Here is a 71,895-nt window from a genome sequence, read left to right as displayed (position 1 = left end):
TGGATCTGCAGTGTTTCGAGAAGCGGCCTGGCGCCGCAGTGGAAGGGTGGTGTGGCTGCTCGCTCGGGTCGACCAGCATCTCCCCGCGCCCATCCATATGTAGGACTTGGGAGCGGATAGAGAGGATTTTCTACGCCGGAACGCTGTTGGCTCGGCAGCCAGGCTCTTGGGTCACCATTTGGGGCGTTAGTTTTCTTTCCACGATAACCCCGTTCCAGGCTGCGGTGTCTGGCCAGCCCGCGTGAGTCCTGCTCGGAGAGCGCGTTGGCGGGCGCGCCGGGGCCCCGTCTCCGGGCCTGAACGCGTCCTGCTCTCGCTTGACTTGAACGGGCAGGCTTGCGTGGCGAGGCCGGGCCGTGTCTCTAGGAGCTGGAGAGCGGTCGGGACGTTTCTCTGGTCCCGTGTACCGCCTGGGCTATAGCTGGCGGCTGAGACTGACCGTGCCCCGCGGGATGTCCTGGGCCACATTGTTCGGTTTTCCCGTTTTGGTTGCGAGTTGACGTGTCTCCGGCAGCTACCGCGCTGGGTTCCCCGGCCGTCTCTGGATCCCCTCCGCCTCCCCGGGAGTGAGGACGGGACGAACGCACGCAACAAGACGGCTTTCGCCGCCTGGGGCTCAGATCCGCAGCAGAGTCGGGAGGCGGGGAAGCTGCTCCTTGACGCCCACTGTCGTTTCTCCAGGCTCTGCGATCGTCCGAGGCCGGGCTGCGTCTTCACGGGGACCGTCTGTGGTTCCTTCTGTTCCCTTTGCGGCCTTGGATCGCACACTCATGGCTTCCCTCACCGCGGGTGATAATAGGGAGCGTGGCCCAATGCCCGGCTCCAGTCCTGCCTGGGCCTTGCGGTCAGAAGCGCCAAACAGATGTGACACAGAAAGCGTCCAGGGCCGTGCGTTGGAGGATGCTGGGGGCGCGGTCTTTAATTAGAAGAGCCTCTGAACACGGGAGGATGGGGGAGAGAGAAATGCAACCTCCGGCGGACTCAGAGAGAACGGGTACGGAGTGGTCATGCTGTGCCTTCCCCTGCGATTCGGGTTTGTCCTGGTGGCGTTTATGCTGTTAAGTTGCAGCTGGGTCATCGCCGTCGACCAGATGGCCAGACAACTTTGGTGCTTTAAAGTTAGCCACAATGCAGGTTTTGGTACTGAGGAGGCAATGGTAACCCACTCCAATATTCTTGCCTGGAAATTCCCAGGGGCGGAGGAGCCTAGTAGGCTGCAGTACACGGGGTCGGACAGGAGTGACTTCACTTTCACTTTTCACTTTCATGCATTGAAGAAAATGGCAACCCATCCCACTGTTCTTGCCGGGAGAATCCCAGGGAGGGGGGCGCCTGGTGGGCTGCCATCTATTGGGTCGCACAGAGTCGGACACGACTGAAGCGACGTAGGAGCAGCAGCAGGTTTTAGTAGCTGACAGTGAAATCTATAATGAAAATTGCTATTGTTACTCGACGTTACTGTAATTATTACTGTTGTCTGTAATTATGAGGTTTATCTGCAGAACAGCTGCTCAGTTGAAGATGACCCAAAAGGAGTTTCAGTATGTCTAAGTATATAAAAGCAGAGAAAACTACAACCCACAAGGCCTTGTCCCCTGCCCCATAGCAACCATTCTGGAAATCCACATCCCCAAACTGCTGCCTTAGGCCTCAAGGTCCGGTCTGGGTCAGTGACTGTTTCCTCCCATGCGCTTTCCAATTAGAAACAAATCGGTGGGAACATGCTCCTCTAAGCAATCCCAGGGGCGCCTCTTTTCCCCGCAGCCTGCCTCCAGCTTCCCTACATCACAAGCTCTGAGCAGGACATGCCTTCCTGGTTTGCTACCACTCCTCTGCGTACCCCTAGTCTCAGCCTAATGCAAGTGGTGCTGGCTGACCCCTTGCAACGCAAATAGTACCTTGGAAATGCACGTCCTGGTCTGTATTTTAAGATCTTTATAAACATGACAACGGAAGCATAATGTTGAGTGAGGAACATGTGTAACACGGTCAACGATTTCTTTACTAAAGCTATTCAAGGAGGGGAGAGAGGCTCAAGAAGCAAATGATAGACAAATATAGACACATTCAATAATGATGGCTAATTTGCATCGTATGGCAGAAAACAACACAAAATGGTAAAACAATTTTCCACCAATTAAAAAAATTTTTAAAGGAACAATACTAAAGCTATTCCAATGCCTTTTGTAGGCAGAGAGATATCCACGTTACTCTGCATTTTTTCCGTAGAATTCTAAAACTGGCATGACGAGGTTTCTTGACATCTTTAAAACATTGCTTTCTACAAACATATCCATTTATGTATGTGTGTACTGCTCACTAGCCTTCATTTAATTGCCATACTTTGAAAAAAATTTAATGTGGAAGGAATTTTTATTTTTTGCTCTGAGACCAATGTTTTTGTGTTTTTATTAATTATGGAATCTCACCTCCGTGTCCTCCGATGGACAGTCGATAGACTCAAAGGGATCATTCAGGAGCTGTGGAACTTTTTCTCTGAGTAGCTCCCTCCTTTCTGATGCCCTGCCACACAGCTCAGAGCCTCGTGGCTGCCAGAATGTTCATGGGCTCCTCTGCCTGCAGTTGCAGCGTGAAGACCGCCTGAAGGCAGAGAGCGGCGGGGTCATCAGGTTGGTGTGTGTGCTCACCTTCACGGGAGGAACCTAGCCCCGGAACCCCCACACTGCCTGCTGTTCAGGGTCTGAGAACAGTTTCCTGTTTTGTTCAGCTTTCTAATTCCCAATGGTAGGTGGGCAAGTAGACCCTGTTCCTCTTATCGTTGCAGGAAGGGGAACCCTCTGCAGGGCCCTAGAGTGGGCTCACACTTGCTGACAAAGCAAGAGACTTGGCGGGAGGGGTGTCCAGGAGGACAGCAGCAGGGTGGGGAAGCCCCGGGGACTTCTCCGCCACGTGACCTGCGGTCTCAGGTTTTATGTTGATGGGGTTGGTTTCCAGGTTGTCTCTGGCGAAGCATTCTGACCCGGGGTTGGTTTCATGTAGTTTGTTCAGCTTTCTAATTACCAGTTACTAGTAGTGCTGAGGAAGTCCAGACACTCGTATTTATTTGGAAGCAGAAATCACATTTTAAGAGAAAATTATACTTTTGCATCAATAATTTAAAATCACCTAACCACACATGCGTGAAGGCGTCTGTCTCATATTGTTTTTGCTCATGAACATGTTAAAATGAGACACTTAGATGGCTTTCCTCACCCCCTAGAAGAACATTATGCCAGTAAATCCTGGGTAAGGTCTTAGGAGTCTCTGAATTTGAATCCTTCAGGTAGTATCAAGTCACTGAGGCAATTTTTGCTCCTGTTTTCGTAAGATCTGTTGGTGTTAGTAAGTCCCACTAAATTTTCCCACAGCTTATACTGTGGAGAATTTTTTTTCCCTGAATCCCAGTGTCCATCTTCTTGCATATCAGTGTTCATCCCAATGCGGATGGGCAAAGTGTATTATAATAGCACATCATCCATTCAGTGCCCTGCTGTACAGGAGAGCATGTCCTGATGGAGCATGCGTAACATACCACTATTTGTGTTTTTAGTTAGGGCATGAAGGAGAAATATACTTTCATGTTTGCTTACAAGGAACTAGAAGGATCCGTAAGAAACAAAAACTACCTGGGGAGGGCAGATGGTCCTGGACACACAAGCTAAATAATAGGAGGCACAAATTAAGGCAAAGTATATCATGTACCTGTATTATATCCTCTTGGGAATTTTCACTAAATTGAATTTTCTAAAACCTCCAAAAAATAAAATGCATTTTACTGTTTTTATTTTACAATATTATTTTACTGTTTTTACCCACTGAATGGATTTCTGGTTTGTTTTACCAAGGCTGCTGTTGGGCTTCTCTAAAATGTCTATCCGTGAGATTTTTCTGGTGGTTTTGATGGTTTTTATTTAACTTTGATAAAGAAAAAGATTTTTCTCAACACCCTAGGTAGTTCATCCATTTCTTTTTTCCTCCTTTCAGATACTTTGTATACTTTGTGGGTTTTGGCACTATTTTCACAACTTTTGTTTGCAGGAAAGAGGATAAAGCTTTGCTAGTTTGCTAGGGCCGCCAGAATAAAACACCGCAGCCTGAAGCTTAAATAATAGCGCTGCATCCAGGTTATCCAGCCTCGTAGCATCCGGCTGTGCAGAGTCCTCCCACAGTGCTCTGCTTTGTTGTATCAGCAGTAATGTTTCCTCTTCTGTTCCTGTTGTCTTTTCTCTTAGTCAATACAGCTAAAGATTTGTTACGTATGTCAACCTAGTTGAAGTAACTTTTGTTTTAAATTGATTTCTTTGGTTTTCCTCTTCTGTGTATGTATCTGAGAGCTAATCTTTACTATTTTCATTCCTCCTCCTAGCTTTGAGTTTGGTTTGGTCTCCCTTTTCTGCCTAGGTGTAAAGATAGGTTGCGTATTTGAGCTTTCTTTTAAACGCATGCGTTACCAGCTTTACATTTCATTGTTGGTGATGTTTTTGCAGAATCCCGCACATTTTGGTATGTTCTGTTTATATTTCGGCTTGTCCCCAGGTATTCTCTGAGCTCCTTTCTTATTGCTCTTGCTTTTAGCCTGCTGGTTACGCAAGAGTGTGTTCAATCTTCACCTGTTGCGGATCTTCCCACCTTTCCTTCTGCTGTTAACTTTTCGCTTCGTTGCATTGTGACAGGAAACAGTGCCTTTGCAGGATTTGAGTCTATTTATAGTGGGCTTATTTTCTGGCCTAACATCTGGTCAATTTTGGAGAATGTTCCCCGTGCACTTGTGACAAGTATGGAGTCTGTCTGTCTCTGCCCGGGTCACACGGTGCCCTAGCTGCACGGTTCTCAGGGGTCACCTCTCACTGTCGGGCGCGGCTGTTGGGTCGGGCGGCCATTTTCATGCATTAGTCACAGGGGAGATCACTGGGACAAAGGGGACGCCTTTCTGTCAGCCGGTGACTCTGAGTACCCCATTCTATGGCAGATAGGCTAAGAGTGAGCTCTGGTGCGTCCCAGGAGCCTCTTTCAGACTCACCCCTTGGCTACATTCTCAGAAACTGGAAAATTTAGCCCTGCAAAAGGCCTGGCCCAAATACAAACTCAGTTCAGTTCAGTCATTCAGTCGTATCCGACTCTTTGTGACCCCATGGACTGCAGCACGCCAGGCCTCCCTGTCCATCACCAACTCCTGGAGTCCACCCAAACCCATGTCCCTTGAGTTGGTGATGCCATCCAACCATCTCATCCTCTGTCATCCCCTTCTCCTCCTGCCCCCAATTGCTCCCAGCATCAGGGTCTTTTCCAATGAGTCAGCTCTTTGCACAAGGTGACCAAAGTATTGGAGTTTCAGCTTCAGCATCAGTCCTTCCAATGAACACCCAGGACTGATCTCCTTTAGGATGGACTGGTTGGATCTCCCTGCAGTCTAAGGGACTCTCACAAGTCTTCTCCAAGACCACAGTTCAAAAGCATCAATTCTTCGGGGCTCAGCTTTCTTTATGGTCCAACTCTGTGTTCACTCTTGCTATTGTAGCCACGCGTTCTGTGAAACTCACTCAGAAGGACAATGCAGAGAGTGGAGTGCAGTGTATTACACTGGTGGCCCGAGGCAGAGTCTCCTCTTAGCCAAGGACCCGACCAGTTCTTCTGAAAACCTTATATACCCTAAGTGTACGTGTCCAAACCCACCTCCCCAAATTCCCTGAAACTAATCTGAACAAAGAAAAAGAAAGATACAAAGTTAATCCATAATTCATATGCCTTAAGCCCAGGCAGTTAACAGTGGACGATTATCAATAGGCCTATGGTCATACCCCAACAAGCATAATAGAATTTATGATTCTATTCGGTCACACAGATGATTAGGGTATTCTTTTAGGCGACAGAGAGTCCAGGTACGAGCCTGGGGGCTCTTCCCTCCAGGGGCCTGGTTTTCCAGTTGGTGTGCCGTTTCCATAGATACTGGGAATAGAGCTCAAAGTCCATGGTCTGGCCCAAGATGGAGTCCTGCTTTCAAGATGGAGCCTGTTCTGTCTGTTTCCTCCTTCATTGCCATCTCCTGGTTAACCACTTCCAATCTGCCTTTATTCATGGACCTAACATTCCAGGTTCCTATGCAGTATTGCTCTTTACAGCATCGAACCTTGCTTCTGAGACCAGTCCCATCCACAACTGGGTGTTGTTTTGCTTTGGCTCCATCCCTTCATTCTTTCTGGAGTTATGTCTCCACTGACCTCCAGCAGCATATTGGGCACCTACCGACCTGGGGAGTTCATCCTTCAATGCTTGTTCACACTGTTCATGGGGTTCTTGAGGCAAGAATGCTGAAGTGGTTTTCCATTCCCTTCGCCAGTGGACCACATTCTGTCAGACCTCTCCACCATGACCCTCCTGTCTTGGGTGGCCCCACACATCATGGCTTAGTTTCACTGAGTTAGACAGGGCTGTGGTCCATGTGATCAGATTGGCTAGTTGTCTGTGATTGTGATTCCGTCTGTCTGCCCTCTGAGGCCCTCTCTCAGTGCCACCGTCTTACTTGGGTTTCTCTTACCTTGCACATGGGGTGTCTCTTCACGGCTTCTCCAGCAAAGCGCAGCCGCTGCTCCTCACCTCAGATGTGAGGAAGCTCCTCTCAGCTGCCGCCCCTGACCTTGGACGTGCGTTAACTCCTCCCAGCTGCACTCCTGCGCCGTCGCAGCTGCTGCACTCCTACACCGTGGGGGACCTCCCAAAAAGATGGCCTCTGAAAGGCACACTAGCTTTTGCCAAAAGCAGTGAGAGAACTCAGAATCTCCTTACGTTCAGTCCTCCGTGGCCCTCAGTCGGAATCTGGATTTCAGGGACTCATGCCACATGTCTTCCTGTTGCCTCCCTATCTCCTGTCCCCTCTGTCTCTCTCCATCAGGTTTCCTAGACGACCCCTACTCGACCTTTCATGTCCACATGATCTCTAGGAAAGGGTTCTGAGGTTCCCTTTGGTCCAGGTCTTTCTCTGTATTCAAAAGCCTGAAGGATCAAAAGCTCTCCTAACATTTTGAAGATCCCTTTCTAACTATGCTTGTCTCTCAGGTGGGCAGGGAACAAAGCTTCCCCCACCCCTGAACATCCTAAAGAATTCCCTTGTAACTATTCCTGTTTCTCAGGATGGGGAAGGACCAAGCTTCCCCCACTCCTGCAAACTCCCATAACCTTTCAGTCCTTCTGATGGGACAAAGACCTCCCTTCCCACCAGAGGGACAATCCAAGATTTTCATCAGCTGATCTGCCCCTGATATCAGAGTCAATTTGAGCACTATTTGGCCTATAATTTAGGTATAAAGGGATCAACCCGGTGGCTCAGAGGGTAAAGCGTAGAGAGAGACCTGGGTCGGATTTGGGTCGGGAAGATCCCCTGGAGAAGGAAATGACAACCCACTTCAGTCTTCTTGTCTGGAAAATCCCGTGGACTGAGAAGTCTGATAGGCTACAGTCTACAGTCCATGGGGTCGCAAAGAGTCGGACACGACTAAATGACTCCACTTTCACTTCAGGTATGAAACTGCGACTACAGAAAGGAAAGGCAACTTTCTGACACAGGATGGCCACGATATTCTTTAGACTCTGGAGAAAACTGGTTAAAGTGAAATTTTTTTTTTTCTCAGAAACTGCAAAATCAGTTCTTTTTGCATATGCAATTAAAAACAAGTGTGTTAAAAAGCCTGCCTAGGGAAAAGCTTGAAATTAACCCTTTTCATGTCCCTGAAACACACAGCCCACTTTGCCTGAGACCTCGGCCTTGGGCAAATTAGAACTTCAAAAAAAGGGGGGGTCAAAGAGACATTTTAAATATCAAGTGGAAAACTATGAGATTTCCGTCTGTCTGTCTGGATTTGTGTATGTCTCAGTGTGTGTCTTTTGTTTATTTGTTTTAATAATATTGTCAAAATGGTAAATGAGTTCTAATAATTGGCCTAAAGAAAAGTTGAATAGGAGGGGTGGTCTTAAGATGGCGGAGGAATAGGACGTGAAGACCACTTTCTTCCTCACAAATTCCTCAAAAGAACATTTCAACACTGAGCAAACTCCACAAAACAACTTCTGTAGGCTGGCAGAGGACATCAGGCAACCAGAAAAGCAGACCATTGTCTTCAAAAACAGTGAACCTCTCTGGGTGTCCCTCAATGTGGAGAAACTTTTCATCTTTAACCTAGATGTTTTATCATCGGTGCTGTATAGATGGAGAAGTCTAGAGGCTACTGTAAAAATAAAACTGAAAACCAGAAGCAGGAGGCTTAAGTCCAAAGCCTGAAAACATCAGAGAACTCCTGAATTCAGGGAACATTAAGCAATAGGAGCTCATCAAATGCCTCCATACCTACACCGAAACCAAGCTCCACCCAAGGGCCAACAAGTTCCAGAACAAGACATACCACACAAATTCTCCAGCAACACAGGCACACACTCCTGAGCTTCAATATACAGGCAGCTCAAAGTTACTCCAAAACCTTTGACATCTCATAACCCATTACTGGTCACTCCACTGCACTCCAGAGAGAAGAAACCCAGCTCCACCCACCAGAACTCCAACACAAGCCTCCCTAACCAGGAAACCTAGACAAGCCACTGATACAACCCCACCCACAGTGAGGAAGCTCCATAATAAAGAGAACTCCACAAATTACCAGAATATAAAAAGGCCACCCCAAACGCAGCAATATAATCAAGATGAAGAGACAGAGGAATACTCAGCAGGTAAAGGAACAGGAGGGTTGCCCACCAAACCAAACAAAAGAGGAAGAGGTAGGGAATCTACCTGAGAAAGAATTCCGAATATTGATAGTAAAAATGATCCAAAATCTTGAAATCAAAATGGAATCACAGATAAATAGCCTAGAGACAAGGATTGAGAAGATGCAAGAAAGGTTTAACAAGGACCTAGAAGAAATAAAAAAGAGTCAATATATAATGAATAACACAATAAATGAGATCAGAAACACTCTGGAAGCAACAAATAGCAGAATAACGGAGGCAGAAGATAGGATTAGTGAAATAGAAGATAGAATGGTAGAAATAAATGAATCAGAGAGGAAACAAGAAAAACGAATTAAAAGAAATGAGGACAATCTCAGAAACCTCCAGGATGATATGAAACGCTCCAACATTCAAATTATAGGAGTCCCAGAAGAAGAAGACAAAAAGAAAGACCATGAGAAAATCCTTGAGGAGATAATAGTTGAAAACTTCCCTAAAATGGGGAAGGAAATAATCACCCAAGTCCAAGAAACACGGAGAGTTCCAAATAGGATAAACCCAAGGTGAAAAACGCCAAGACACATGTTAATCAAATTAACAAAGATCAAACACAAAGAACAAATATTAAAAGCAGCAAGGGAAAAACAACAAATAACACACAAGGGGAATCCCATAAGGATAACAGCTGATCTTTCCATAGAAACTCTTCAGGCCAGGAGGGAATGGCAAGACATACTTAAAGTGATGAAAGACAATAACCTACAGCCCAGATTACTGTACCCAGCAAGGATCTCATTCAAATACGAAGGAGAAATCAAAAGCTTTACAGACAAGCAAAAGCTGAGAGAATTCAGCACCACCAAACCAGCTCTCCAACAAATTCTAAAGGATATCCTCTAGACAGGAAACATAAAAAGGGTGTATAAACCCGAACCCAAAACAATAAAGTAAATGGTAACAGGATCATACTTATCAATAATTACCTTAAACGTAAATGGGTTGGATGCCCCAACCAAAAGACAAAGACTGGCCGACTGGATACAAAAACAAGACCCCTCTATATGCTGCTTACAAGAGACCCACCTCAAAGCAAGGGACACATACAGACTGAAAGCGAAGGGCTGGAAAAAGATATACCATGCAAATAGAGACCAAAAGAAAGCAGGAGTGGCAATACTCATTTCTGATAAAATAGACTTTAAAACAAAGGCTGTGAAAAGAGACAAAGAAGGCCACTACATAATGATCAAAGGATCAATCCAAGAAGAAGATATAACAATTATAAATATATATGCACCCAATATAGGAGCACCGCAATATGTAAGACAAATGCTAACAAGTATGAAAGGGGAAATCAACAATAACACAATAATAGTGGGAGACTTTAATACCCCACTCACACCTATGGACAGATCAACTAAACAGAAAATCAACAAAGAAATGCAAACTTTAAATGATACATTAGACCAGTTAGACCTAATTGATATCTATAGGACATTTCACCCCAAAACAATGAATTTCACCTTTTTCTCAAGTGCTCATGGAACATTCTCCAGGATAGATCACATCCTGGGCCATAAATCTAAACTTGATAAATTCAAAAAAATCGAAATCATTCCAAGCATCTTTTCTGACCATAATGCATTAAGATTAGATCTCAATTACAGGAGAAAAACTATTAAAAATTCCAACATATGGAGGTTAAACAACACACTTCTGAATAACCAACAAATCACAGAAGAAATCAAAAAGAAATCAAAATATGCATAGAAACTAATGAAAATGAAAACACAACAACCCAAAACCTGTGGGACACTATAAAAGCAGTGCTAAGAGGAAAGTTCATAACAATACAGGCATGCCTCAAGAAACAAGAAAAAAGTCAAACCTAACTCTACACCTAAAGCAACTAGAAGAGGAAGAATTGGAGAACCCCAGAGTTAGTAGAAGGAGAGAAATCTTAAAAATTAGCGCAGAAATAAATGCAAAAGAAACAAAAGAGACCATAGCAAAAATCAACAAAGCCAAAAGCTGGTTCTTTGAAAGGATAAATAAAATTGACAAACCATTACCCAGACTCATCAAGAAGCAAAGAGAGAAAAATCAAATCAATAAAATTAGAAATGAAAATGGAGAGATCACAACAGACAACACAGAAATACAAAGGATCATAAGAGACTATTATCAGCAGTTATATGCCAATAAAATGGACAACGTGGAAGAAATGGACAAATTCCTAGAAAAGTACAATTTTCCAAAACTGAACCAGGAAGAAATAGAAAATCTTAACAGACCCATCACAAGCATGGAAATTGAAACTGTAATCAGAAATCTTCCAGCAAACAAAAGCCCAGGTCCAGACGGCTTCACAGCTGAATTCTACAAAAATTTCGAGAAGAGCTAACACCTATCCTCCTCAAACTCTTCCAGAAAATTGCAGAGGAAGGTAAACTTCCAAACTCATTCTATGAGGCCACCATCACCCTAATACCAAAACCTGACTAAGATACTACAAAAAAAGAAAACTACAGGCCAATATCACTGATGAACATAGATGCAAAAATCCTCAACAAAATTCTAGCAATCAAAATCCAACAACACATTAAAAAGATCATACACCATGACCAAGTGGGCTTTATCCCAGGGATGCAAGGATTCTTCAATATCCGCAAATCAATCAATGTAATTCACCACATTAACAAATTGAAAAATAAAAGCCATATGATTATCTCAATAGATGCAGAGATGGCCTTTGACAAAATTCAACATCCATTTATGATAAAAAAAAAAACTCTCCAGAAAGCAGGAATAGAAGGAACATACCTCAACATAATAAAAGCTATATATGACAAACCCACAGCAAACATTATCCTCAATGGTGGAAAATTGAAAGCATTTCCCCTAAAGTCAGGAACAAGACAAGGGTGCCCACTTTCACTGCTACTATTCAACATAGTTTTGGAAGTTTTGGCCACAGCAATCAGAGCAGAAAAAGAAATAAAAGGAATCCAAATTGGAAAAGAAGAAGTAAAACTTTCACTGTTTGCAGATGACATGATCCTCTACATAGAAAACCCTAAAGACTCCACCAGAAAATTACTAGAGCTCATCAATGAATATAGTAAAGTTGCAGGATATAAAATCAACACACAGAAATCCCTTGCATTCCTATACACGAATAATGAGAAAGTAGAAAAGAAATTAAGGAAACAATTCCATTCACCATTGCAACGAAAAGAATAAAATACTTAGGAATATATCTACCTAAAGAAACTAAAGACCTATACATAGAAAACTATAAAACACTGGTGAAAGAAATCAAAGAGGACACTAATAGATGGAGAAATATACCATGTTCATGGATCGGAAGAATCAATATAGTGAAAATGAGTATACTACCCAAAGCAATTTACAAATTCAATACAATCCCTATTAAGCTACCAGCCATATTTTTCACAGAACTAGAACAAATAATTTCAAGATTTGTATGGAAATACAAAAAGCCTAGAATAGGCAAAGCAATCTTGAGAAAGAAGAATGGAACTGGAGGAATCAACTTGCCTGACTTCAGGCTCTACTACAAAGCCACAGTCATCAAGACAGTATGGTACTGGCACAAAGACAGAAATATAAATCAATGGAACAAAATAGAAAGCCCAGAGATAAATCCACACACATATGGACACCTTACCTTTGACAAAGGAGGCAAGAATATACAATGGAGTAAAGACAATCTCTTTAACAAGTGGTGCTGGGAAAACTGGTCAACCACTTGTAAAAGAATGAAACTAGATCACTTTCTAACACCATACACAAAAATAAACTCAAAATGGATTAAAGATCTAAATGTAAGACCAGAAACTATAAAACTCCTAGAGGAGAATATAGGCAAAACACTCTCCGACATAAATCACAGCAGGATCCTCTATGATCCACCTCCCAGAATACTGGAAATAAAAGCAAAAATAAACAAATGGGATCTAATTAAAATTAAAAGCTTCTGCACAACAAAGGAAAATATAAGCAAAGTGAAAAGACAGCCTTCTGAATGGGAGAAAATAATAGCAAATGAAGCAACTGACAAACAACTAATCTCAAAAATATACAAGCAACTTATGCAGCTCAATTCCAGAAAAATAAACGACCCAATCAAAAAATGGGCCAAAGAACTAAATAGACATTTCTCCAAAGAAGACATACGGATGGCTAACAAACACATGAAAAGATGCTCAACATCACTCATTATTAGAGAAATGCAAATCAAAACCACAATGAGGTACCATTTCACACCAGTCAGAATGTCTGCGATCCAAAAATCTGCAAGCAATAAATGCTGGCGAGGGTGTGGAGAAAAGGGAACCCTCCTACACTGTTGGTGGGAATGCAAACTAGTACAGCCACTTTGGAGAACAGTGTGGAGATTCCTTAAAAATTGCAAATAGAACTACCTTATGACCCAGCAATCCCACTGCTGGGCATACGCACCGAGGAAACCAGAATTGAAAGAGACACGTGTACCCCAATGTTCATTGTAGCACTGTTTATAATAGCCAGGACATGGAAACAACCTAGATGTCCATCAGCAGATGAATGGATAAGAAAGCTGTGGTACATATACACAATGGAGTATTACTCAGCTGTTAAAAAGAATACATTTGAATCAGTTCTGATGAGATGGATGAAACTGGAGCCGATTATACAGAGTGAAGTAAGCCAGAAAGAAAAACACCAATACAGTATACTAACACATATATATGGAATTTAGAAAGATGGCAATGACGACCCTGTATGCAAGACAACAAAAAAGACACAGATGTGTATAACAGACTTTTGGACTCAGAGGGAGAGGGAGAGGGTGGGATGATTTGGGAGAATGGCATTGTAACATGTATACTATCATGTAAGAATCGAATCGCCAGTCTACGTCCGACGCAGGATACAGCATGCTTGGGGCTGGTGCACGGTGATGACCCAGAAAGATGTTATGGGGAGGGAGGTGGGAGGGGGGTTCATGTTTGGGAACACATGTACACCCGTGGTGGATTCATGTCAATGTATGGCAAAACCAATACAGTATTGTAAAGTAAAATAAAGTTAAAAAAAGGAAAAGAAAAGTTGAATAACAAAGATTCTTAAAGTAAGGGTTGGGGGTAGTTGGTTGGTTTGTTTCACTTAATGGCTCTCTAGTTGTTCCACCACCACTTGTTGAAAAGACCACCCTTTCAGCATGCTTGTTGCAAGTCAGCTGGCCGTATATTTGAGGGTCACATTTCCCTGGTGGCTCAGATGGTAAAGCGTCTGCCTACAATGCAGGAGACCCGGGTTCAATCCTTGGGTTGGGAAGATCTCCTGGAGAAGGAAATGGCAACCCACTCCAGTGTTCTTGCCTGGAAAATCCATGGACAGAGGAGCCTGTTAGGCTACAGTCCATGGGGTCGAAAAGAGTTGGACACAACTGAGCGACTTCACTTCACTTCACAGAAAAATAAGTACTTACAAATCAGACAATTCTAAATACAAGTGAAGTTAACCTAAATGAATATCCGATTCACATGAACTGGGAAATATTCAGTATTGAATATCTAGTATTAATGTTTGTTTGCTAATCTAATGTAGACATGTCTAAGAGTCATTAACATTAAGCATAATGTTTTCATTGTGCCTAGGTTTATTATAAGTTAAATATTGTTATATTGTTATATCTGCTACAAGTTTGTCAACAAGGAAAACTCTAGGGGAAAAAAAAACTCCTAAGAAATGTAAATGAGATATGAACTTTTAGATACACTATTGAGAATAATTATATTTTAGGAACGTCTGTCTAAAATAGTCTCTCCAGATTGGGGTAACTTGAGTTTCCAGGGGTGTGCTAAACTAAGTGACAGAAGCTTATTGAATAGCCAGGTCATGTCCAAATAAAGTGAGATTCTCAGACATTCATTACTGAACACTAACTTCCTCCTAGAGAGAAACTAGAGATTTTGGACCATTAATGACTAATGTTTGAATCCATCCTGAGACGTTCTCTAGAATTTCCCTTAGAAATTATCACAGGAAATTATGTTCACCAATCTATAGAATGCTAATATAAAGGTCAGTTGTTGGTTGATTAAGGAAAGCAGGATGTGTGTTATCAGTAAAAAAGATGAGAAATGAAATTACATTTTAGGAAGGGAGAAGGAAGTAGGCCTGACCTACAGGTGGCTGTTTCAGGCTCTTCAGGAGAACAAAGTCCTGGATGCAGAACGTGATGAGAAGGCTTGATGGGAAGTGGACCCCAAGGGAAGAGTTTTGTGCATAAATACAAGTTTTCTTGAGATGTTGAACTGCCTTTGATAATGGATTTCAAGTTTCTTCATCTCTGAAGTAATCTACGTTTACCTTTGAAATCTTTTGTTAACTTTGGCTAAGTGAGTAACTATTGTTTCATAGTGACTTATATGATCCAATCCGACTGAGTGTTATAAACCCATTTGATATTTATTGAAAACATTTCCAAAATCATTTGACTTCTAGCTAACTTTGGGGTGCTTCAGAGGGCCCCTGAGACATCCTGAAGAGAGATATTAAACTACCTGAGTTCATCTGACATGTTAAATTACATGGGAAGCGTTGTTGGAGGAGTGATGAATCTTCTCAGGTTATATTGTATGGTTGATGTTACTAATATAGATATCCTAGAAGGTATGTGAAATTCATGAAAATCTGATATGTCCTGGTAAAATGTTGTCAGTTATAATTCTAGTTATCATATTAAAGTGTTACATATCACAGCAATGACCAGGCTACTTTGTCAATTGCAATTTAATCAGATTTTAAGCATGCCTTCTATGGTCTCATTCTGATGCCTTTGCAAGAATACTGCTACTTCAAGATTTATGGAAAAGACTTCTAAGATTAAACGATAAACACATTTTGTTTGTTTGTTATCTGGTAAGCTGGTACCAGACTGGAATTTAGTCTTCTTTATGTTAAGAGAACAAAATTTTGTTAGAATGAGGCCTTCAAACACAGATTATTAATTTCTTTCCCTTTAAGTGATTTACATTTGTTTTTAAAATCTTTTGTTAATTTGGTAAAGTAAATAAGCATTATTTAAGATTGGAGCTTCCCTGGTGGCTCAGAGGTTTAAGCATCTGCCTGCAATGTGGGAGACCCGGGTTGGATCCCTGGGTTGGGAAGATCCCCTGGAGAAGGAAATGGCAACCCACTCCAGTGCTCTTGCCTGGGAAATCCCATGGATGGAGGAGCCTGGTGGCCTACAGTCCACGGGGTAGCAAAGAGTCGGACACGACTGAGCGACTTCACTTTCAAGATTATGGAGTTTGTAAAAGCTCATTCTGCTTCCACAAAAAAATAACCCCTCACTGTTAGACTTTTGCTATTCTGATGTCTTTAAAACATGGCAACAGTCTACTCCTAAAATGGGGAATTAAAAATGCATGAACAGTAGCTGTAAATCAAAGCGTCAGGGCTATGGGAAGTCCAAGGCGGCCACTTGGCTTTTCCCGGCTCCCTGACAAACCTCATTTTTAGTTGATGGGTTAAAGCCTTTCCTGGCTACAGAGTCAATGCCCTCACAATGACAAAAAAATTATATTTCACTTAATAATAAGTGAAATTTTGTTAGTTAAGGTCTGTATTTACTACAACTCACTTCTGAGATAGTTCCTTGTTGTTATGTTATATTGCTAAAAGGTTTAATTAATTAAGTCATTTAAAAGGACACTCTAAGTTTGTTTCTAAAGCTTATCTCAGTAACCAATCTTTGGATAAAGGTCAGGTCCTCCATCATGTACAATCAGGAGATTAACACCTGGCTATAATCATTTAACTAAGTGAGATAGCCTGATATACTGGGCTCTACCTAATGAAAGTTCTTGACATAAATTCTTGCTTGTGACCTTACTAATAACTGCTAGCTATGTTAATTACTGTCGCCTGTTTCAGAAGATTGTTTCTTACATTACTAAATGTGTGACTGACCTGTGATAAAATGCTGATATGCAGTCCCGTATGATGTCAATGACTGTAATAATGCAACTCTAGATATGGAAAGAAGCAACAAGAGGAAATATTCTCCTGGGCCAAGAGGCTAGTAAGACAGGTATGGCCCTGAGACTTTTGCTACTTGCAAGGTCTGGTCTAGTAACAGCACACAGTGGCCTGTCAATGGAATCTTCATCAGACCCGGGACACAAGGGCCGTGAAATGCCCCCAAAGCATGGTCAGATCTGTGGCTATGAAGGGACCCTGCTGACTGGAAGTTGGCACTTGCCAGCTGTCTCTACAAAGATTACATCATGACCACTGCAAGCTGCTGACCTTGAAAGGAGTTCAGGGTGGAGATCAGAAATGAGGCACTCTGTGCTCTGGGAAAAACCCAGAAGAACCGGCCTGCAGAGAGTCGGGTGTTTTCAGGTAAAGGTTATTATGAGCCCAGCTTCTCGCCTCTTCTTGCACCTAGAAAGACACTAACGTCGAAGCCCAATGTCTGATCCTGGTTCTCCCCCAGCTCCTCGGGAGCTTTTCTGCTTCTCTCAATCTTTGGGCCATGTATCTTTAACTTTCTTGTTAAGTTTGCTTCTTCTAGAATACAACAAATCTCCAACTGATAGTCTGACAAGAATATTCCCTGGCCAACACCCAGACAACGCTGAAACAAGCCGCCTTATCATTCCATGGACTCTCATCTCCTTCCGTAAAGGCACCCTGGCAGACAGCAGGCAAAGGGAACCTAGAGCCCCAGACGCCCCTACAGCCTGAAGAAGCCAGAGCGGTCACCGTCCCCTTTCCCCCTGAGGCCAGATTCCCAAATGCCTGAGAAGGGAAATAGGCAGATAGTTAGACGTGAGCAGGGTATCAGACGGGGCCAAAGAATGGGCCCTAAAAATAAAGAGAGGGAGGAAGGTGGAGACCCAAGGACGGAAGAGCAGAGAAGACCAAGGGGAAGGGAACGCAGGAACGGAGGACCCGCCCTGACCGTCCTTCCCTCCCCCATGGTGTGCCTACTGATGGATTTCAGGTCCTCCTGAGCAGTATAACCTGTCTCCCCTCCTGGCCCTTAGGGAGAAGGTCTTTGCTTTACTCCCCACCCTCCCCTTCTCATCCAATCAGCAAATGACCCGCAAGACCCCTATCCTGCTCCCTGTACCCTGGGCATAAAATTGGACTAAGGGCCCCTGTTCAAAGACGGCTCTCTCTTGAGCTGGCCCTCTAATAGCATCTCCCACTCAAATAAACTTTATTTCTCTCTCACTCTGTCTCATGTCAGGAAATGATTTTCCAACCAGCGCCCAGACCACGACAACTTTCCTTACTGCTGTTACAAAATACTGATTAAATTTTCCTATCTAAAATAGGAATGTCTGATTTACTTACAAGGATGACTGTAACTGGCACAGGAAGCCCCGCGAAGCTATCAGGGGATTTCTCAGAAGAAAACTACAGGCCAGGAGAGAGCAAAATGGAATATTCAGAGGGCAGAGCAATAAAATTGCCAACCAGGAAAACTCTATTCACCAAACTTATCCTTCAAATATGAAGGGAAAATAAAGGCTTTATTTCTGGAGTTCATCACCCCCAGACCAGCCTTGCAAAGAAGCTGAAGAAGCTCAAGCAGAACAAAAAAGATGCAAAGTAACACACGAACACACACAAAAGTATCTAACACACTAGGCAAGGTGAAAACATACAGTCAGATTTAGTTCAATTCCTTACTTAGAAGAGGGCTATATGAACAGCTTCAAGCATAAAGGCTCAAGGAAAGGATGACTAAGAGTAACTACAGCTAATCCGTCTTATTACCAAACACAGCATAAAAGAGAGAACGGGACCATCAAAGCATTACGGAGGGAGAGGTGAATGGGGGCCGCTTAATTGGCGAATAAAGCCCGGCTGCAATCAGCACAGGAGAAACGGCCTTAGGTATACATTTTAATGTAAGCTTCATGGTAACCACAGTAAAAATCTAGAGTAGATGCCGGAAACATAGAAAGGGGAAACAATACCCCGATGAAGAGCCACCAGTTTACAAAGTCAGAAACGAAGGGAAGAGGAATCAACGGAGACAAACAGCAACCAGAAAGCATCAGCCAGACGGCAGGAGTCGGTGCTCACACATCCGCACCCAGTCTACATGCAACCAGAGTGGGCGCACCAACAAAAGGACACAGAGGCTTATGAAAAGTAAGACCCGACTGTGTGCTGTCTACAAGAAACGCACTTCAGCTTTAGGGATACACAAAGGCTCAAAGCGAGGGGATAGATAAAGGTACTTCACAGAACTGAAATCAGAAAGAAAGGGGGCATCGTAATTCTTATATCAGACAAAATAGACTTTAAGAAAAAGCGATACAAACACCAAGGAGGCCATTGTATGACAAAGGGTTAATACATCAAAAAGTACACATACACACACTCACACATATGCAAACATATAAAACAACGTTGGATCACCCAAGCATTTTAAGCAAATAACAACAGATCCATAGGAAAAAAAACAGACAACATTGCAAAAATATAGGGGGTTTCAACATCTCGCTCTTAGCAATGCATAGATCATGCAAACAGAAAATCAAGAATGACATGTTGGGATTAAACCAAACTTTAGACCAAGTTAAACTGAGAGACATATAGAGAACATTCCACCCAGTGGAACCGGAATACACATCTCCTCAGGTCTACAGAAAACCTTCTCCGAGGACAGACAGCGTGGCAGACAGGACATAAGCAAGTCTAAGCAGACGTCGCGGTTGCTGCAGATGTTGCAACGTCTCTCAGCTGCGTCTGACCCTTGAGACCTCTGTCCTGAGATTTCCCGGGCAAGAATCCGGGAGTGGGTTGCCACTTCCTTCTCCAGGGGATCTTCCTGACCCGGGGATCAGACCCAAGTCTCCTGCATTGGCGGGTGGGTTTCGTACCATCTGAGCCCCCGCAGAAGCCCCCAAGAAGTGTATACTACATGTGTTACAAATAATTTTGTTCCCTTAAAGACAGTAAAGTGCTGGCTTAAAAGTTGTGCACAACCTAAAAGTTTAGAGTTATGTTTTACTCAGCAGGGATTTTTAGGATTTCAAAACAGGGAGAGAGCACCTCAAGAAAACCCGAGGGAACCGCTCTGAGGTGAGGGGGGAGCCAGGTTATGTAGAAGTTTTGCACAAAGGGCAAGCAGTCAGAACATCAGCGATTATTGTTAATTAAAAGAAAGCCAGATATCTCAAGTGAATGAATTTAGCACTTTTCTATGTGTGGGAAGATGCAAGAGTCTGGGCTCACTGAAATCACTCCTTTGATATGCATTTCAGCTGTTTGGGGACAGGATCCTGTGGTTTTGTTCTGGAAGGAATAGCAGTCTTTATTTATTTGGCTGGGCCAGGACTTGGCTGTGGCACGTGGGACATTTTAGTTGTGGCATGTGGGACCTAATTCCCTGACCAGGGACGGAACCTGGGCCCCCTGCACTGGGGGGCACAGTCTTGGTCTTGAAGTAGGATCTTATTTCCCCATCTAGGAAATGAACCTAGCTGCCAGTCCACCAGTGGCTAGAGGCTACAGGCTGAGTTCCTTGATTCTGACTCCATTTGAAAGCAAAAATGTTTCAAGGAAGCAAAAACTGCAGAACAGGTGCAAAGATTTTTATATAGAGACACAGCGCAACATAGAGGAGAGCACTCAGAGAACTAATTAATTATGTCAGAAGCACGACAGTAACGCAGACTGGGAGAGGAGCACGGGTGTGCTGAACGGGGAGCGCAGTCAGGAGCCGATTTAAAGCACTTATAGGAGTGCCCTTATATGCAGCCTTTGTTCACATTTGGCCAATTATTTTGTTTCTTTTCTCACACCTGGCTGGTCCTTCGACCCTAAGATGCTTGTGCAAATTTTTGCTAATATGGATTCCACCACACAGGCCAGTAGGTGTATGTCCACACTTATGGTGCGGGACTCCCTTCCCTTTCTGAACCTCAAAAGCCTTCCTGCACATGTGTGGACAGAGATGTCCTCTTAAGGAGTGAGCACTGTATCTCTTTACTTCAGCAGAGCTCAGTGTTTGCCCCTAGCTTTGTCCTTGGAGTGTCTGGGTGAGAGCAAAGCTTCCACTTGACTCCTCTTGACAATCCCCAGGTGTCCAGGCTGGGACCCATCTCTATCCTACCGCATTTTCCCATCTTGAGTTCCCTCGGGGCTCGCCATGGGGCACAGCTGCAGTCTGAAGGCTGCCAAAGGGCAGATAGCCTTTCCCTCCCGAGTCCCCTCAGGGCGTCACCAGCTCAGCTTTGGCTGGCGGCTGCAGCACTGATGACTGTGAAATCATTTGTTACTGATATTGTTGTAGCCACTCATTCCGGGAAACAAACTCACTCGGGACAATGCAGATACTGGAGTGCAGTTTACTACACCGGTGGGCCCAAGGCAGTCTCCTCTTAGCCAAGGACCCCGGCCAGCATTTGTGAAAATCCCATGTGTACGTGTCTGAACCACCACTCCAAATTCCTTGAGACGTACATAAACCAAGGAAAATACAATCCCAATAACCCCATCATTCATGTGCTATGTGCTCATGTCCTCAAAGAGTCAAACAATAAGCCAAATATCAATAAGCCCGAGGTTACACTCCGATACAGAAGACTTGATGGCCTGTCTGGAGGAAGGGGGATAGTGTATGTTTCCTCTTAGGTGATGAGGAACCTAGATACGATCTTCACGGTTCCCCTGTCTGGAGGGCGTCTTATCCTTCTGTTGTTTTCATAGGCACTAAACCCAGAGTTCAGAGTCCATTGGAAAGGTGGCCGAGCATGACCAGCATGAACAGGCCTAAGATGGAGTCCAGGCCCTATGAACTCCTTCTTCATTATGGCAGGAAATATTCCATTTCTCAATGGGAAAGCAAACGTATAATAAATTCTGATTCCTTAAAATATAAAACCTGCCGACTCAACCACCATGAAGGATTTTAGCACTTTCCTAGATACCAGGAGGTACAAGAATTGGTCTTATAAACTTGACTCCTGAAAATATCTATCTGAAGACTTGTCCCACCAGCTTCTCCCACAGCAGAGAGGGCTTCATTTCTGCTCTCCACCCTGAACTCCTTTCAGGGGGTGTTGAGAATCAGCAGCTGCAGCAGCACATTATTTAATCCTTGCAGAGGCAGAAGGCACGTGGCCATTGCAAGTGCCAATTTGCGGTTGACAAACCTAACCGAGTGCGTTTTAATACAGCTCAGTTCTACCTTTTCAATATTTTCTCAGCTACTTCCACATGATATCACTGTCAGCTACAAATCGGCACTTGTAAAGAGCACGCGCCAGGGACTGACCCGCAGCAGGGGATTTGCCAGCTGCCTCAGCGGAGACGGAACCCTGTGCTGCTGAGGCTGCCGACCTTCAGCATCTGCTGAGGGGGATTCAGGGTGGAGAAGCAGGCACCCTGCTCCAGGGAAACTGGCGGAACAGGCCTGTTAGATAGTCAGATATTTTCAGGAACTGATTTCTTGATCTCAGTTCTTACATTTCTTCATATTTAGAAAATCACTAAATCCCTTCTTGGTGACATCGTGACCAGCAGAAAACCTTTTGTAAAATAATCGCTTGATTGCACTGAACTCCCCATTCACCAAAATCTTATATATTGACCTTCCCCCACTGCCTCTTTGGAGCAGACTCTCAGAGTCATCTGAGGCACTGTCTCCTGGGCTGCAGTCCTCATTTTGCCCCGAATAAAGTTTAGCTTGGCAACTATCACATTGTGCGTATCTCCAGTTTTCTCAATGAGCTCTCTCAGTTCAGTGCAGTCGCTTAGTCGTGTCCGACTCTTTGTGACCCCATGAATCGCAGCACGCCAGGCCTCCCTGTCCATCACCATCTCCCGGAGTTCACTCAAACTCAGGTCAAGTCCATGACGCCATCCAGCCATCTCATCCTGGGTCATCCCCTTCTCCTCCTGCCCCCAACCCCTCCCAGCATCAGAGTCTTTTCCAATGAGTCAACTCTTCTCATGAGGTGGCCAAAGTACTGGAGTTTCAGCTTTAGCATCATTCCTTCCAAAGAAATCCCAGGGTTGATCTCCTTCAGAATGGACTGGTTGGATCTCCTTTGCAGTCCAAGGGACTCTCAAGAGTCTTCTCCAGCACCACAGTTCAAAAGCATCAATTCTTCGGCTCTCAGCCTTCTTCACAGTCCAACTCTCACATCCATACATGACCACAGGTAAAACCATAGCCTTGACTAGATGGATCTCTGTCGGCAAAGTAATGTCTCTGCTTTTGAATATACTCTCTAGGTTGGTCATAACTTTTCTTCCAAGGAGTAAGCGTCTTTTAACTTCTTGGCTGCAATCACCATCTGCAGTGATTTTGGAGCCCCCCAAAATAAAATCTGACACTGTTTCCACTGTTTCCCCATCTATTTCCCATGAAGTGATGGGGCTGGATGCCATGATCTTTGTCTTCTGAATGTTGAGCTTTAAGCCAAATTTTTCACTCTCCTCTTTCACTTTCATCAGGAGGCGTTTTAGCTCCTCTTCACTTTCTGCCATGAGGGTGGTGTCATCTGCATATCTGAGGTGATTGATATTTCTCCCGGCAGTCTTGATTCGAGCTTGTGCTTCTTCCAGCTCAGCGTTTCTCATGATGTACTCTGCATATAAGTTAAATAAGTAGGGTGACAATATACAGCCTTGACATACTCCTTTTCCTATTTGGAACCAGTCTGTTTTTCCATGTCCAGTTCTAACTGTTGCTTCCTGACCTGCATACAGGTGTCTCAAGGGCAGGGCAGGTGGTCTGGTATTCCCATCTCCTTCAGAATTTTCCACAGTTTCTTGTGATCCACACAGTCAAAGGCTTTGGCATGCAGATAGTGGAGTGCAGTTTATTACACCAGCAGGCCAAAGCCAGAGTCTCCTCTTAGCCAAGGACCCCGACCTACTTTTGTGAAAACCTTATATACCTTAAGTGAACTCATCCCCAAATTCCTTAAACCGAGCCTGGAAAGTGTTAAAGGGAGATACAGTCAGGTTACAGCCATGACTCGTAACCAGAAGCCAGCTGGTGAGACACCGCAGCCTGCACCAGTGGGTGCCGTAAAGCTTACAAAGGTGACTGACTGTAGGGGGGAGTATTACAATCTTTCTGGCAATGCGGAGTCTTGGTATGGAATCTCATGTTTGTCAGTCTGGGAGGCCAGTTCGGCCAAAGGCGTCTTATCCCCATGGCTACCAGGTGCATAGTCCTGAGGGAGAATACTCTTGAGAGTCCCTTGGACTGCAAGGAGATCCAACCAGTCCATCCTTAAGGAAATCAGTCCTGAGTATCCACTGGAAGGACTGATGCTGAAGCTGAAACTCCGATACTTTGGCCACCTGATGCGAAGAGCTGACTCATTTGAAAAGACCCTGATGCTGGGAAAGATAGATTGAGGGCAGGAGGGGATGACAGAGGATGTGATGGTTGGATGGCATCATCGACTCAATGGACATGGGTTTGGGCAGACTTCATCTCAGGCAGAGAGACGCCTCAGGCTGAGGGAGTTTCACCAGGCCCCTCTCCCACAATAAGCATTTTTGAGATAGAATGGCACAAGGTGTGTCATCCCCAGCCATAAAACAATTGACATGAACACTGATTTATTGAGCCATTATCAACCCAAGGTTTGAGACAAAAGTTAGTCTTAGGCAGAACCGATCTGAAGAAAATGGGATCCCAAAGCAAGTACATAGTTTCATTAGCATAGCTGAAGAAAAACATTCCTAAGAAAAACGCATTGTTTAGCTCAAGGTCTGAGAAAAGTTAAGTTCAGACAGAACCAGGTGTCACTTGCAGCTTATTTCTTCCTGCTGCTTTGGGGCCCCTGGCCTCCCTACTGAGGCTGCTAACACTCTCAGTTGTTACCCTTAGCACCACCTGGCAAGCTCTCTTCATTTAACAGCTCATAAAAATAAAATAAAAATCACTTTCAAATGGCAAGTGATCCTTCTTGTTGATTTTCCTCCAGTCAGAGATTCTGGGACCAGCAACCTTTATCTGTGGATTTTCCATCATCAACATGTGTTCCTTGGGCTTATTTCACTCGGTCGTAAAGGGGAAATGTATGGCACATCACGGGGCGTGTTTTCATAGCCTGAGCGTATACATGGCAAACACCCCTTCCACATTCCATTTACTTGCTGGGAACCACTTCCATGTGAATTATCTGTCCTTAGGGCTCCAGAAAATGTGTGCCTTTTAGAGGCTGCAGGTGGGGTATCCGAAAGAACTCACCTTCTGAGCAGAGCCCTTGGTCCAGTGTTGGTGCCTGTGCGGGGAGGCGGGGCACAGGTGCGCTCACTGTCCCCAGGCCTGCACATGCCCTCTGGCTGGTGCTGGGACAGGACAAGTGTCCTGGCCATCCTGCTACAAGCTCGCCTGCCTCTGCGCACATCAGGAGCACAGGCCTCCTGAGACCACCCGTGCCAACGGCCCGCCTATTGTTGCTGGAGTCAGAGGACACGTTTGCCTGTGCCTGCGCTTATGCAGCTTCTGATCCAAGCCCTCTTGGTACAATTTGAAAACTAAAGCCTAGAAAGAGGCAGATTGTCCGGAACACAGTATGTGAGCAGAGACCAGTAGGAAGGTGAGGACCCCAGCTTCCTAAGCCAGTTCCCAGTCCTATCCTTCATGCTTGCTTTGGAAGTGAGAGACCCTAAGTTCCTGGTGAACTCTACCAACCTGGCCCCATTTAGGCCATTATTCGCTGTGCATTTTCATGCTCACACAAGCAGGCACAAACAGAAACAGGGTCCATGGTGGGGGACGATGTGAGATGGTAAAGGAAGAGAACACACAGTGTCAGTGCTGGGAGCGCAGGAAGGGCTGGAGGCAGCTCTGCCATGGAGCAGGGGCCTGCACACCCCGCTCCTGGCAATGGGCGATGCGATCAGAAGTCCAAAGCGCGAGGGGGATTCTCCACGTTCCCTGAGTCCTGCCTGGGCGTGGGCCCTCTCCACAGTGTTCTCCAGTGAACACTGGCTCAGTCCCACAGTCCACCTTTCCAGGATTTTAAACCCAGGCTGAGCACACACCCCATTCCCCAGTGTAGACGGTGCTACAGGACAGAAGGACTTGCTTTCCTTTCCTAAACATTGTGTGCTTGCTATTGGACCCCACAAGGGTTCACTCAGTATGCTTGGGAAATCTGTCGACCTTGGTTCCCCACCTTTGACCCCTGTGTTCTGAGAGCTTGGAAAATGCTTTCCACTCACAGAGGTCCCTCAGACGAGAGAGGAGCTGAAGGAACGGGGCTTGTGGTGGGCAGGAGAGGGCACAGTTGTGGACTCAGAGCCAGGGTTCCAGAAAGGAGACCAGCCCTAGCCGGGTTATAGAGGTTATCATCTGAAAGCAGGAGGAAATCATCGTCCTGTGTGAGCCGAGGATGCAACACGAACGAACTAAACGCCAAAGAGAGGAGAGGAAACGAAAAATCAGGAGGCGATTCCCGGGTCTCTCCACAGCCCTGGAAGCCTGCCTGAAGCACGCTTTCGTCTCTGGAATCTGGAGAGCCTCCGCCTTGAAGACCTGAATGAAGGTTCCGGTTAGTCCTGCAATGCTAGCGCGGGCCACCAGGGGGCACCGGGTCGGGGTTGCTGGCTGAGCTTTGCTGGAGCAACTGGAGAGAGAAAAAGGATGGCGGAGGTCATTGTGGCCATGCTCCCGCCTCAGAAACAGCATGCGCTTCCTAGTAAGAGTGATCATCTCAAGAAACTGACCTGGACAGAAGGGGAAGGGGAGCCCCAGGATTTTCCCATTTATTTACTCAGCACCCAGGCTGTGAGTACTCACTCTATGCCAGGTGACTCAGTGGTACCGAGGACAGTGCTGAAAATGACCAGTGGCCCCTGCCTTTCAAGGAGCTCTTGGTCTGGAGTGAGGAAAGAGAAAAGTATGGAACCCAGACAGGGGAAGGAAAAGAACAAGAGCTCTACAGAAAATAAAAAAGGGCGTTGTGAGGGAGGGCTTGGAGTCACTGGTCAGGAGGGTCTAAAAGGCCTTGCTGCGGTGACCAGGCTGAAGCGAAGGCGCTGGGCCTGCACAGTTCTAGGAGAAGCGCGTCTGAGAGCAGGCAGCCCTTACACAGGCATGGAGGCTGCAGTGAGCCGCCAGGTGAGGCTGGGAGTGTGAGCGCTGTGTCCGGAGGGAGGCTGGTGGGCGATGGTGCTCGGGGGTGGGGTCAGTTCCTGGTTCCTGGTAGACCGTGCTTTCTGTTCCTCTCTGACAGCATTACTCCAAGACTGCACAACAAACCTTGCCTATTAAACTCCTCACAGTCTGTGAGCCAGAAATGGCTTATATGGGGGCTTCTGCCTCAAAGTCTCCTTGCTGCGGTGGCAAAGAACTCAGCTTATATTGTTATGGAGCTTCAAAACCATTGCAGAAAGTGACTGTAGCCATGAAATTAAAAGATGCTTGCTCCTTGGAAAAAGAGTTATGACTAACCAACACAGCATATGAAAAAGCAGAGACATTACTTTGCCAACAAGGGTTCTATGAGTTAAGGCTACGGTTTGCCCACTAGGCGTGTATGAACGAGCGAAAAGGACTACAAAGAAAGCTGAGAACCGAAGAACTGATGCTTGAAAACTGTGGTGTTGGAGAACACTATCGAGACTACCTTGGCTGCAAAGAGGTAAAACCAGTCCATCCTAAAGAAAATCAGTCCTGGATACTTACTGGAAGGACTGATACTGAAGGTGAAACTCCAATAATGTGGAAATCTGATGAAAAGAAATGACTAATTTGAAAAGACCCTGATGTTGGGAAAGATTGAGGCAGGAAAAGAAGACAACAGACGATGAGACCGAAGGATGGAAACAACACCACAAAGGATATCACACTGAAAAAATTCTGAGAATATGCAAAGGATACGGAAGACTGCTGAGTGGCAGTGCATGGGGTTGCCAAGAGAGGAACACTAGTTACAACATAACTGAAAAGAAAAGAATGCATTCATGCATGCAGGGGAATTCCGTGAGGTCACCATTCACATCCTAACACACTTGTGCAAACATATGTCTGCCCACCTACCCTCTCCCCTTTAGGGGTCTCCCCACCCCAGACCCCTGCCAGAGGACAACCCCTCCCCAGACAACAAGAAACCCTTGCCTCAACTTTGCTCTCCAGTGAGGTCCACTCCGATCTCTATGCTTTCTCACTGGACACTCTCCTGGCGTTCAGGGTCCTGGCACCAAAAGCTGCCGAGAGAGGGGCACATACGCTTTTCTCCCTTCAGGGCCGTTGGTCAAGCCCCAAAGCGAGCTCATTCCGAAAGGCATAGAATTGCCGCAACTTTGGATGCATTGCTTCAGCTCCTTTTATGTCTCCGTTGCCTTTCGCCCTTCCTTTTCCTTCTTCCATTTGTTTTGATTGTTGTTGTTGTTGTTGTTGTCGTTGTCATTCCTTTCTTTGTTTATTTGGGTTTTTTGAGCCGTTTTTTGGTTTTGGGTTTTTTTGTGTTTTTGGTTTTTTTTTTTTTGGTTTTCCTTTTTTAATTTTTTTTTTAATGTTGTGTTCATTTTGTTATTTTTTTGTTGATTTTATTCTCTTTCTCTATTTTATATACAATAGTTGACTCATACAGTCGTCTTTCCAATTCCAGGGCTTAAAACGCGCTCTAAGTTAAGGTATAAAAAAGGTTTCCCTCCTGGAGGAGGATGACTGTTGCTTTCCTTCTCGGTGTGGGACAGGTGTGTTTGTTTGCTCTCCCGTCCTGGACATTATGCTTGCCTTCCAGGACGATGGGGGTTTCACGGTCCATGGGTTTCCCATACATAGCTGAAGCGTTGATTCCGTGGACCCTTACTAGGAAAGAACGGCCCTGACCCCGCTTTCTGCCTTAGCCTCTTGCACCCCTCTCCCCTCCCGCTTCCCCATCCCATCCCAGGACCCTACCGCTTTGTGCTTTATCGTCCAGGTGCTCACACCCTTGCTGTCCTCTTGCCTCCTTCCCATGGCACAGAGAAGCGAGATCAGCCAGTATCTTTCTCGCTTTTGCACGGATTTCCCCCAGCGTAAGGCCACCTTCCCACTCCCCCTGCCACGCCGCTCCAGTCGCCGTTCTTCTCCTTTTTCTCCTTCTCCTTCTTCTTCTTCTTCAGAGGGGGTGGATGGGGCAAGCAGTAAGTCCATTTGAGACGATGGGGAAGATGGGTGGTGATGATGAGGGAAGGCTGTGGGTGGCTCCACGTCCTCGCACGGGGCACGCTTGTTCGTGTTCTTGGGGGAAGACGCTGCTCATCATTCTTTTTCCTCTCCACGTGTGGAGGGCGTGGTGGGCTGTAGGTAAGCATGCTGGGGAAAGGAGCCATCGGAACGTTCTCTGTTCCTTGCCATGCCGAGTGGCGCGGTCAGCAGCCAGAGTTGTCCCTCGAGGTCTGAGATGTTAAACCACACATTCCCGGTCTGCCCTTTGCTGGAGGGTTTGGGGTTCGCAGCCGTCAGCCAAGAAACAAAGATGAAATGCAAGAGGTGATCGATAAGGGTCCTCAGGCGCCCCTCCACCGGGTCACGGGAATCATGAGGCAGTCGGGAAAGCAGCGAGGGGAGGACAGTTTCCCCACCGCCCCAGGCACTTTGGAGGCCGGCCGCATCTCCTCGCGTCCAGCGGCGTTTGTCCGGGGCCCAGCTGGAAGAGACAACTGACTGCCAGGCAGGCCGGGCAGAGTCGGAAGTCCAGTTGTCTTGCTATCCCAATCTGGAGTAGGCTCGGGTCTTTCCTCAGTGTGGGGAGGACCTTTGCTTTCAGAAATGAACGCTGCGCGACGGATCTCCACCTAGGCCCCGGTGCACTGCTGGTGGAGAGGTTTCTTTGGCACTAGTTGGCTCGCCTTTCTCCCCTTGGCCTTCGTGTCGGTGCTGGTGGTGCCGGCGGTGGTGCTCACGGCATCGTGGATCGCTTCTCCTGTTTGGCACTCGGCGCTTCTCCAGCATGCTGCTTGCACCGGAAATGGAGCCCCAGGGAACTCTGCGGACGAGCGTCCTGCCGGGGACGCACAGATCCCCGCCTCATTCCTGCCGGACCCTCTGCCTAGTAGCACGAGGCCTCCCGAGGGCAGCCACCCATAAAGACTGCTTGCCCATCTTCCCCCCGGACGCTGCTCGACGTCTGGGGCATTTCCGAGAGCCTGGCCGGCCGGAAGGACACGGTGCGTGGACCTGCACCCGCTCTTCCCTGCACCTCCCCTGTTAATGGCTCCAGAGGTCGTCTCCTTGCTCGGCTGGCTGTGAGCGTTCTGTGATGTGTCTCCAGGTCGGGTCTCTCACCAGAGGCTAACGGTGGGGCCAGGGATTGGAGACGCATGAAGAAAGACAAAGCCACACCCAAAGTCCCATCCAGAGAGGACTCTCCCACCCTCGCAGAAGTGGCAGGCCCTGGCACCGTGCTCAGACCCGCTCACGCACCCCATTCGCTCCGCCCACCTCCCAGCAGAGCCAGCCCTCGAGAGCTGAGCCGCTCGGGCACAAACCCGTTCCCAGGGAACACCGAGACCCCGGGCTCACTCCAGGCCCCGCCTTTGCCCAGGAGGCCGCATCGTCCTCACCGCCAGAGAGGAACTCGCTCCTTGTTGGCACTCTTTGTGCCTCACCCAGGGTCTGCTGTGATGTTCCCAAGTATTGCAGGAATGAAATCATCAGAAATGTTGGTTTTAACTGTTCTCTATATTGCTGGAATTCACCTGTGTTCCACCTTTTTCCTGACTTTTATATCTGAGCGTCTTTCATCATTTCATTTATTGCTTGTCTTTGGTCTGGTCAGGCTTTCTAATTCTTAATGGTTTAGTGTTGGTAGATTGTACTTTTCAAAGAATATGTCTATTTCTTCTAGGTTATCTATTTTTGGGGATCAGTTACTTGCAGTAATCTCATAGTCCACTATATTTCCTTGATAGCTGTTGTACTGTCTCCTTTTTCATTTCTGACATTATTCTAAGGGCCCTCCTACATTTTTTTTCTTTATTAGTCACACTTCAGGCTTGTCAGTTTTTTTTATGTTTTGAGAAAACCAGCTTTTAGCTTTTAATACCCAGGCATTTCAAAAAAAATAAGTTTAGTGCTTTAGTGCATAGAAGGTAATTTTTTTTGCCAGATACCATTCACTAGATGATTTTAATATTTGTATATTTCTTCTCACTGCGGTGCACTCTTCTCCATTTTTTATGTTGAACTTACAGGAACTGACATGTTTATTTGACAATGCATAACTCAGATGACCATTATATCTACTACTGTGGGCAGGAATCCCTTAGAAAAAATGGAGTAGCCATCATAGTCAACAATAGAGTTCAACATACAGTTCTTGCATGCAATATCAAAAACAACACAATGATGTCTGTTCATTTCCAAGGCAAGCTATTCAATATCCCAGTTATCCAAGTCTTTGCCCTGACCAGTAATACTGAAGAAGCTGAAGTTGAATGGTTCTATGAAAACCTAAAAGACCTTTTAGTACTAACACCCAAAAAAGATGTCCTTTTCATTTTAGGGGACTGGAATGGAAGAGTAGGAAATCAAGAAATACCTGGATTAACAGGCAAATTTGGCCTTGGATTACAGGATGAAACAGGGCAAAGTCTAACAGAGTTTCCCAAGAAAACACACTGGTCATAGCAAACACCCTCTTCCAACAACACAAGAGAAGACTCTACAAATGGACATCACCAGATTACCAACATGGAAATCAGATTGATTATATTCTTCACAGGCAAAGATGGAGAAGTTCTATACAGTCAGCAAAAACAAGGCTGGGAGCTGGCTGTGGCTCATATCAGAAACTCCTTATTGCCAAATCTAGACTTAAATTTACGAAAGTGGGGACAACCACTAGACCATTCAGGTATGACCTAAATCCAATCCCTTATGATTATACAGTGGAAGTGAGAAATAGATTTAAGGGCCTAGATCTGATAGACAGAGTGCCCGATGAACTATGGACAGAGGTTTGTGACATTGTACAGGAGACAAGGAGCAAGACCATCCCCAAGAAAAAGAAATGCAAAAAGGAAAAATGGCTGTCTAAGGAGGCCTCACAAATAGCTGTGAAAAGAAGAGAAGCAAAAAGCAAAGGAGAAGGAGAAGGCAATGGCAACCCACTCCAGTACACTTGCCTGGAAAATCCCATGGATGGAGGAGCATGGTAGGCTGCAGTCCATGGCATCACACAGAGTCGGACACGACTGTAGTGACAGCAGTGGAGGCGGCAGCAGCACGCAGTTACAAGCATAATGTAGATGGATCCTAAACTACATATCATGTGTAATCTATAAATGAGGTTGTGCTTACGTAAAGAAATGATCCTCTTAAATGTAGAATTAATGGACTTTTAGATATGCAGATGACACCACGCTTATGGCAGAAGGTGAAGAGGAACTAAAAAGGCTCTTGCTAAAAGTGAAAGAGGAGAGCGAAAAAGTTGGCTTAAAGCTTACCATTCAGAAAACTAAGATCATGGCACCTGGTCCCATCACTTCATGGGAAATAGATGGGGAAACAGTAAAAACAGTGTCAGACTTTAATTTGGGGATCTCCAAAATCACTGCAGATGGTGATTGCAGCCATGAAATTAAAAGACGCTTACTCCTTGGAAGGAAAGTTATGACCATCCTAGATAGCATATTACAAAGCAGAGACATTACTTTGCCAACTAAGGTCCATCTAGTCAAGGCTATGGTTTTTCCAGTGGTCAGGTATGGATATGAAAGTTGGACTGTGAAGAAGGCTGAGCGCCGAAGAATTGATGCTTTTGAACTGTGCTGTTGGAGAAGACTCCTGAGAGTCCCTTGGACTGCAAGGAGATCCAACCAGTCCATTCTAAAGGAGATCAGACCTGGGAGTTCATTGGAAGGACTGATGCTAAAGCTGGAACTCCAGTACTTTGGCCACCTCATGTGAAGGGTTGACTCATTGGAAAAGACTCTGATGCTGGGAGGGATTGGGGGCAGGAGGAGAAGGGGACAACAGAGGATGAGATGGCTGGATGGCATCACCGACTCAATGGACATGAGTCTGGGTGAACTCCGGGAGTTGGTGATGGACAGGGAGGCCTGGCGTGCTGCAATTCATGGGGTCGCAAAGAGTTGGACACGACTGAGCGACTGAACTGAACTGAACTGAACTGACACAATATCCTCTCTGTGTTGGTGTTTGTCTTTAAGACTGTAAATCTCATCAGCTTTTCACAGTAATGTCTCTATTAGACTCTTTAAAAAACTATCTTCTACAGTTAATAAAATATAAAAACTGCACCTGCTGTTATGCTAGCTTTCGTTCTTACATATTTTCACAGGGAACCTACTTTAATGAATTTATTTTGAGAAGTTTTAAATCAAATTCTATGTCAGGATTTTACATTAATGTCAAATAGCTGGTTAGATTGGTTCAATGTTAAAATAGGTATTATGGTAACTTCCTCATCAGTTAAATTACTAATTTAAAGTATAACATGTTTTTCATTAAGAGAAACTAACTTATAAAGAAGTTTGGCTGAGAATAGCACACTGTTAAGGCCCTTTGTTGTACAGAATCCTGTGCTTTAATAAATCATGATGTTGTTAAGAAAAAAAAGCAAAGGAGAAAAGGAAATGTATAAGTATCTGAATGCAGAGTTCCAAAGAATAGCAGGAAGAGATAAAAAAGCCTTCCTCAGAGATCAATGCAATGAAATAGAGGAAAACAATAGAATGGGAAAGACTAGAGATCTCTTCAAGAAAATTAGAGATACCAAGGGAAAACTTCATGCAAATATGTGCTCAATAAAGGACAGAAGTGTTATGGACCTAACAGAAGTAAAAGATATTAAGAAGAGGTGGCAAGAATACACAGAAGAACTGTACAAAAAACGATTTTCATGACCCGGATAATCACGATGGTGTGATCACTCACCTAGAGCCAGACATCCTGGAATGTGAAGTCAAGTGGGCCTTAGGAAGCATCACTACAAACAAAGCTAGAGGAGGTGATGGAATTCCAGTTGAGCTATTTCAAATTCTAAAAGATGATGCTATGAAAGTGCTGCACTCAATATGCCAGCAAATTTGGAAAACTCAGCAGTGGCCACAGGACTGGAAAAGGTCAGTTTTCATTTCAATCCCAAAGAAAGGCAATGCAAAATAACGTTTAAACTACTACACAATTGCACTCATCTCACACACTAGTAAAGTAATGCTCAAGATTCTCCAAGCCAGGCTTCAACAGTACTTGAACCATGAACTTCCCGATGTTCAAAAAGGCAGAGGAACCAGAGATCAAATTGCCAATATCTGCTGGATCATGGAAAAAGCAAGAGAGTTCCAGAAAAACATCTATTTCTGCTTTATTGACCATGCCAAAGCCTTTGACTGAGTGGATCACCACAAACTGTGGAAAATTCTGAAAGAGGTAGGAATACCAGACCACGTGACCTGCCTCCTGAGAAATCTGTAGAAAGCAGGTCAGGAAGCAACAGTTAGAACTGGACATGGAACAACAGACTGGTTCCAAATAGGAAAAGGAGTGCGTCAAGGCTGTATATTGTCACCCTGCTCATTTAACTTCTATGCAGAGTACATCATGAGAAACACTGAACTGGTAGAAGCACAAGCTGGAATCAAGATTGCCAAGAGAAATATCAATAACCTCAGATATGCAGATGACACCACCCTTATGGCAGAAAGTGAAGAGGAACTAAAAGCCTCTTCATGAAAGTGAAAGAGGAGAGTGAAAAAGTTGGCTTAAAACTCAACATTCAAACAACTAAGATCATGGCATCTGGTCCCATCCCTGCATGGCAAGTAGATGAGGAAACAGTGTCAGACTTTATTTTTGGGGGCTCCAAAGCCACTGCAGATGGTGACTGCAGCCATGAAATTAAAAGACGCTTGCACCTTGGAAGAAAAGTTATGACCAACTGAGCATATTAAAAAGCAGAGACATTACGTTGCCAACAAAGGCCCATCTTGTGAAAGCTATGGTTTTTCCAGTAGTCATGGATGGATGTGAGAGCTGGACTATAAAGAAAGCTGAGCACCAAAGAACTGATGCTTTTGAATGTGGTGTTGGAGAAGACTCTTGAGAGTCCCTTGGGCTGCAAGGAGATCCAACCAGTCCATCCTAAAGAAAATCAGTCCTGAATATTCATTGGAAGGACTGATGTTGAAGCTGAAACTCCAGTGCTTTGGCCACCTCATGCAAAGAACAGACTCCTTGGAAAAGACCCGGATGCTTTGAAAGTATCAAGGCAGGAGGAGAAGGGAACGACAGAAGACGAAACGGCTAGATGGCATCACCGACTGAATGGACATGAGTTTGGGTAAACTCTGGGAGTTGGTGATGGACTGGGAGGCCTGGAGTGCTGCAGTCCATGGGGTCTCAAAGAGTCGGACACGACTCAGCGACTGAACTAAAATGATGAAGAAATGCTGCCCCCGTGGCCATTTTCCATACTAACAGCGTTAGAAGCTGTGCTGATGGACACTTCATATTCAGAAGGCCTGTGTGGTTGTCAGCTGCCCTCAAGAAACGTTCTAGGAGTGTTCATCGAAAAACAGGGCAGACATTCAAGAAGTCGGTTGCAAGGGGTTTCACTCATACCCTTTAAAAAAATCACAGGAAATGATGTCAGGCCTGCTAAATACTAGAGAAATCCAAATCAAAACTACAATGAGGTATCACCTCACACCGGTCAGAATGGCCACTGTCAAACACGCTACAAAGAACCAAGGGTGGAGAGTGTGGGGAGAAATGAGACCCCTCCTCCATCGATGCTGCAATGTCTACCGAGAACAGCCACCATGGAGACAGCGTGCATGCTACGTCACTTCAGTTGTTTTTGGCTCTTCTCAACCCCGTGGACTATAGCCTGCCAGGCTCCTTTGTCCATGGGATTCTCCAGGCAAGAATACTGGAGTGGGTTGCCATCCCCTCCTCCAGGGGATCTTCCCGACCTGGAGATCGAAGCCAGGTCTTCTGCACTGCAGGCAGATTCTTTACCATCTGAGCCACCAGGGAAGCCTGAACAGGCCTGTTTCCATAGATTAAAACTTCACCAACTTTGCAGTTTGGAGAGACACTGCTCTGGAAACTCCCTGGTGTTTTCCGTACTTTGGCAAGTAATACACCTTTCCTTCCCACGAGCCTTGGGTGGGTTTATCTTCTGGTTCAACACCCCCCAAGAGGCAAACCCACTTTCTGTTAACATCTCTCCATCCAGACTCCCAACCAGCACTCCTGGCCCACCTTGACAATAATTCTACAGTCAGTTGTCTTGCTTCCGATACACGGAACTCATGTTATTTTTCTGCGAGCAAAGCTGGGTAAGGGTCAGAAACAGTGTCCCCATTTTATCCTGTGGAGCCAGTAAGTGTCAAGCAAACTCTCCTCTGTGGATCCATTGTCCTCCAATTTGATGCCTCCTTTTATGGAAAACACAGGGCTTTGGGGGGTTTATTTACAGTTCATTTCTGCAGCCTTTTAATACTTACATTGTGCTTAAGTCCCTCAGTTATCTCTCTTTGCAAACCCATGAACTGTAGCTGGCCAGGATCCTCTGTCCATGGGGATTCTCCAGGCAAGAATAGTGGAGTGGGTCGCCATGCCCTCCTCTAGGGGATCTTCCCAACCCAGGGACTGAACCCAGGTCTCCCGCATTGCAGAAGGATTTTCCATCAGGGAAGCCCATACCTACATTAAATATACAGATTACTCATCAGTACTGCTTCAACTGCTTTGAGGTTAAAAATCCTCCAGGTTTTTCCTAATATTATTCCATGTGTCGCGTTTAAATCTTTTACCAATATGCTGTTTATCTTGTGTCTTGTCAGAATTTAATTACACAGTTTTTCCCTGATACTCATCACATAGAGTTCTTGCCAAAACCGGGTTTGACAAGGTAGGGCACCAGTGGGCCCAGGAGAAAGTTCGAGAGCAGGACTACAAGTCGGGTGGAGCCCAGGTTCTAGTTCAGGGAACTGGAAGGAAACATCCAGCCTCAGGACCCACTGCCCACGTGAGGCTCCAGGACTAAGACGCGACGCCTGAAAACAAGCAAAGAAAACGGCCAAGATGCATCTGCGCGCTGGAGGCCTCTTGACAGACACGCGTGGAACGCAGAGCAGCCAGTCCCCGAGCGGCGGGGCGGGGCCTTCTGCGCGCTCCCCGCTATCCCGGCGGCTATTGGCCGGACTGCTTCGCTGGCAACGCCGATTGGAGGCTTGTGCCTGCCAGGCCTGTAGAAGGTCGGCTGCTCGCCCTTGGCTTCGCCACAGCCGCAGAGGACGGGACGAGGCTCGGCTAGAGGCCGCCCAGCTCCGAGCACCGGAGGACAGCGGGGAGACCGACGGGAACGCACCCTGAGAAACCCTCATAAACCCTTAGCCTGACGGCTTCCAATTCCAGGCTGGGAAGCCCCAAGTCCCGGCAACTTTGAGGAACCCGGCTCCTACCTGAAGGGAGCTCATGTATAGTCAGCTTAGGGACTACAAGTCCCTTCACCCACAGAAACACTGAATCCCCTTGCGCTGCGATCCTCAAATACCTAGAGGAACCACAGTTCCCTTCAGCCTGAGGCACCCTAAAAATAGCACCTGCAGACAGACCAAATTTCCTTAACCTCAGAGACCCTGAATACCTCAGCCTGGGAACTCTTAATCCCGTCCTCCTTAAGACCCCAACTGTCCTGCATGTTGGAAACCTAAAGCCCCTTAATGAGACCCCCCCCAATTTCCTCAAAGATCCCACGTTTTCTCAACCTGTACATTCTACATCAGCCAAATGACTCCCCCAAACTCCTCTTTCTGAGGAACCCCAGTTCCTTCAGCCCATGTGACCCAGATCTCCTCAAGCCAAGGGACTTGTCCCTTAGACGTGGAGCCCATATTATGCCCAGATTTTCCCAGAGTATCCAGGTGGAGATCCCAAAAATGCTTTTTGGAGAAATCTTCCCTTTCCTGCACTGGAACAGAGCCCTGATTTCAGCCTGACCCCAGTCCAGCAGTTAGGGGCTTCCAGGTCTCCTCCAGACTCCCTCCGTCACCCACAGACACGACTCTCCCACTGCCTTTCCTCAGAAGGGCTGAATTGTAAGGGAATCAAAGAAGCCAAATCTAGTTCACATTAGGCTGGTCTGTGACAGCTGGTCATCCCGTCCATCCCACCAGTACCCCTACCCTGACTTTCCCCGCACTTTCCTTCCCTGAACACTCCACCCAAGGAAAACAGACCTGGCTCCAGACAGTGGTCTGGGCTATCTTAGCATCTTCTTCTTCCACAGGCACCTTGGCCTTGAGGTGGTGGCATGGCCATGAGCTGCAACAGATGCCCGGAGGAGAGCACTGAGGGTGATACTGGGAGAACAGAGTGGAAGCCCATGGTGAGAGGCGGAGGTGGCAGAGCTGGGCTGTGAGCCAGCTCTACAGGAAGGACACGGAGCTGGTCCCTGAAGGGCCACAGAATGCTTGCCTGCGCCACTGAGTAATTCCTGTGACACACACAGGATGGGCGAGCGTGGGCCTGTCTGAGAGGGTGTGGTGGAGTGCGGTGGAACAGGGCACTAGCATCGTCAACTGCTCTGTGTCCAGGGAGAGTTGGGAAAAGGCTCTGTTTTTGCTCAAAATTCTCCAAGCCAGGCTTCAACAATACATGAACTGTGAACTTCCAGATGTTCAAGCTTGTTTTAGAAAAGGCAGAGATCAAATTGCCAACATCTGCTGGATCATCGAAAAAGCAAGAGAGTTCCAGAAAAACATCTATTTCTGCTTTATTGACTATGCTAAAGCCTTTGACTGTGTGGATAACAATAAATTGTGGAAAATTCTGAAAGAGATGGGAATACCAGACCACCTGACCTACCTCCTGAGAAAGCTATAGAAAGCAGGTCAGGAAGCAACAGTTAGAACTGGATATGGAACAACAGACTGGTTCCAAATAGGAAAAGGAGTACGTCAAGGCTGTATATTGTCACCCTGCTTATTTAACTTCTATGCAGTGTACATCATTAGAAATGCTGGACTGGATGAAGCACAAGCTGGAATCAAGATTGCCGGGAGAAATATCAATAACCTCAGATATGCAGATGACACCACCCTTATGGAAGAAAGTGAAGAAGAACTAAAGAGCCTCTTGATGAAAGTGAACGAGGAGAGTGAAAAAGTTGGCTTAAAGCTCAACATTCAGAAAACTAAGATCATGGCATCTGGTCCCATCACTTCATGACAAATAGATGGAGAAACTGTGGAAACAGTGGCTGACTTTATTTTTGGGGGCTCCAAAACCACTGCAGATGGTGACTGCAGCCATGAAATTAAAAGACCTTACTCCTTGGAAGAAAAGTTATGACCAACCTAGACAGCATATTAAAAAACAGAGACATTACTTTGCCAACAAAGGTCCATGTAGTCAAGGCTATTGTTTTTCCAGTAGTCATGTATGGATGTGAGAGTTGGACTAAAAGAAAGCTGAGTGCTGAAGAATTGATGCTTTTGAACTGTGGTGTTGGAGAAGACCCTTGAGAGTCCCTTGGACTGCAAGGAGATGCAACCAGTCCATCCTAAAGGTGATCAGTCCTGGGTGTTCATTGGAAGGACTGATGCTGAAGCTGAAACTCCAATACTTTGGGCACCTGATGCGAAGAGCTGAGTCACTGGAAAAGACCCTGATGCTGGGAAAGATTGAGGGCAGGAGGAGAAGGGGACAACAGAGGATGAGACTCAATGAGTCTCATTGAGTCCACTGACTCAATGGACATGAGTTTGGGTGGACTCCGGGTGTTGGTGATGGACAGGGAGGCCTGGCTTGCTGAGGTTCATGGGGTCGCAAAGAGTCAGACACGACTGAGCGACTGAACTGAGAGAGGAGATATTCTTCTCCTCCCTGAGTTCCCTGAGGGCTCACTGGCTCACACTGGAGGGCTGCAATTGCTGATGACTATGACATCCCTGTTTACTTATACAGCAGGAAATAGCCCATCCTCACTCCCTAACACCATACACACAAAAAAACTCTAAATAATTTACAGATCTCAATGTGAGGATGGACACTCTAAAACCCTTGAGGAAAATATAGGCAGAAAATGCTTTGTTGTAAATCACAGCAAGTTCTTTTTGGATCCACATCTTAAGAGTAACAATAAATAAAATAAAATCAGGCCAAAGTGATGTAATTAATCTTAGCAGCATTTTCACAGCAAAGGAAACCCTAAATGAAAGAAGAAGACAACACTCAGAATAGAAAAAATATATATATTTCAAAACAAAGATCCCCACAAAGAATTCATCTCCAAAACATACAGACAGCTCAAGCAGTTCAACATCAAGAAACAAAAATACCCAATAGGAAATGGGCCGAAGATCTCAATGGACATTTCATGAAGAAGGCATACACATGGCCATTAAGCACTTGAAAAGGTGCTCAGCATCACTCATGGTTAGAGGAAGACCATTCAAAAGTCCAGTGAGCTATCACCTCACTCCAGTCAGAATGGCCATCTCAGAGAATCCCCAACAATTCATGTTGCAGAGGATGTGGAGAGAAGGGAGCTCCCCTGCACTCGTGGTGGGAATGTAAATCGGTCTACTCAGTAGGCAAAGAGTAGCAAGTTTCTTTTAAAATACTAAACATAGTGTTGTAGCCACACGTTCCGGGAAACAAACTCACTCAGAAGGACAATGCAGATAGTGGAGTGCCGTTTATTACACCAGTGGGCCCAAGGCAGAGTCTCCTCTTAGCCAAGGACCCCGACCAGTTTTTGTGAAAACGTTATATACCCTAGGTGTATAAGGTTCCCTGAAACTAGTCTGAATAAAGGAAAAAGAAAGATACAATCAAAGTTAACCCATGCTTCATATGCCTTAAGCCTAGGCAATTAACAGTGGACAATTATCAATAGGCCTGTGGTCATACCAAACTAGCATAATAGAATGTATGATTCTACTCAGTTACACAGATAAGTAGGGTATTCTTTTAGGCATGGAGACTCTAGGTACGAGCCCGGAGGCTCTTCCTTCCGGGAGCCTGGTTTTCCAGTTGGTATGTTGTTTCCATAGATACTGGGCATATAGCTCAAAGTCCATAGTCTGGCCCAAGATGGAGTCCTACTTTCAAGATAGAGCCTTTTCTGTATCCTCCTTCAATACGAGTACCATAGGATCCAGCAATCCCACACCTGGGTGTAGATACAGAGAAAACCAAAGTTTGAAAAGTCGCCTGCAGCCCTCTGGTCACAGCTGCACTAGGACTGTGAACAGGACACGGCAGCCATCGAAGAGCAGAACACAGATCAATGGGGAAAGAAGGTGGGCCCCTAGACATGATACAGCATTCTTCAGCCGTTAAAAGGGTCAAGTAACAATATTTCCAGCCACAGGGAGGAAAGTAGAGGTGACCATTCTAAGTGAAGCAGGAGAGACAGAGCCAGACAAGAATCAAATGGCATCACTTCTAGGTGGAATCTAAAGATGGAGACACACGGACTTCTTTACCAAAGAGAAACAGCCTCACAGACTTATGGTTCCCAAGAAGAGGCTTATGGTTCCCCAGGAGGAAAAGAGGAGGGCAGGGAGAAATGAGCTGGTTCAGATTAACACACACACACTACTCTTCATAAAATCATCCACAAGGACCCACTGCATAGCACAAGGAACCCTCCTCAACACTCCGTAATAACTTACATGGGAAGAGAACCTGAAAAAGAACATATCTATGTCTGGCTATACACGAATCAAGCCCCTGGAAAGACACCCCCCCTCACTCATTCCTGTGCTCAGTTGCTCAGTTGTGTCCGACTTTTTGCAACCCCGTGGGCTGTAGCCTGCCAGTCTCTGCTGTCCATGGAATTTTCCAGGAAAGAATACTGGTTGGGTTGCCCTTTCCTTCTCCAGGGCATCTTCCCGACTCAGGGATCAATTCTGAATCTCTCGCATCTCCTCCACTGCAGGCAGATTCTTTGCTGCTGAGCCACACCAGGGAAGACCCACTCATTGTTAAATCAACGCTGATCAAATCTACACTGATGAATCCCCTCCCACCAGTCAGAACGGCCATCATGAGAAAGAGCTCCAAAGAATAAATGCTGCAGAGGGCGTAGGGAAAATGGAATCCTCCCACACTCTGAGTGGGGGTGCACAAGGGTGCAGCTGCGACGGAAAACAGCGTGGAGGGTCCTGAGGAAAGGAAGCAGATGAGCCATGGGACCCAGCACCCCCACTTCTGGGCTCAGATCTGGAGAACATCAAAACTTGAAATGATACGTGCACCCCTGTTTTCAGAGAAGCACTATCTACAACAGCCAAGACAGAGTCCTCCAAAACGTCCAGCGACAGGAACATGAAGCCTGCCTAGGCCATCTATACACTGGAGTACTCCTGGGCTCCGGGGGTGGAGTCAGGATGGGAGAATGTGGCCTCTGACCAGCAGCTGGTTGGAAGAAGGGAGACCAGCCCTGAGGTTAAGTGTTTCCTGAAGTCTGTGGGCCCCAGTGCTCATGGGCTTCATCCCCAGTGGGGACGTGGGCAAGGCCTGAGCCCCTTTGATGAAGCCACAGCAGCAATGGGCTCAGAAGTCTCCTGAGGGTGTCTCAAACTCTGACACCATGTTTTACAAAGGAACAGGAGAATGAAGCTGACCTCCTGACAGCGTCCTCCCAGCTCTGAGTTGTTTCCAGAAGACTGCCATCACCTGCATGGGGTCGACTGTGAGCCACCTGCCCCCTCCCGCCTTTCCTCTTCCTCCCGGTGACAATTCCAGTGACATTTCCTACCTGGTCCCCTCTCCCAGCCCAGATGCGTCTGTCCATCCACTGCCACTCATCTCACCCTGGGGACTAACAGGCCCCTCGAGGACTGTGATCCTGCTGCTCCCCATGCCCAGGAGGCAGCCCCACCTTCCTTCTCCAGCTGCTGAGCTCAGACACCAGGTGTGACCGAGCAGGAGCCTGTGGGCCCTCCCAGGACAGACCCCGTCCTGTATCCTCTGCGGCAGCTCCTCTCTGAATTTTGGAGGTAACAGCATCTGATGCATACCTTGGGAGTTTCACAGACACCAGAAGCCTCACTGAGTGGAAGAAGCTAACTACTAGATGAGCATGAACACGTCCCCGCCGGAGCGTCCAGTTGTCGGGGAGGGTTTAACAGAACGATTCCTGCGTGCTGCTTCTCCCAAGTCCTTTGTTTCTTTCCAAGCGGAGCAGAACGCTGCTCCCAGGAGCCAGGGCCGCTGTGTGCGACAGGCTTGAGTCTCCTTTAGTCAACATTCTCTTTACTACAAAACTGCTGAGTCTCGATCCCATTTCCTGGGATATGGATGGTCTTCTGACTTTGTGGCAATTATTAATCCCTTGTTCCCTTCTAACAGTTGTTATACGCTTGGTTTTCTGATCTTTATCATAGTCGTAAGAAACTTCTTGTACCACAGTTTATATATACTCACAGAAAATTCATCAAAGCACCTTTGCTCCATCAGAGCTTGGGTCCCCGTGTCTGTCTGTCTGTCTTTCTTTTCTTTCTTTCTCTCTCTTTCTCTCTCTCTCTCTCTTCGGCTGATTCCTTGGAGCACAGAGACCCGTCTTGCTCACTCCCCTGCCCAGGCTTCTCAGACTTTCTCGAGAGGGCACCCTGTGACTTCACCCCCCAACCCCGAGAGGGCGCCCGGTGCCTTCGTGAGAGACGCAAGTCCTGTGTCAAGGACTTTATTGGTTTTCTGCCTAAACCAGGGAGTATCAGCCTCTTTCTCTCTTTCACTTTCTTATCGTCACCTCCGGACCACCAGGTCCTGGTCCATTAAAGGACCGCAACATCCAATGCCTGAGGATTTGTGAGGTTAGCCACCTGTTACCTCACCAACCAGAGAACCGTGCACCAGCGGATCACAAACTCTGTGACCCCCTCCCTCAGGCGGCCTGTAAACTGCTTTGCTGAAACCCTTCAGGGAGTCTGGGGTTTGGAGCATGGATTAGCTGTCCTCCATGTATCGGCTTTTATAACTATCACTTCCCGTTCCTTCACCACAACCTGGCATTGCACTCAGGCGTGAGGACCCAAGTTTGGTTCAGTAACACAGGGGGCCTCCCAGGCTCCCACTTCCTTGTGCCCCAGTGACTGTCAGCTCCTCCTCCAGAGCCCACAGCCAGTCCCACACTAATTCCCCTCCACACCTAAGCCCGTTGTCACTGGCTACATGACGGTAATGATGATGACATCCAGCAGAGCCAGCTTTGCAAGGCAGACACTTCTGGACTTGACACCGGGCCCCTTTCCATAGACAGGATGGAGTGACTGTTTCCACGGGCCCCATGGTGGAAGAGCTCACCTTCTCATGAAGTCACCTTCTCATGAAGTCAGGCCTTGATCCTCTCCAGGTGATTCCATGCTCCTCATTCTCCCCAGCCCCCCGCCCACATGGCTGCCATCTGTGCCTGTCTCTATGGGGCCTTGGTGATTTCCTAAAACGAGGGTGATTTTCACACAGATAATGGGGTGAACAGTGGCCCCGAATGGTGTGTACCTCCAGAACATGTGAACAAGACCGTATCTGGGAAAAGGGTCTTTGTAGATGCAGTTAAAGATGTCAAGGTGAGGTCACGTTGGGTGTGGCTGGCCCTCAATCTAACTAGAATGTTCCTTGTAAGGGACAAAAGAAGGAAGACAGACACAGAGGACAAGCCACATGAAGAGGAAGGCAGAGATGGGCAGGAGGGGCCACAAGCCCAGGGACCTCTGAAGCCCCTGAAGCTGGAAAAGGCAGGAAGGACCCTATCCGGAGCCTCTGGAGGGACCTCAGCCCTGTGCCGCCTTGATCTCAGGGGTCTGGTCTCCAAGACTGGGGGAGGATGAACTCCTGTTGTTTTAAGCCACCCAGCTTGTGATCATTTGTTAGGCCACAGAGCAGCCACACAGACCCTGCTCTGTAGGATCCTAGAAGCAGGGGTCTCAGTAAAGGCAGATGGAGGGTGTGTTACAGAGCCCTCAGAGTCAGCACTGGGCCCTCAGAAATGCTAAAGCAGTGGCTGGACCCCAGAATGTTGAGGGGTCACGTCTGAAGCCTGTCCCTAGGGCTGCACACGCCTCCCCAGGTTCTTACACCAGAACAAGTGGGGTAACATCTCAGTCCTGACTGAGGACACTGCTGATTTCACCAGTTACACAGGTGAAACCCAGTTAGGATACTCGCCACACTGATGATCAATTGTGAAGATGGTCAGGGGTGGGGACTCACGTGCAGCCAGCAGCCCTTCACCGTCCCCACCCCCTTACCCCACCTCCTCCTCTACCCTACTCCCCAAGGAGCATCCTCAGTGGGAAGTTTGGGGACCCAACGGAGGCCTCTCTAAGTAAACCTTGGCCGAGCCCCAGGCTAGCTGCTCCTGAACCTCATCCACCATTCCCAGGTAAAACACCCGGATATGAGCAAAGACCTCACAGGCTGGAGGGAAGGGATGGGGCCGCCCCAGCGACAGCGTGCTTGCCGAGGTGGTCCTGCCCCGGGGCTCTTCGGGAAGCTTCCCGTCCCCTCCCTGAGTTGCCTCTCCAGTCCTGCTCCACCGCCTCTTCTCTGGCTTCCTCACCCCTGGCCCCCGGCCCCCAGCAGGCACAGGTGACCCACCGCTTCCTTACCTGGTCTAGAGAAGACCTGATCACAAACAGCAACCGCAAGGCCGTCTCGCCAGCCCAGCCCGCACGGCCCGCAGAGTATGCGTCGAGTCTACCTGCAGGCGCTCTGACACCCGCTCAGGCTCACCTGGAAGGGCTGGCCGGGGCTCAGGTCAGCCAACCCTGCCCCATTGGGGCTCACAGTTGCAGAAAGGGGCCTTGATGTGCCTGCCGGGTGCAAGGAACAGGGGTGGGTCCTGGGGGTCAGGACAGACATGGGGCTGGAGCTCTGGCTTGTTTTCTAATCATTTTATATGGCCCATGAGTGGGAGGTAATTTCAAGAAGACCCTCTCCTAATGAGGGGAACCCACAAGTCAGGGAGAGGAGGGGTGAGGTGTGGAGACAGGGCTCAGTACCCAGGTGCAGTGGAAGTCTCTGGAAGACTCGGTGGAAGGAGGCTGTGTAGTGAAGCCCAGGGTCACTGCCCTGTCCAGGAGCAGCTGTTTGTTAGCTCAGGTCCTGCTCTGAGGGGCTCAGAGTCAGACCTGACCAAAAGGTGGACTGGGGGTGCTCTGCAATGAGGGCCCTGTACTCGGTTCCTGGGTGCTGAGCCCTGTGGGTACCTGCCCAGGTGAGCCCCATACCCTTGGAGGAGCCTGCCCAGCAGAACCCTGTGCTCCTGGGAGGGGTGTGTGAATGAGCACCCCCTCTGTGCAGCAGGCACAGAGTAGCTTGGCGACTCGCCCATAGGCAGCGCCGGGAGATGAGAACCAGCACACAGTGGGGCCTTGAACCCGCCTGGGCCCATCCAGAGTGAGGACGGCGGGAGGTGGGTGCTGGCTGCTGTGCTGAGTGGGAGTCCCCACAGGAACCTGTTGCTTCTTGCACCTGACACCATGGGGCCTCCCCAGGACAGCAGACAGCCTGCCCTGGGCGGTGGGAGCTCCTGGAGACCCTGCAGGGGCCGTGAGAGGGAAGGGCCAGGCCGGAGGGGAGTGAGCGCCCAGGCAGAGCCAAGGGGCGCAGGGCCCGAGGGGGCTTTTGTGGTCTGAGGGGGAGTGGGCGAGCTGGCGGTGAGTGTGGTCCAGGAAAGCAGCCCTGCTGACAGTGACTGAACCTGCCTCAGAGGGGCGGCCTTCCGGATGACCCCAGACACAGGGTGTGGGCAGGAGTCCTGGCAAAAGGCGCTGAGTCCCCCTAAGAGGAGGCTCTGGAGCCACCCGGGGAGGAGGGAGCACATGTGAAGCTGCTGGGAGTGGGCACTAGCCCTGGGAGGGGGCGCACAGCCCGCTCCACGGCCGCACATCTGTCCTTCTGGGTGGGTCACCTGGCTTCTCAGAGCCTCAGCCTCTCAGTCTGCTTGTGGGCTGATGGTAGCATGGACTGATGAGCCATTCGCTCAGAACAGCGCAGAAAGGGGCCTCATGGAAATCCCACAGCACACCATCAGGACAGGACTCGCAGCCCCCGTTTCCTGCAGGTCTGTCTGCAGGACCCGGAGAGCAGACTTGCAGCGGAGCCTGGGGCGGGCTGGGCCTGGCGGTTGGCAGAGTGACCGCTCCCATGCCCCGGCCCTGCCAGCACTGGCCCTGAAGGCTCAGGGCCGGGGCGCCCCTGGGGCGCGGGTCCAGCTGTGCCCACCAGGGGGCCTGGAGCGCTCGGCGAGGGGCGCGGGCGCGGCCGCCACTGCACAAGCTTCTGAGCAGGGCCCGGTGGCAGCGCCTGCCCTGCACGCGCGCTTCAAGCCCGCAGCGCGCGTGAGCTTCTGCGGCTCTGCGTGTTTTCTGCACGCCAAGTCCTGACCCCCAGGACACCCACCGCCCGTGAGGAGGCACGGCTGACCTGGCTCCAGCTGCTGCTTCTGGATCCCTCCTGACCACACGCCCGGCAGCCCGCGTCACCGAGGCAGGCCGTCGGGCGGCGTCGGGGCAGGGACGAGCGCGCAGGCCAGGCCCCGGGGGCGGTACTGCGATGTAGGCGCTCCCTCCCGGCCCCCAGGCAGAGACCACCGCCCCCTGCAGACTGCCGCCAGGTCAGTCCATGGGCCCTGCTCGGGCCCTAGCCTGGCCGGGGCTCTGCCTCAACAGGGAAGGTTCAAGCAGGCGACTATGAAGCCAAAGCTGAGGCTGACACAGCACAGGCCTTGCTCAGAGGCCGCAGAATGCAGGAGCGGGGACACAGCTCACGGCGTCGGCGGAGGGCGGGCCTCCGAGTCAGTGGCGTGCCTCCTCCTTCCTACCTTTTTTTGGCTCTTCATGTTCAGTCATGGCCAGTGGTTGGTGTATCACTTATAATGGTCAAGTGAGCAGCGAGCAGCGACCTGAAGTGAGGTCTAATTCCCTGCCCAGGAATGGAGCCTGGGAAGCCTGGATGCAAAGCAGGACTCCTAGCCACCACACCAGCAGGGGCTAGAGGCCAGGAGTTATTTCTCCCCAGATCTTTGCCCTCCGTGAAGAATGTTTTTACCATGGAGGCCGAAACTGCAAATGCAGATATAAAATTTATTATTAGGGACACAGCGTAGCAACAAGCGGGAGAGCACACAGAGGAATGGCTAAGACAGAAGCAAGGCAGGGGGACGGTGTGGGTGTCCCCAGCGAGGGAGAGCGCAGCAAAGAGGCAGCCATTTATGGCAGTCAGTCATTTAGGGCAGTTCTTCCGGGTCTTTGTCATCCTTCAGGCCGATTACCTGGTTTCTCATCCCACACCTGACCGGCCCCGGGACCCTCCCCTGGGCACACACTCAGCCCTCAGGCAGGATGGACCGCGCAGTGAAGGCTCCTGGGAGGAGCAGGACGCACATGGCCTGGCACCCTCCCCTGAGTTCTGACCCGAGAGCCTTCCTGCGCATGTGCAGCGGCCCCCGCGTCCCAGAAGTCTCGGGCAGAGATCCCCGAGCCCTTTATCACACAGGCTGCCGCCCTCTCCCCGTCCTCGCCATGACTATTACCTTAAGGTGTTTATAAGGGACGAACGCTGGCTAGTTACTCTCTGCTGTTACTTCCACTTCAGAGGGCAAACAGGAGGCTGACTGCAAATGCCTAGACTGAAGCCCACCTCTCCCTTCTCTCAGAAATGCTAACAGTTGTAAGCATCCAGCCTGAAGCCCACTTCTTCACGTCCCATGAAATGCAAACAAGAGGCCAGTTATAAATGTCTAATCTAGAGCCCATCTATCCCGTACATCTATCCCCTACATCAATAATACACCACAAAATGAGACTCGGGTCTGCCGGAAGTCAGATTCACCACCACTGTGGTCCCAGCTGGTTCCATCCGGCTTTGTTCGCAGCTTCCTCTCTTCTCTCTAGACCACTGACCTTAAAGACTTTCGTTACATCCTGTGAAAGGGGTGAACAAGGTTAAAGGGTTGAGAACAAGGACACCCCTGCTAAAGGAGGGTCCAGATGCTGCTACAGCACCCTCGATCATTTCCTGAGAATCCTGCAGGGCGGGGGGCATTCAGGCCGCAGGTCAGGCTTGCTCTAGAGGCTCACGTGGGGAGGAGGGGCACAGCAACGGGCTCCGCCTGCAAACCCCAGAACCACTCACAGATCAGCTCCAGAACCGCTCCTGTAGTGGCAAAAGGGGCGCCCCCTACTAGACCTGGCGGAAGGGGCGGGGTCTGCGGGGCCACCTCACCTCGGGACCTGCTGGGAGGCTCCCAGCTCCCACAGGCCGGGTGCTCACAGCTGAGACGCGCCTCAGGGCGCAGTGGGGCTGCCCGGGGGAGGGGTCCTGAGCCGGTCACTCACCACCTTCCCGCCCCGTCCCTCGAGGGTGTCTGGGTGTCTCTTTCCCCCAGCGATGAAGGGCGGAACCCTGACAGTCACCCCCACCCTGTCCCCTCAGGAAAGCGCACTAAAGACTTGGCACCCGGCTGGAGGCTGGGCACATGGTGGTGTCCGCCCACAGCCTCCAAAACGCCAGTGCCAGCAGGGGAGCCAGCGCTCAGCATGAACCTCATGGTGGGTGCAGACAGCACAGGCGCAGGGGGCTGCCCCTAGTGGGCAGGAGGCTTTAGAGCAGGACAGGGAGCTACCCACCAGCTGCAGGAGCTTCCTGGGGCGGTGGAGACAAACGACCACACACAGATGCTTGGAGCAACAGAAGCCTGCCCCTGGTCAGTCCTGGAGACCAGATGTCTGAGGTCAGGGTGTCCCAGCACAGCGCTCCCTCCAGAGGCTCTCCCAGGCTCCTTCCTGCCTTTTCCAGTTTTGGGGGGTCCAGGCATCCCCAGAGCCCACAGTGTTTCAATGTGTTCAAAGTGGTTTGTGAAGTTTTATGCTGGAGGTTTCTCGCTGGACAATGCTCCACGTCCAGGCAGACCTGTTTAAGTTGACCGAGATCAAACAGAGACATTAACAGATCGACATTACACCACGCAGGCGACAGACGACATACCCAAAATACCCAGCTCACGTGCTGAAAACCATCGCGTTAACTTGGTTAGCCACTTTGATGTTTGGGCCTGCAGCCCTCCACCCTCAGGCCTCAGATTCCAGAGTGTACCTTTCACAGGAGAGACTGATTTCCTGCTTCCAAGGAGACAGACGGGAGATGGAACCCTTAACCTCAGCCCTGAATTATGCCCTTTAACATGCTGCTGGGGACGGGAGGAGACTGGCCCATCTCCAGGACCTGCAGTGGTCTGTTTTTCCTTTACACTCTCACTGGCCTCACCTGTTAACTAGGATGCGGGTCGAAGTGATTCTTTGTGTGCTCACAATTTTCTCCCTTCAGAAGCCACATGGAGCCATCAGAAAAACTGAATTTCAGAAGATATAGCTGATCAGAAATCCAATGTTCATTATTCAGAATTGTTTACATTTTTCCTGGAGCAAATAGTTACTAGAACCACAAAGTGAACAATAAGAGTCAATACCTCGAGAACATAACATTTACCATGGACTCACCTGGGCTTCAGAGAAGGCGATGGCGCCCACTCCAGTGCTCCTGCCTGGAGAATCCCAGGGACAGGGGAGCCTGGTGGGCTGCAGCCCATGGGGTCCCTAAGAGTCGGACACGACTGAGCGACTTCACTTTCACTTTTCACTTTCATGCATTGGAGAAGAAAATGGCAACCCACTCCAGTGTTCTTGCCTGGAGAATCCCAGGGACAGAGGAGCCTAGTGGGCTGCCATCTGTGGGGTTGCACAGAGTCGGACACGACTGAAGTGACTTAGCAGCAGCAGCACCTGGGCTTTATGTATTTACACACCAAGGTGAGCGTCCGGCCTGCCCCTCAGTGTGGGCAGCGAAACCTTCCCCTGAGCTCCCCAGGTTGCGTGAGACATAGGGGCACTTTCTCTGCACTCATCGCACACTGGGCTGGGCATCAGGAGCTCACAGGTGCTGAGACTCCCGACGCTCTGCCCCACGTGTGCTGCCGACCCAGGTCTGTGCTTCCTGCACCGCCTGTGTGCTCTGGCTCGCTCAGCCCTCTGCGACCCCACGGACTGTGGTCCGCCAGGCTACTCTGTCAGCGGGGTTTCCCAGGCAGGAACACTGGAGTGGGTTGCCATTTCCTTCTCCAGGGGATCTTCCCGACCCAGGCAAGAGGAGTTAGGACGTGTCTTGTGGATCAAGGGTAAGGCAGAACGCCAAAGCTTTGGGTGTCTGGTGTTTCTCCTGGCCCAGTTCAGTCGCTCAGGCGTGGCCGACTCTTTGCGACCCTGTGGACTGCAGCACACCAGGCCTCCCTGTCCATCACCAACTCCGGAGCTTGCTCAAACTCATGGCCATTGAGTTGGTGATGCCGTCCAACCATCTCATCCTCTGTCACCCCCTTCTCCTGCTGCCTTCAATCTTTCCCAGCATCAGGGCCTTTTCCAATGAGTCAGAAATCAAAGGATTTCACTCTAATTGACAGTCCACATATAGGATTTTCCCTGAGGCTCTGCTTGTCCATGGAACCAGAGTTGAGCACGAAGAACTGCTGCCACCTTGTGGCTACATCCAGTAGAACAACTTTAAAACCAGTTCTCAAGGAGTCTTACTATTCAAAAGGCCTGTGGTGGTTTAGTAGCTCAGTCGTGTCCAGCTCTTTGAGACCCCATGCACTGTGGCCCGCCAGGCTCTTCTGTCCATGGGGCTTTCCAGGCAAGAATACTGGAGTGGGTTGCCATTTCCTTCTCCAGAGTAACTTCCCGACCCGGAGATCGAAGCCGGGTCTCCCTCATAGCAGGCAGATTCTTTACCAACTAAGCCACCAGGGAAGCCTAGTTTTATTCAAAAGGCCTGAGAGGCTGTAAATGACACCCGCCCTTCAAGTAACATCCCTAGGAAAATCATCAAAAAAAGAACTCAAACCAATTTCAAGAGGCACGTCCTACTCACACTGTTCAAAGTCCAAGAGCGCGTGGAAGCACACTCCACGTGGAAGGGAAAGGGAAGTCGCTCGGTTGTGTCCGACTCTTCGCGACCCCACGGACTGCAGCCTACCCGGCTCCTCCGCCCATGGGATTTTCCAGGCTGGAGGACTGGAGTGACTACCTCCTAAAACGAGGCCAGTCACACCCACCACGGCGAATCACCTTATACTGCTCAGAAACACCGGGATCAGAAAGATCTACTGAAACTAAGTCCCACAGAGGGCTTAGAGAAAAGAAATCCTCCTTTCCTCCTTGTTGGTATGCAAACATGTACAGGAAATACGCAAAGCAGCATAGGGATTTCTTTTAGAAAAAAAAAAAATAATATATTGCCCTTATTTTTCTAACCCAAGTTATTAGAACTACGACCCAGCTTTTGAAATGTACTAATCAAGTACTTAGATACGCAAGGCTCAAAGAGACAGACAGTCCATAGTTTTGACATTTACTCAGAAGAAAATAAAATATAAATTTCAGCGCTACCACCTCACAGCTGTCAGAATGGCCATCATTAAAAAGTCAGCAAATAAATGCTGGAGCAGCTGTGGAGAACAAGGAGCCACGTGTAACTGGCCAGTGACGGGGGGCTTACCGGCGAGTGTCTTCGTGGCGTGTCTAAGCGCGTGCTGAGCGGCGCTGCGGTCGCTCTAGGTGCTGGCACGATGCCTGTTTCTCCATGTCTTCTCCATATGCTCCTTCTGAGACTCTGGTCCATCGCACACCGTCACAGGGCCTTCATATAGCTTCCTATACTATCCAGGGGGCTCCCTCACAGCTCAGCCGGCAAAGAGTCTGCCTGCAATGCGGGAGACCTGGGTTTGAGTCCTGGGTCGGGAAGATCCCCTAGAGAAGGAAATAGCACCCCACTTCAGTATCCTTGCCTGGAGACTCCCGTGAAATGAGGGGCCTGGCGGGCTCTTCTGTCCACGGGGCCACAAGAGTTGGACACAACTTGGCAGCTAAACCACCGCCGCCACACTGCACACAAGGTCCTGGTGGCGCCTTTCACGTGCAGTAGCGTGCATCTGCTAAGAAGCCCAAGCTCCGAATTAACCCCCGCCTTTGCCCTTCCGTGACCCCCGCCTTTGCCCTTCGGTGACCCCCGCCTTTGCCCTTCGGTGACCCCCGCCTTTTCCCTTCGGTGACCCCCGCGTTTCCCTTCGGTGACCCCCGCCTTTGCCCTTGGTGACCCGCGCCTTTGCCCTTCGGTGACCCCCGCCTTTGCCCTTGGTGACCCCCGCCTTTTCCCTTCGGTGCCCCCCGCCTTTTCCCTTGGGTGCCCCCCGCCTTTCCCTTGGTGACCACATGCTCGTCCCTATTCCTGCAAGTCTGCCTCAGCTCCATGGCTGAGCTCACTAGCATCATCGTTTCAACGTCCATTCCACGTATGACTGATGCCGCAGCACACGTGTTGTTCTCTGACTTCACTTAGCCTGAGAGTCTCCAGGCCCCTCTCCATGTGGCTGTAAAAGGCGTTACTCCATCCTACTCTACGGCTCAGTAATAGTCCACTGTGTGTATGTGGTTGTCTGTGCATGGAAACACATAAACAGACTATTTATCTGAAGCGTGCAAGAGTCTGCTTGCGATGCTGCAGACCTGGGTTAGATTCCTGGGTCGGAAAGATCCCTGGAGAAGAAAACGGCAACCCACTCCAGTATTCCTGCCTGGAGAATCCCATGGACAGAGGAGCCTGGCAGGCCACAGTCCGTAGGGTCGCAAGAGTGGGACGTGAGTCAGCACTCTCTTTCTCTCTCTCCTTCTTTCCCGAGGGTTTGATTAAACAGACTACTTGCCCGGAACGGGCGTGTGTGCCTATGAACGCCATCGCTCTCTGTCCTGTGACCATTCAACCAATAGCATGCAACGGTTCCTGACGTCAGCATACAATACTCAGTGTCAGCCAGAAGCTGCTTGACACCCACAGTCCAGTCCAGTTCAGGCTCTCAGGCGTGTCCGGCAGCACGCCCAGCCCCCCTGTCCATCACCAACTCCCGGAGTTCACTCAAACGCACGTCCACTGAATCGGTGACGCCATCCAACCATGTCATCCTGTCGTCCCCTTCTCTTCCCACCTTCAACCTTTCCCAGCATCAGGGTCTTTTCAAATGAGTCAGTTCTTCACATCAGGTGGCCAAATTATCCATAGCAGACTCCCAAAACTCCCCAAAATTAAAAAATAGCAATTGCATGAAACCACTTGTGTGAGCATGGTGGGTTAGGCCTAAGCTCATCGTGATGTCTTATTTAAGGGGGAAAGTAGATGATTTTACGTGAGATGGCCCTGAAGTAAGGACCAGATATCACATACAGTTCATTTATAGAAATCCACAGGGAGCATGGGCCAGAAATTAAGAGGCATATTTGGGGGCAAATGGACATGGACTTCCCACATCTCCATAACTAAGCTCTGATTATCAGCAATGCTAAGCATGTCGACCACAGATGATCTGGCTTAATATGCTACATGTGACAGATACACGCGGCTCTCACAGAGCATCAGTGACTCCAGCGACCCTGTAAAAGCGAATACCAGCTGGGATCTAGAGTGGATTGGGCTGTTCAATGTCTTCTGCAATTTCAACTGGCTGATATCCATACTTATACACATCAGATCACTCATGATTTTACATATCATGTAATGAATATTTAAATTAGAATTACCACGGTTTATTAAACTACTATAATAAACCATAGTACTGTACTTATATATGTAGAAGGGATATAATTCTCCAAGCAAACAGTACTGTTTGCTTTTATGGCCTCAATTTTGAATGCTTGTGTGCTACTTAATGACAGTGTTCATGTCCTGTAAGCAAATTGTTCGGGAAACAGTTTAAGCTGAATTTCAACTTCCTGTGCTGATGGGAGAGCTAGAGCACCTTCCTTGAGTCTTAAGGAGATACATCACTCTCCATCTCTGACAAAGACTCTTACACTTCGGCAGGTCACTTTTAATAATGCTTATTAGTGCTGTAACAACGAGATCTACAACACAGTATAGAACAGATGCTAGTTCTCCACCGCTAATAAATCGGTGATCGATAGAGTCTCTTCCAACTCGGGCGTGTCAATAGGCCCACTGCTGCTGCTGCTCAGTCGCTTCAGTCGTGTCCGACTCTGTGCGACCCCACAGATGGCAGCCCACCAGGCTCCCCCGTCCCTGGGGTTCTCCAGGCAAGAACCCTGGAGTGGGTTGCCATTTCCTTCTCCAATGCATGCAAGTGAAAAAGTCAAAGTGAAGTCGCTAATGTCGTGTCCAACTCTTAGGGACCCCATGGACTTCAGCCCACCAGGCTCCTCTGCCCATGGGATTTTCCAGGCAAGAGCACTGGAGTGGGGTGCCATTGCCTTCTCCCTGCTGCTGCTGCTGCTGCTGCTGAGTCACTTCAGTCGTGTCCAACTCTGTGCAACCCCATAGACAGCAGCCCACCAGGCTCCCCCATCCCTGGGATTCTCCAGGCAAGAACACTGGAGTGGGTTGCCATTCCCTTCTCCAATGCATGCAAGTGAAAAGTGAAAGTGAAGTCGCTCAGTCATGTCTGACTCTTCACGACCCCATGGACTGCAGCCCACCAGGCTCCTCTGCCCATGGGATTTTCCAGGCAAGAGTACTGGAGTAGGGTGCCATTGCCTTCTCCCTACTGGGAATCAAAAAAAGATGAGCTGAGGGGCGTCAATGTCGCACTTTATTGTTCTGATATACAGACTACTGGGATGACTGCCAAATGGCATTTGGGAGCATTAGAGACAATACACCCACTTAGTGTGGACAGACCACAGAACAGCATATGCAAATTACGAGCATTAGTTCAGTTTGATGTGAAGGTGGAGTGTTGAAGGAGTTAGACGGCGTATAATTTGCTGGGTTTCCTAGAGGGTCAGATGAGAATACTATTAGAATTATTAAGACTGTTGATGAGAACAGAGCAACCAAGGGATCCTCAACTTTGTAGTTCGGATGAAATGAGATTTTGCTAGAACTGGATGAGATTCCTGTTGGATTACTAGACTCTGTTTCATGAAAGATTAGTAATCGACTGCTAAAACTGCAATTTATTAAAAAAAAAGTGAAAAAAGAAAGGGAGGATAAAACGGAAGGCAAAGAATCGAATGAGGACCGGAATCCTCCGCTGATCCTGTTGAACAACTTAGTGCCAATGGGAGGAATGGCTAAAAGAAAGCCTGACAAACCTGTTTCTCCTCAAAAGGACATTTAGACTCATTGCGACAGGAACACACGGACACTATGGCTATTGAAGAAACAGTGAGGTGACTCTAATGTTCACAATTCTGATACAGTGTAAAATTCACATGGCAGGCTTCTTGCTACATGAATAAAAGAAAGAACATGGAACCTCCATTTCCATGTAAGTGACAAATAATCTAGAGACTGTTCACATATTGGTACATATGACTTGTACTTCATGTACAATGTGTTGCTAGAAATAAATCTGTTGTGATTTTATTTGCAAAAGTAAACAAATGCAAAGCAAACAATGGGAATTTCGTTATGATATTTGATGGGGACGGCAGATCAATAAGTGCACTGTTAACAATTATGATTAACATCTTGAATTTTCAAATGTTCATCATTACTGTTCTTACAGTCAAAATACAATGATTTTTCCTTTCAATGCCATGTTTCAATTCCAAGTAAGAATATTGATGACATTCATTGTATTGTTAGTTTTATGAGGTCTTTTCCAAAATCTTCATAAATTTGTAGTAGGTTTGGATTTATTAACATGGTAGAACTGTTTGCGTTATCCTAACGAATTTTGATGAGTGATCTGGGGGACTAATTTTTTTTAATATATAGGGTAACTGTTAGTAGCTTTGGGTAATGCAACAGCTACGGCAGTATGCTGACGTTTAAATTAAAAATTGTCTTGGGTGTATTCCCTTTCTGTAATGATGGAAATACAGATTAAAGTCACAAAGCAATGTCTGTTCACATTCACTAAACAATTAGAATCAAGATCAAATGTTAACAGCAATGCAGAATATCAGAAGCCATACACTTTGCTTGTGGGCACGGAAACCAGTAGACTAGATGAGCGATGGTTTGGCACTTCCTCGGGAAGATGAAAATGCGCTTACTGTTTATTTCACCAACTCTACTCTTGGATATCCATGTCAATAACTGAAAACAGCTGTTCAAACAACTGGTATACAACTATTCCTAGCAACATTGTTCACAGTAGCCCAAAGGTAGACGAAAGGTTGTTGCTGAGCTATGAATGACGCCAGGATTCTTGGCCTCCAGAGAGGAATTCAATCCTGGGCCAGTGACGAGGCTTGCTCACTCAGAGCTTCTGTGTAATATAGTTTTGAAAGTGAAGTGAAAGTGAAGTCGCTCAGTCGTGTCCGACTCTTCGCAACTCCATGGACTGCAGCTCCTCTGCCCATGGGATTCTCCAGGCCAGAGTACTGGAGTGGGCAGTCTTTCCCTTCTCCAGAGGATCTTCCCAGCCCAGGGATCGAACCGGGGCCTCCCGCCTTGCAGGGGATCCTTCACCAGCTGAGCCCCAGGGGCGCCCAAGACCTGACATTTGCAGTCTGCCTCCTCCTGTCACTTAAGAGAGAAAGCGTCGGGCACGTGCAGCCCATTTCCTCCGTTTGGAGACCCCTGGCCTTCCTGCCAGTTACCCTCTCGGTCCCCCTTTTCTTTTAGGAGGATTATGTCGCCTAAGCAAAGGGGCACCATCTCTGAATTGGTGAGGCAACATACTCTCCTAACCCTCATATTCAGGGTCTCTGATCCAGGGGCCCCTGGCAGTAGTTGGAGGAGTAGCTGGAGGAAGCTGCGCAGTGGCAGGAGTTTGAGCAACCATTTGTAACTTAAAAGCTTTCATGCACCTAGAAACAAATCCAGCTACACAGTTACAGATGCAGGGCGCAAACAGCGAGAACAGAACAATCCGCAACGGTAAAAGTCACATTACGCCCATAGCTGAGGCACAAAGTGTTACACCAGCCCACTTTACAACTGTGAGATGTCATCAGATGAAGAAGAGGCATCGCATATGATTGTGGTTGCCAAAGGTATTCGCAGACTTAGAGAAAGTCTTTTCCTTGAAGTGGAGACGTCCACCAGGGAAGCCTTCCACCGATGAAGAGGGGAGTGCTCCGCAGACCCAGCAGTTAGGCCGACTGCGGAAGGCAGCGTAGGAGCGAGCCCAGGACAGGAAGGCGCTGTCTTGAGGGTCAAACGGCCGACTCAGGACTTTTGGAGTCAGCAGAAGGAGATTACCAGGCCCATCTGAACAGCACAAAGTCCCAGCATAGAAAGGAAACACATAGAATGCCATCACTTAGTTCTGGCCAGGGTGCCGCCTCTCTCCTCGAGTGTGATGCACCCACGAATCAGTTCCTGGCACCCTGACAGCTGTGAGAGAAGAAAGAACAACCTGGTAAGGGCCTGCCCGGAGGGGCTCGAGGGCTGCGCCCCAGACCCCAGTGTTTTTATGAGGACCTCGGCTCCCGGCTCAAATAGAGGCCTGCTTGACTCAGAGACTGGGTCAGAAGTCACCTCTCGGAGTTCCTTTAATGCCTGTTGAAAAGCTGAGAGCTGAGTTACATAATTAGTTAATTCCAATGCTTCAGGGTCTATAACAACGTCTGTGCATAAGAAAGGCCTTCCATAAATACATTCAAAGGGAGACAGTCCCTCCTTTGGGGGCCAGTTCAAGCCCTCATTAAGGCTAAGGGTAGAACTTTAAGCCAACTGGTCCTGAGTCTCTTGAGTTGATTTGCGCAGAGGTCTCTTAATAATGTCATTACCTTTTCCAACCTTTCCTGAGGATTGGGGCCTCCAGGAACAGGGTACGTGATATTCTATTCCTAGAGCTTTTGACAATTCCTGAGTTACAGCAGTTTTAAAGGCGGAGCCATTGTCACTCTGAAGACTCTGTGGCAGCCCAAACCTGGGGATAATTTCAAGGATTAAAATTCTTATAACCTCCTTAGCCTGTTCACTAGGACAGAGAAAAGTTTCAATCCATCCAGTAAAAGTATCCACCCAAACTTGGAAGCAAGAATGTCCATTTGCTTTTGGCATATGAGTAAAGTCAATTTTCCAGGGTATTTTCCTCTCTAGGGTATTTTCCACTTCATTGTCACCCAGATTTTGCTAGTTTTCCAGTCTTTGGGTAATTTTTCTAACAAACCTCACATCTTTTGATAATGCTCTTTAAAGTTTTCATTATATTTTTATCTTCAAACAAACGAGAAGCCATCTGCTAAGTACTTTCAACACCTAAATGAAAACTCTGGTGTAAACCCTTAAGAATTTTCCACTGAACACTTTCAGGAGTTATTAATCGTCCATCCTCGGACTGTAACCATCCTTTATCAGTGATCGTGGCTCCTCTTGTCTCATGTCTAATTCTTCCTCAGTATATTGTGGTTTTTCCTGCTCCACAGGACCTGTCCAGATCAAATGCGTCTGCAGTGAAGGGGTTTCGTCAAGCGCCGCTTTTCTGGCTTGACGGTCAGCCAGCTGGTTACCTTCAGCTACTTAACTCCCATCCCTGCTGTGCCCTTTGCAACGCACAGCAGTTGTAAGTCTCTCAATCTCTCTGAAATACTTAATAGGTTCTCCTGTTGCCGTTTTAAACTGTCTTTCTTTCCATATTGCACCATGAGCATGTAAAGTCAAACAAGCATACTTAGAATCCGTGTAGATATTTACTTGGTGCTCTCTGCTTAACTCTGGAGCTCGGGTCAGAGCCACCAGCTCCGCTGACTGAGCGCTCGTTCGCTGGGGGAGGGATTTTGCTTCTAAAACCTGTTTATAGCTGTCACCATGGCATAACCCGCTTCCCATCCCACACCAAGGAACTGCCATCTGTAAATATTTTCATGTCAGGATTGTCTAATGGGGTCTTCCCGAGCTGCATAGTTTAAAGTTAGAAATGGGGATTGTCCCCAGAAGTGATCAGGCGTCTCATTTTCCTTCTCAGGAAGGAAAGTGGCAGGATTTAAGTTCCCACAAACTTTAAGGTTAGCTATTGGTCCTTCTAACAACAGTGACTGATATTTAAGAAGCCAAATGTCTGTCACTCAAATATTAACTTCAGAGTTTAAGATTCTACTCCTGTAGGCTGCTGGTGAGGTCCTCAGGGTTGTGTCAAAACTCCCAAGGCCGTACCTTTTCTTTCAGTGTCAAACAAATTAAAGTCTGACCCTGTAGGCGAGCTCAAGCAGGAGCTTGCTGGAGAGCAGTCTGAAGAGCCTTAAAGCCTTGTATCTGGAGACCACACCAGTCTGTCGGTTTGGGCCTGCTGAGTTTCAGTTATAAGTTCCTATAAAAGCCAGCAAGCTCCCCACAACCCAGGATCCGAAGGCGACAGTAGCCGTGATTCCCAAAAAGCCTCTCAGTTGTCTTAAAGTCATAGGCAGGGGATGAGTTAGAATAGGCTCAATTTTAGAAAGCACATTGAGAAATATGTGGCTCGTTTAGGGATTTCAGACAATAGAGCATAAATAAGGATGAGGCACCGCGGGGTATGAAGGAACCGCAGCCTCATTCATTACTGGTAAATCTTGAGCTAGTCTCCCCTTACCATTTGACTTCTTCATACCCAAAATAGGAGTGCTGCGTGAGCTGCTGCAGGAAATCAGTAGTCCCTGCGCCTTTAAATTCTTGCTGGTGGGTTTTAACCCTTCCTTAACCTCAGTTTCAGTGGGTGCTGCTTTTGATGTGGAAATAAGTGCAGGTCTTTGCGCTTAACAACTACAGGAGTAGCATTTTGCGCTTGACCCACAGATTTTCCATCAGCCCACATTCTAGGACTTACATTTTGTTCAGTTAATGGGAGAGAAAGGGAGGGCACCATATTCATGAAAACAGGCATGGACCTTGCTCAGCATATCCCTCCCCATAAGGGGTGAGGGAGACTGGCAGGATCAGAAACTCGTGTGATAATAGCACAGAGTCCCAGCTGCAGCTTAGAGACGACTGAAATACTGGCGCTTGGCTCGTCCTGATGGTCCCACTGTAGAAGCGGATCGGGCAGAAAGTGGGCCGGGGCTTCGCGAGCACAGAGTAAGTTGGCCCAGTGTGCAAAAGGAAATCGATGGATTTGCCCCCAGGGGTTCCTCAGATGTAATTAGCAAGGCAGCTTGTGTGGGGACCCCCGGGCACCTTCAGTCCTGGTTTTCCTGAAACCTAGGTCCCTGAAACCTATGCCTCTGGGGGCAGCCTTTACTCCAGTGTGGTCCCTTGCAGACCAGACCCGGAGCCGGGGGTGGTTAGACACCTGAGGACAATCCCACTTGAGGTGCCCCTCCTTTCCACAGTAATAGCAAGCCCATCCCTTTGCACCTGGGTCCCTCCGGAAATTTTTCTCAGGCTGTTTAAGAACGGTTCTGACAGACATAACAAGGGCTTCCCCCTGTTCCCTTATCTTTCTCTGCCTTTCTTTCTTTCCTCATATTCCCTGCTGTAATTGACTGTTCGAGCCAGAGGCAACAGATGATCTGAAGACTGCTTTGGTCCGTACGCCTGTTCTAATACTGGGGCCGGCTGAGTGAGAATCTACCTTTTAATCTGTCTGCCTGTCACTCTCCCCTCTTCACTTCCAGGATCAACCCTAGCGAGTCTGCGATGGGCTTCCCTCAGTCTATCTGGGAATTTACCGGGAGCTTCCCTCTCCTCCTGCTCTGTGTCTGCCAATTCGGCAGAGGTTAAAGTCTTGGCACGCGCTTGCCTGAGTCCTTCAAGAACACCTCTGACAAAACGACTCTGACCCCATCTTCCTTTAGCCGCGCTGTAGTCCCAGTCTGGTTCTGCAGTTGGGACCGCCTGATTCCCAGTGGGGAGAGCGGCTATTACCAAGCCGTTCATCTCCAAAGCAATAGCTTTCCCCAAAACTCGAGTTTTTGAGTGGGGAGTCAGCATTTGTCACATGATATATATCAGTTCAGATCAGTCGCTCAGTCGTGTCCGACTCTTTGTGACCCCATGGACCACAGCATGTCAGGCCTCCCTGTCCCTCACCAACTCCCGGAGTTTACTAAAACTCATGTCCATTGAGTCGGTGATGCCATCCAACCATCTCATCTTCTGTCGTCCCCTTCTCCTCCCGCCTTCAATCTTTCCCAGCATCAGGTGGCCAAAGTTTTGGAGTTTCAGCTTCGACATCAGTCCTTCCAATGAATATTCCTGACTCATCTCCTTTAGGATGGACTGGTTGGATCTCCTTGCAGTCCAAGGGACTCTCACGAGTCTTCTCAAATACCACAGTTCAAAAGCATCAGTTCTTCGGTGCTCAGCTTTCCTTATAGTCCAACTCTCACATCCATACATGACTACTGGAAAAACTATAGCCTTGACTAGACAGACCTCTGTTGGCAAAGTAATATCTCTGCATTTTAATACGCTGCCTAGGTTGGTCATAACTTTTCTCCCAAAGAGTAAGTGTCTTTTTAATTCCATGGCTGCAGTCACCATCTGCAGTGATTTTGGAGCCCAAAAAAATAAAGTCTGACACTGTTTCCACTGTTTCCCCATCTATTTTCCATGAAGTGATGGGACCAGATGCTATGATCTTTGTTTTCTGAACGTTGAGCGTTAAGCCAACTTTTTCACTCTCCTCTTTCACTTTCATCAAAAGGCTTTTTAGGATATTCTTTTGTATCTACTCAATATTTAACAAGACAGCTTACAAAAATAACCGATGTTATTTCTGACTTTAAGCCATGATTTGAAGCATTAACTTGGGCAGCTGACTGAGTTACACTCAACCAGGAAAGTCCCTGACAGGGGCCCACCCAGCCCTGAGACTACAAAGATGAGCCTCAGCCAGGCTCCTGAGCTGGAGACAACTTCCCACTGGGCCCTGGAGCCTTCCACTCAGGACAGGAAAGGCACTGCTTAGATGAATCGGGTCAGTAGAGGAAATGGGGTGGGTGGGGTGGGGAGAACAGGTTCTACTGCCAGGCCTTTTAAGACCAGAAGCTGAGGACATTTCTGCTGCGACAGCGAACCCACCAGGGCTGCTTTCGGCAGACTCCCAGCAGGAACTGCCACCTCTGAGCCTCTGCACACTGCTCTTCAGACTCGAGTGAGCAACTCTCAACTCTAACCCTGCCCTCCGCTTCCTTCCTTTGAAGCTCAAGGCTGATCTCTCCTAACAAGCGGGTGTGAACATAACAGCCCACGCCCGGGCTTTCTGTAGCATCTGTGACTGTATCATTGAGGTCAACCTAGTGATACCCATGAGGACCTCCGAGAGTGCCAGACACCTGGAGCAAATGCTAAAATCACTCACTGCAAAAATGCCTACTCTTGAGACCTCCATTATTTCAATCATTTAAAAATGCAGCTGGCAAAAGTAAATTGTGGTGAATTACGGTCTCTAGGACGATATGCTCTGTGCACTAAATGTGCTTGGAGGTTTTCATTTCCTGAGGTTGGGGTCCCTTCCTCTGGTGGTGTCAGTTACCCTGCCACACGCCAAGTCTGAGAACCTCTGCCACCCATGTGGCACCATTCTCGAGGGAATTCCAGGACGGCACAGAGTGGGACACCTGGGTCTTTTTTGTGGCAAACTGTTCCAACTGAAGCTCTGCCCACAGAGGCTGCCCTTTCGGCATTCTAGACCGAAGGCTCAGTTTATGTGCAACAAAATCAAGCCGCGTGACGCTTTTTAAAATGTCTCCCCTATACACACAAACAGACACACACGTGTACAGAAGGGCCCAGACACAAGGACACACAGACACCGTTAACAGTCATCTGGGAGAGGAACCGGGTCAGACCTGAGAGGGCCACTCACCTTCCTACCCTAAGCATTCTTCTGCCTCAACTCCGCACGCTTGCTCTCTCGACCCTCACAGGCTGTGGTTAGACCATCCTCTCCTAACTAACACACGGTGAGACTAGATACCAGCTGTGGACTCAAAGACTAGATAAAGCAGTTCACACACATCACCTCATTAATAATTCCAGCCAATAAAGCTAGCGTGAGGCCATCATTATTCCCACTACACACCCGAGGAAATGGAGGCTTAGAGAGGTCAAGTACTTTGTCCAAAGGCACCCAGCTAGTAAGTACAAGGACCAGCTACGTTCGGCTCAAGTATCTTTGACTTAGAAGTTCATGCTTCTAACCAGCATCCTGTGCCCCAGAGATTCTCTGTTGGTTTTTGTTGTCTAGTCGCTCCGGTGTGTCCCACTCTTTGCAACCCCATGGACTGTAGCCCACCAAGCTCCTCTGTCCTTGGGGTTCTCCAGGCAAGAATACTGGAGTGGGCTACCATTTCCTTCTCCAGAGGATCTTTCTGACCCAGGGATCGATCCCATTTCTTCCGCATTGGCAGGTGGATTCTTTACCACTCAGCCATCTGGGAAGCCCTCAGAGGTTCTCAGTTGAGGGCAATTCTGCCCCAGGAGACACATGGCCTCCTCTGGAGGCGTTTCCATTTGTCACAGCTGGAGGTAGACAGGGGCTGCTGGCACCTGCAGGCAGAGGCCCGGAGTACTGCTCAGCACCCTGAAGTGCACGAGACAGCCCCACGACAAAGACTCACCAAGCCCCAAACGGCACCACGTCAGAGCTGAGAAACTGCTCTACTAGAAAAGGACAGAAAGACAGAGAGACAGTCTCTGACCTAAACTCTCATAGTTCAGGCCACAGTTCACCACGTTCACGTGCCATGTTACACACAGACACCAACGAAACCATCACGTGTCCTCTCGTGATCAACAGCACGCCAAACCCTCGCCGCACCGGAGGTCTCTCTAACCCCACTGGCTGAGCATCCATCCATTCCAGTGTTTACTGAGCACCAGCTCCGTGCCAGGAAATGACCCACACAGTGGGAATACCTGGGGAGACAAGGCCCCGTGCCTGCACGTGAGCTGCTTGTGGCCTCCCAGGCAGACAGGCGAGGAAACCCGTAACATCACAGGGGGTAAGAACGTACTGCTAGGCCATAGAAGGATGCTAGGAAGCCACGGAGGAGGAGCCCAAAATCAGCTGAGGAGCGGGTGGGAAGGGTGGCTAGGACTGGGAGAAAGTTTCCCAGAAGCATTTGAGCTTGAAGGAGTTAATCAGGCAGAGGGAATCCTTTCCTTCCCAAAGGACCCCTCACCAGCCCTTTCAGAGGAGAGCCTCTGAGAATCCGGACAGACCACTTTAATCAGAAAGCTTGGTGGAGCTCCTGAGAAACACGGGGAGCGCACAGAGCAGTCCCTGATCCTCTGAGTCCAACCTGGACAAGCTGCCTCAAGACGGACAGCTCACAGCCTGGCCTCCCCAAGGTTTGGGCCTTCTGTGACTGCAGTTCGAACCAGTCTCTCTGGCTTCGAACCATCCCGCACGGTGCAGCAGGAGGGCACCGACACGCTCACAGCAGGCCCTGTGAGCCGCATGCTTGATTTCCTGTCACACTCAAAGCAATTCTCCAGAGTCAACACTGCTGCCGCTGTTTCACAGATGAGGAACCTAAGAAGCAACAAGGGAGAGACTGGCCCTCGGACAGAGAGCCTCTAACCAGGGAAGCAGAGATACACACCCGGCCCCAGAGCCTCGCGGCCCGATCTGCGGGGGCCTAGCGCACTCCGAAGCACGTGGTGTGCAGCGGCTCTTCACCAGCTCACAGAGCCGTGCAACATCCGGCATCCTCCTGTGCTCCACACGCTTCTGCACAGGCCTCTGGCGTTTCCCGCTGCGCTGTGAGTCCACACGTGCTCAGCCGTGTCCGACCCTTTGTGGCCCCATGGACTGTAATCTGCTGGGCTCCTCTGCCCATGGGATTTCCCAGGCAAGATTCGGGAGTGGGTTGCCGTTTCCTCCTACACAGTCACTCCTGCGTCTCCTGCGTTGGCAGCTGGATTCTTTACCACTGAGCCGCCTGGGAAGCCCATACCATGCTTACCATGTGGCTAAGGGCTCCTTGACCCCAGGACCCAGCTCCCTGACCTCCACAGCCTGAGCCTCAGTGCAGTGTCTGACACACCAGGCACAGAAAGCACTGTGTGAGCAAGCCTGGGCTCGCTGGGCCAAGCGACACAAACAACCCAAAGCCAGAGGGGCCGGCCTTCGGGGCCCAGAGGCCCGGGACACACCCCACCCTGTGTCACCAGTGAGTGGCCTTCCCTCAGGCCTACCATCAGAGTCAGCAATCCAGTCGCGCTGGGGACAGAACGGGTTCTCTCAGCCAGCTTTCCCTCCAGCACTGGAACAGTCGTGACTCCTCCTTTGGTTGTACACCAGAGGCGGCGGTTTGGGGACACACTGTACAAAAATATGCATTTAAACACTAGAACCCTAAAAGGAAAGGGCATGTGCTCCCTACTCTTTCTCTCACTGCCATACGGAGTGCACACACAACGGCAGGCACCAGAGCAGCCTGCTCGGTCCATGAGACGGGAGCCTGGGTCTGAGCAAGGAGAGCTACGCCATCAACGGAACCTTGCTTCTGGATCACTTCACAGAACAGAGCAAGCTGCCCTGACCAGTTCTGGACTGCACACTTCCAGACTGATAAGGGGCAGGAATAAACTTTTACTTCCTTTCAGTCACTGTATTTTGGAGCATTTTAGACTAGACTGTACTTAATTAAAACAAGGTGTGACCACTGCCCAGGGATTAACCTAGCAAGACCTTTGTCAGCAAAAGGACAACATCACCATTCTCCTAAGCAAACTACCAGGATTTTGTCATTACTGAACACTTGTAAAGAAAAGGTTGTCTTGAAAAGGTGAGTTGAATCATGGTGAGCCTAGAGACGAAGGACAAACAAACCGACCTCCTGGTTTGTTTCATCTTTGAGTCTTAACAGACATACCTCAGATTTCCAAGAAGCCCAGGCTACTCTGTTCCGATGGCTTGTCCAGGGAAACTCCCGCTTGACTCTCCCCCTCCAGCGCATTACCTGAATCAAAGACCAAGTGGAGAATCTGAAGAGAACCGGTAGGATTCTAAGAGCTGCTCTGTGTCCCCCGAACACAGGCAAATGCAGAGCACTGGGCGCAGAGCCTGGCGCCACAAAGCCAGTGCTCAGACGCGCCACGCCGGACTGTGACGTCGCTGCTGCACGCCAGGGCCTGTGCTGGGCAGCTGGGACACAAAGGTGGACTCATCCAGTCCCACCCGCTACGCTCAGGAAAGCCTGCTGACCAACGACAGCACAAGGTTGATAAGCAAAAGCAACGAGGCTGTGCCCAAGTAGTCTTCCAGCACTAGCATCCTCTGGGATGTCCCAGACCCTGAGCTTCTCGCTCCAGACCCTCACCCAGGTGACACACCCCTTCCCACAACTGTAGAGACCTTTGATGGATGCTAGATCACCACGGGACAGCTCCATCTGAATGTTTTACAGGCATTTACTACAGACATACTCAAAACAAACTGTATCTTTCCTCCTTAAACGCCCTCCCCATCCTGTTCCCTATCCCACTGAGCAGCATCACATCCACCAGTCAAAAACTCGGAGCCAAGCCTGACCTCTCCCGCAGCCTCTAAATCCCCCATCTAAGTCATCACCAACTTTGGTCATCTCTCCCCACCTTCTGCCTCTAATCCAACTCAAGGCCATAGTCATCTCTTACCTCCACAGTTCTGATAGCCTCTTCATGGGCCTCCAGGCCCATTCCCTTTAATCTAGTCTTCACCAGAGTGACCTTTGTAATCCACAAATCTCATTCTCACATGTGTAGTCATTAACCCCAAACTGCAAGTCCACAGCTAGGTTCAAAAGCCTCCCTAGGGGAGACTGCACTACAGGACCGGTGGTTGGGGATCTAAGGACACCTCATGCCCCATGCCTGCTTCCCCTCCCCAAATCAAGCCTGAGGACCAGACCGCAGACTAGCCTCTTTCAGCTCTGTCCCCCCGCAGCTTTCTCACACATTCCATCTTCAACTGAGAACACTCTTCCCCTTTTCTGCCCGCAGTCCCCAAGCATCCTTCAGTTCTGTTTCCTGGGGAACAGAAGCCTTCCTGGATTCGCCTAAATGGAATGAGGCGCCTCCATTCAGTGTTTCCAGAGCAAGAGCTTTTCTGCTTTTCTTCCATCCTATCAGAACTGTCTACCTTTCTGGATGTCTCCCACGTGAGGTTCTGAGCTCTGGGTGGTGGTGATGATACGAAAAATAACAGCAACAAGCACACACAGCATTTACTTTGTGCCAGCAAGCCTTCTCAGCACTTGACACCTGTTATCTCATTTAACCGTTATAATCGTTTTAGGAGGCAGATTTCATTCTCAACTCTCTTTAAGGATGCGGAAACGGAGGCAGGAGGCGAGGGACCAACGTGCCTAAGAACACAGTTGGCAAGCACCAAGGCAGGATCCAAACCCGGCGGCTTGGCTCCACAGCCTGCACTCTGTAACCACGACGCCGGTCTGGGTCGCTCTCTCCACCCTCAGAACCCACGAGGAGCTGGGCCACCGCTGGCGGAGCGAACGAGAGAAGGATGGTCCCGCAGGCGCAGCATCGGGCTCCACCACGACCAGCCCCCCCAGGCCCTCGCAGGCCTGTGTCCTCGGCCCCGCCCGGCGGGCAGCGCCCCGCACGCTCGTGTTGGGCGGGGACCCCTCAGTCCGGGTCCGGTCCCAGTCCACCGCCCTCCCCTCCCACACACAGCCGTCCCCGGCGGCCCCCCGCGCCGCATCCGCTGCCGCCTGCGCCCGACTCCTGGGACGCCCCCGGCCCCAGTGCTTGCTCACCCTCACCCGCCGCGGCCCGGGCCCCACCGCAGCAGAGGGCGTCACGGCCGCAAGAAGGCGGGACGGCACTTCAGGGCAGACCGAGGGCGCCGCCATGTTAGAGTCGGGCGGAACGAACCGCGCTGGCTTCCCGGCGCAACTTCGGGCGCATGCGCAGCGCCCGCCCTTGGAGCAGCTCGCGGACAGGCGCATGCGCCTAGTAATCCAGTTCAGTCCAGTTCAGTCGCTCAGTCGTGTCCGATTCTTTGCGACCCCAGGAACTGCAGCACGCCAGGCGTCCCTATTCATCACCAATCGCTGGAGTCTATCCAAACACATGTCCATCGAGTCGGAGAGGCCATCCAACCATCTCATCCGCTGTCGTCCCCTTCTCCTCCTGCCCTCAATCTTTCCCAGCATCAGGGTCTTCTCAAATGAGTCCGCTCTTCGCAGCAGGTGGCCAAAGTATTGGAGTTACAGCTTCGACGTCAGTCCTTCCAATGAACACCCAGGACTGATCTCCTTTAGGATGGACTGGTTGGATCTCCTTGCAGTCCAAGGGACTCTCAAGAGTCTTCTGCAAACCCACAGTTCAAAAGCATCCATTCTTCCACTTAGAATTGTTCTCGTTGTAACCCTTCCTTGGGTTAGGAAGGGTTCAACCGTTCCTTGAAACTTCTACGCTTCAAACATAAAAGTAACAGCTTTTACGTGTTCAGAGCTTCCTGTGTGCCAGGCACTGTGTCAACCGCTTTACGTGCATTATCTCGTCCTCTCACCATCATACGATATTTTTCTTCCACTTTGAAGAAGGGAAAACGGAGTTTCAGGGTAAATGAATTGCCCTTTGTCACTCATCTTACAAGTGGTGAAGCAGAGATGTGAACCTAGTTGTGGCTTCAAAGCTGTAGAACCACAGTTACATTTTTCTATCTCCTGAGCTAAACATTGCCCCTTTACCTGTTTAGGGGATGTCCAGGGTTAGCCTGTGTGTCAGTGAGGGTGCCTGAAAATAAAAGCTTGCAGACTTCACCTGCGCCTCCGCGGTGTCTTTCCAGCTTTTCAGCACCACCAGGCCATTGCCTTTTCTACTTCCTAATAGTTCCTAACAGTTCTCCTTTCTTCATTTTTGACCCTGTTTATTTTCATGATCCATAGCTTTAACAACACCCTTGCAAAAACCCTGATCTCCTTTGCTTTCTTGTCTTTTTGTTACGTGGATTTTGTAAGAATTTCAACCCTGGATCAATCCAACTGCTCCTTTTTCCCTTTGCCAACACCTAAAGAGCCAAGCACAGCTGGAGAAAGTACCCAGTGGGGCAGCCTGTTCTCTACAAACTCATGACTGCCAGCCTTCAGAGGGACTTCAACAAATGTCAGTCTGGCCAGTTCACTGCTCCTCTCTTCACAATAGCTAGAGAAACTACAACACTCAGCAACAGTTGATGTCACCCTTTCTTTTACAGGAAAATATTAATATTACCAAATCTGATAGGAAACCTCTTGTCTTCCCAATACTAAACATGTAAGTTTCTAATTCTGAGTCTATCTGTGTTGGATGTAGTCAATTGAGACTTGCCCTCCATTCCTTTCAGAATCTAAAAAGTTAAACGTTTTATTTCCCAGACTCAGTAGCAGTTGGAATCCCAGGTACAGGTAGGTTCTGCCAGTAGGTAAGATTTGGAAGCCATTGGCCTGCTGAGGTTGGCCGAGTTTTGCTGGCAAGAAAGCTCATGCAAGTGCGGGCTGCTGCAGCGGGCAGCACATTGCAGCCTGTCTGCAGCTTCCTGAGTGTTCCGAAGCATCTGTGAGATGGGGGCCGCCTAACTCAGCGCTCTGGTGCCTGGAAACCAGCGTCTAGCCCCAAATCTAGACCCACGGACCCTCGCTGTGGTGATGGTTGCTTTTTCAAGTCTTAGAAATCACGTTTCCTTTTTAATGCTTACTTGTGTGCATTTCTTTGGCTGTGCTGGATCTCCACGGCTGCTGGACTTTCTGTCCTTGCGGGAAGCAGGGGCTGCTCTCCGCTGCGGTGCTCGAGCTTCTCACTGAGGCGGCTTCTCTGGTTGGGCGCTCAGGCTCCAGGGCTCGCGGGCTTCCGTAGCGCGGCCTTCGGGCTCTGCAGCGCAGGCTTGGCAGCCCTGACGCCCGAGCTTAGTCACCCTGAGGCCTGGACATCGCGCTTATCTCTACCTTTCACCCCATGACAGCAAAAAGAACCCAGTTACAGAAATTAATCAAAGGCCGAAAAGATGATGCAATTGAGAAGATGAAAATGAATAAACAAATAGTTTTTTTTTTTTTAATCCATCTAAACCCCAGAGGGAATAGAATAAAACGACTTACCTTTCCCCAAAGGTGCTCCAAGTAGGGTGGACGGCTCAGCCCGAGTCTGCTCAGTTGACGCTGGGAGCCCTAAAAGGAAACTCAGGTATGAAAACTAACTCTGGCAGAAAATGATCTGGAAGCCCCCACCAACTTGACCAAGGAGCTACACTTGGGACCCACACGGAACATCAAGTTTGAAGTTGCTCTGCATTCCAAAGGACTCCAAGGTAAAAGGAAGAAAAAAAAAGTAAGGTCAAGTTTGTGGGAGGGAGGGGGAATTAACACTGAAAAAAGGACACCTGAAGACTCACTGCATCCTGGACAAACCTCAGATGTTAGGCAGATGCCACCTCCTAAGTTCCCATGTGGTACGACCGTGGATCACAAAGAGGCAGAGCTCAGGCAGGGAGGGGGCCAGCGGGTGCAGGGCTTCCTGGGGTGAGACTATTCCACAGTCTGCTGGGTGCCCGTGGACCATGCACTTGAAGCAGGTGGACCGTCTCATAGTTGAGGACACCCACCAGAGAGGCAGCCAAAGGAAAGACACCTCCTACATGTCCAGGGAGGGCAGGTGGAGCCAGATCTCCAGCCCCAGCCCGAAGGAGGACCAGCAGAGCCCATAGGTGTCCCAGGGCTGTCCATCGGACCCACCAGAGAGTCAGCCTCAACGCCCAGCTCTGCCCTACAATGGGCATTTTCTCTCCCCTGAAAATCGGAGCATTTACTGAATCTTGTTTTATCCTTGGATTACATATCACTCCATTTTCCTAGGTTTGCATTGCAAGTTACAAAAAGCACCACTTCTGCAAAAGCAGGTATTCATGCTACAGCCTTGGGTTTTTAACTCTCACCTGCTGTATCCTGAGTACATGGGCAAAACTCGGGGCTCACTGTCCCACTACTGACCACCAACCTGCCCACGTCAGCAGGCCTTCCAGCCTTCTGTTCCCTTAGTGCACAGAGACCCCGCCTTCCTCCAGCCCCACCACCTCCTGCTTTACTGGCCAAGGGCTGACTTGGGGGAGCCAACACAGTGCCAAGCACAGCCATGTCTTGCCCCTTGGAACTGCATCTAGAAGGCAGGAATCCCACCCAAGCGAAGCCAGTAAACCAGGAAGCGGGCCTCCCAGAGCCTCGTGAAGGGCACCAACAGGGGAGCCTAAGGGGGTGACTTCCCAACCATGGGCACAACCGTCCCCTGGACCAAATGCTCCAGTGGGCATTGGACAG

The 71,895-nt window shown here is 48.6% G+C and overlaps 1 long non-coding RNA gene across 6 annotated transcripts; it reads right to left on the bottom strand.

The window, feature by feature from the left end:
- Positions 1-40,385: 40,385 nt before the first annotated feature.
- LOC105611592 (uncharacterized) lies at positions 40,386-68,463 on the bottom strand. 6 transcript variants are annotated; one of them, XR_009599697.1, is made up of 8 exons: positions 68,359-68,463; positions 66,475-66,561; positions 65,795-65,921; positions 52,265-52,515; positions 49,982-50,149; positions 49,345-49,627; positions 47,538-47,778; positions 40,386-45,525 (listed from the first exon to the last, which is right to left on the bottom strand). It is a non-coding gene; the product is annotated as an uncharacterized LOC105611592 (long non-coding RNA). The 6 variants fall into 6 exon arrangements; XR_009599699.1 differs by having other exon boundaries at positions 40,386-47,778; XR_003588322.2 differs by lacking the exons at positions 40,386-45,525; positions 47,538-47,778 and adding an exon at positions 47,780-48,639 and having other exon boundaries at positions 52,265-52,468.
- Between the last annotated feature and the right edge of the window lie 3,432 nt (positions 68,464-71,895).

The sequence above is a fragment of the Ovis aries genome, chromosome 2 (assembly GCF_016772045.2).
Source record: "Ovis aries strain OAR_USU_Benz2616 breed Rambouillet chromosome 2, ARS-UI_Ramb_v3.0, whole genome shotgun sequence".
In the NCBI taxonomy this organism is placed as follows: domain Eukaryota; kingdom Metazoa; phylum Chordata; class Mammalia; order Artiodactyla; family Bovidae; genus Ovis; species Ovis aries.
This window is presented reverse-complemented; position numbering and strand designations above follow the sequence as displayed.